The following is a 70,507-nucleotide window of genomic DNA, read 5'->3' on the forward strand; positions in this document are numbered from 1 at the left end:
TTCCTACTTGGTGTCTTATTTTTCTATTACCGATCTTTTGCAGAACCGTGTTATTTTTACTTAATTTTTATCAAGGTCTGAGAAAACAGTCTGAAATCTAAAGTAGATTTAGAAACTGAAAAAGTTGTCTATGCTTAGTACATGGCTACAGCATGGTGTAGAAACAACTTAAAAGAGGTGATGGGGAATTTGATTGGTAATCTTTTGCTCCTCTTGCAATAGGTGCTTGGGACAGATGAATTAAGTGCATATTTGGATAAGTATCGAATAGAGTTGGACCCACATCTTGCGGCACTAATTGGGAGGTTTGTTTGTATGCTTTAATAGTTTTAGTTTATGTCGCTTTCGTTGTATAAAATTATTGTTTTGACTAAGACGACATCCGAAATATTGTGACAGGCATAGCCGTAAGCCTTGGGCAAAGTTTATTAATGTAGACAATCATCACTTGGCTGTTCCTGAGGTAGTATGCATTGTAATTATTTATTTAAATGTACTTCTATTATCATTGTTTCTCATTCTAAATTTATACTATTTTTTTAAAAGGCTGTTGACTTTGTTGACAAGTTATTACGTTATGATCACCAAGAACGTCCCACTGCAAAAGAAGCCATGGTAAGAGCTCGATCTTTTTAGTATTGTTATTCTTGACGTGTTTGCCCGAACCTAGACTTGCATTTGGGGCTTTCAGGATTCTGATGTGATTTTGCTTTGGATAATGCCTTTATCGGAATGTTGTTTTTAAATTTTATACAAAAAACTGTTGGGAAATTTCTGCTTAGTAGATGACTTCCCTGCTATTCGATGGTTCCAAGTTATTTATGGTGCTTAAGTTATCATACCTTGAGTTGGATTGTAATTCTTGATGCCTTAGATGATTTGTAGTTAGGGCCTTGATTTTTATGTTTGTTTCCCTTTTAAACCTATTTGTTTTGGTAACAAATTCTCTAATAAAGAGTATTAAATGAACAGCTTAAGAATTTAATATATTAGGAACTTGGTACAAAATTTTATTAGACAAATTGTATTTGTATTTTTCTGAGATTGTATAGTAAGGTACAACCCAAGTATTTGTTATTATTAACTTCTGTAAAATGTTTGGTAAAGAAAATATTTATTGGTATGCAGGCCCATCCATACTTCAATCCAGTGAGAAATGCAGAAAGTAGTAGAACTCGTACGCACTGAGTTGTTGGTGCTTGTTGTGATATGGTGTTCGTTCTTGGAAGGGGGGCCTTCAACAGATATCTGAACTGTTATTTCTGGTGGAACTTGCTTTTAGGAGCTTCGGTCCTTGTTCTGTTGTAAAACTCAGTTTGATCGGTTCTCTGCCTAATCGTCTTAATTCTGGATTTCAAATTATTTTTTGGGTGGAAAATTCAGTTCTAAAAAAATTATTTGATTGTGTGCCAAATGTCTCGATTCAGTTTCTGAAAAATTAAACGCGTTTTTTTTAATACTAAATAAACTCGACTATTAAATCAATTTTTACTGTTATCGGTTCATTTCTAGCGTTGGCACTGTATAAGTAGGAATATTTACACTCGCATTGAGCATATTGAAAACTGCAGTTGTAAGGGGATATGGCTATTTTTGGCTTCTATTGGTCGTAAGATAGATTCGATTTAACTCGGGAAACGTCTTCCTGCACTTCTATATGTTGAATGTAGTATCATTTGTCTTATGACAGGTTAAATGGTTTGGGTTCTAATTCAATGGTGCTTGAGTTTGTCTTACATTATTAAGCAAAGAGTTGTTTTTTGATTAATGGTTATAATTTTTGATTTAGTGGTAAGCGTTCAATTTTAACAATTGGTATTAGAGTTAGGTTACGGGTTTGGTTCTCAATAGACTCTTGTTAAGGGGAAGATTGTTGTAAGTTGTACAATTGTTTTGCGATTTAAGAAAAAGATTGTTGCAGGTTGTATAATTGTTCTGTAGCGAAAGTCAGGTGGGTTGGGTCACAATTGAATGGTGTTTTGTGTTATAAAGTAAAAGAGTTGTGTCCTAACTAATGGTTATAACTTTTGGTTTAAAAAAATTGTATTCTGGTTATAGTTTTTGGCCTAGCACTCCATGTTAACAATATAGGTCAGATGAAAATGAAAAGACATTGGATTGTACATTCTATTTTGGGTTATGCGTTCTATTTCTGAATTGTGTATTCGTAACTTAAAATGAAAAGAAGGTAAAATTTAAAATTTTAAATAGTGTGCTTGAAGAGGCTGCCTTCAACGTTTTTTTAATGTTAAGAGTTGGAAAAATAGACCTCTGATGTGATGGGCTTGTACAAGTATTTTTGAAAAATAGATTGGGTTTTGTCGAAAAAAAATGGGGTTTAAATAGATCGGGTTAATTACAAATTTGTTAGGCCAAAAAAATGGGGGTTTAAAAAGATTAACAAAAGGTATCATTTTTACTTTCAAGATTAACTAATGCAACTTCGAATGTCTATGAAAAAAAATATGGAGTATTTTCAAATCTTATAAATCCTTAAAATCATTCCAAAATTTTGAAATTTTATAATATCAATCCATTAAAATTTGGATACCAAAATTCCATTCCTAGTTCTCTAAGAAAAAAATATGAATTATTATATTCCGAATCCTAAATTTACAAAACAAAGAAATGAAAAAGAATCAAGAAATAATAGTGGGTTAGTAAATCCATGTAAGCCATCTGATCCATTGGCTCAATACTTGAATATTAGAGTGAAGAATGACAACAATCATTGATTTGAAATAATGTAGTTGATTCTGTAATGGGATTATTGTGTCGCCAAAAATGTCCTTGTGTACACATCGTTTTCTGCACAAACGCTAGTGGTTATATGTATATCCCGAATTCTTGATTTCATCCAAATAACTGAAAGTGTGTTTGAAAAGGGTAGTTTTGATGTAATGTTAACGTTGTTACGTAGGAATGTTGAAGCTTCTTACGCAACTCAATTACACTTTTCCATTCCAATCTCATCCTTTTCCGCAAATGCGCTACAACAGATACTCCACCACCTTCTTCATCGTCCTTCCCTTATTTCTTTTTCGCTAAACACAACTCTACTCTTTATTATGTTTCATCATGTTATTTTCCTCATAACATACAATGTTATTTTAATTAAAAGTGCAAAGCTTTCACGGTTTTACTATGATTAGTATTGCAGGGGTAAATTGTGATTATTCTCCCAAATCATGTAAAGTATGGTTATTCTCCAGCATGTCCCTTTTCTCCCTCTGGATTATCCTGTTACAGAATACCACTCTTCTCAAGCATTATAGTCTTTAAATCTAATGATTAGATTATACATGTTTTCTACCCACTTTATATTGCTTGAAAAGAGCGTGCGTGTAATCTCCATCACTAAGGATATGGAAGTGAAGTGTCACATAGTAACTGGAGACAAGGCCAAGACATAAATCCCGGAATCTTCGTGTATATGGCACATTTCGCATATAATCCAATATCATCGAACAACTTTGTGGGCTCCATTCAACTCCCATTATAAATATGCATTACAATTTTTTTTTTTAAGATTTGATTTCCTCTTTTAATCAAACATGAAAAATGGATTCGCCGTTAGATAATAAAATATATGATTAAATATGTTTTTGACCCTTTGACCATTAATTTTGTGAAAATTAAAATTAGTTTTTTCTAAAAAAAATTTGGATTAATTTAGTCTTTCATATTGAGACGCGTAAATTTAGTTATTTTATCTAAATTTTTTCAAGTTTATTTGACGTTTTAAACATGTTTTTCAGCTTTGATGTCTAAATGTGTTAAACAAGATAAACAACTCAAATATTATGATGAAACGCGTTTAAAACGTTAAATAAACTAAACAAAATTTGATTAAAATGATTAAATTCACGCATTTATAAAATTGAACCAAATTTGATGAAAGTTTCAAAAAATGTTTAATTCTATTTTTCACTTAGACCAAAAATATAATTAATCCTAATAAAATATGTGTCATTCTGATATTTTCTTCCTTTTAATATATTTTTTATCGTGTTATTTATCATATGCTATACATCTTTTTATCTTTTGCTTGTTTAATTGTAAAGGATAACTTATTGTACCAATAACATTTTTTTTCCCACAAAATCATGATACGAACGCTTTTCTTTTCTGGTGTTCAAACCATTCACGTAGAATTAAATATGAAGCAATGTGCATATGATGATGAACCACTCAACTTTTTCCACTTTCCCCCTTCTTTTAAAATGGCGACATTTTGAGTTTAGCCACTGAGTGATGAAAAACTTGGAGAAGAGAAAAGATGCCTAATATTGTACTGTGCAATAGTAGTCCCACCCAAACATAAAAGAATCTCATAATACGCGACGAATTAACAAAAGTTATAAGACACATCGAAGTTTAAAAATAGGACACTTGGATGCATGAGTAATATTTTAAGATATATGATATACCATATGCGCCAAGTGATGATGATTATGGTTTTTTTTAGATGATAAATAAGAGTTTTGTTACCCTAAAACCCCTTTTAATGTATTATTATTGTGAGTACACTAGAAAGAGATGCCTAGTGGGTATTTAGTTCCATGCTCTCATATCACCAAAGTGGGTTAAGAATGGATTCTCTAGTTTATTTGATTTTATAGCCAAACCAATGTGCTTAATCTTTTTCCTTTCAATAATCATTGCATTCTACTTCGACTAATAGCATTATTATTATGTATACAAATGAATGTAATGAATCATGACGGCCTCATGCATGTATGTGGGTGGATGATATCATGTGATTATTATTATTATTATTATACATAGGGTGTGACATGATGAGATGGTAGGTAGGTCTTGTGTGATTATTAGTTATTATTTATTGTTTTGTTTTTGAGGTACAATTGTGAATTTGTTCTTACCCCGCATGAATCCGACCAATACTTTCTGTTTCAGTAGTATTGTCTTCTTCTACAATCGAGGATGAATGTAGCAAAATGGATTCATGGACATTATGGGTGTGTTTGGCAAAAAAGATGGTAAATTCACTCATGAGTTGACTTGACATCCACGTCGCGGTCTTATCAGAATGGGTTTCAAACGCTTGATTTGATATAACACAAAAGCATTTTTTGTTCACTTCTACCGCATCATAATTTTCAACCTAAGCTATATATCTCCATATTTTCATCATCAATTACCGTAAACCCTATTTATATCAAATGAGTTTTTGAAATCATGCTATATTAATAATATATAATAATGTGATGTTTATTTATGTTATTGATGTCGATATCTTGCGAGTGCATATTATAAATATATATTCGTTTTACATACACTTAACATTATAATTATATCTTGACACTCAACAAATTTTTACATACACTTAATATTTTTTTTTTACAAATAGAAAGTTAATTTTTTTAATAACTAAAATACTTCTAAAAGCAAGTAATACCAAAAAATGATTTTCCTTTTTGTTTAATGATAATGTAACTTATTTTCATTTATTTCATGTTACATGTTAGTTTAGAATAATTATTAAGGTGACAAGTGTTTGTTATTTTTATAACATTCTTTATTTTGGAGGATCTAAATCTATGATTATTAAGTAATCTCAAGATTGTTTAGTTGAGAATAAGAATGGAATATGAGGAATGAATTAAAGCCAAAAGTTGTGCAAAAGAGTGATGCCCTTAGTAATGATGTTTTTTTTTTCTTTGTAGGCTTATTCTCTCGTCATCTCCTATCAATTAGTAGGTATTTTGGATATGATCCAAGTTCCTTCAATCAATGATTTAGCATCTCTTATCAGACAAAACGGTTGTTTTTGAGAGTGAGATTCCAAAGTAGCTTAAGGACCAAAAAATATGGAGTGATAAATATAAGTTATTCTTCATAATAATCAGTCAAAAAAACTCAAATCTAACATTTAATTATGACAGAAAATCTTTTGAAATGCTTTGGTGATTCCAAATCTAATGGAGTCTTGACAATCATCTAGTTATGGGAATAATATGATCAAAATATGGTGGATTATTAGAATCATGCTTTAATGAAAAAAAAGAGGTTAATATCAATTATTAATGAGTAAGAATATTTCATCTTATCATTTTAAATTTTGCCCACTTTAGTCTACTCCCAGTAAGCATTTTGAGGGTATATATAGGTAATATGCTTCATGTTGACCACCAATTGTTAAACAGATAAGTTGAATCTTAATATCTACGATGATATTCTAAGTATATATTTAATGTAACCAGTCTCACATTCAATATGATTGGAGGCTATTATGTTAATTAATTCAAGATATTCTTTTAATTGATAGATTCGACATTAGGTTGAACTTTTCACATTTTCTTAATCTTTTTATTAAGAATTTGGTTACAAAAATTCTATTATAATCCAGGACAGATTCAGAAATCCATTAAAAAGGTGGTCGAATATCTGACTTCTAATAAATGATTAATAAACAAATAGTGACAAAAAATAGAAAATGTAATTAGAGGTTAGGGATGGCAACAGGGCGGGGCGGGACGGGGCGGGGACAGATTTCGCTATCCCATACCAATCCCCGCATAAAAAATTCATCATCATACCCAAACCCAAACCCAACGGGTATCAAACTTTTGTCTCATCCCCATCGGATAACGGGTATAATCTCATACCCATACCCGTACCCGTGTTCTAACTACTTCAATATTAATTTTTATAAAAAAAAATATGGTAAAGAAAACATAATATTATCAAATATTCAATATTAGGAGGATCATTGTTTCTTCCATATCAAATACTTTGAAATAAATTATAATTGTCTACATTTTAGATTATAATACCAAATAAAATTTCATGAGAACCAAAACATTTATTAAATTTGCAAACTACAACATTGATGAACTTAGTTGATAAAATTAAAAAATACTTCAAAACAATATAAAAGGAAAACAAATATTCAAATTAAAATATATTTTAAATATTTGTTTACTTCAATTTTTTAAATTCTAATGAATCTCTTTTTTATACATTAATAAAAGTTATAATACATCACTTGATCAAAATGACACAAAGAACAAATAATAAACATAATAATAAAATTTTGACATAGATTTTGTATCTTTTGAACTTCAATATATGTTGGATAGTGACAAAAAAATATTCATAGCAATTACATTAAATTTTTATATTGTAGTAAATAAAAGTTATTTATACAATTAAAGTGAAAAAAATTACAGTATGATTAATAATGAGTTATAAAATAACAATTAATTAGATAGAATATATCGAAATATTATTCTACATGATGAAAATAAACAATAAATAAAAATATTAAAAAACTAACAAATGTGTATTTTAGAAATAATTTGAGAGACTATTGAAAAAAATCGCACAAAGGAAATCAAATGTATAATTAAGATATGATAAGATGAAAAATACCTGAGAGAACTAATTATTAAATTATGTTTGAAGTGGTTAAAATTAAATAGAAATATCATTAGTGACCAAAAAATTTGTCATTAAATTACAAATAAATTAGTAATTAAATTGGTCACTAAATCAAGTACCAATTCGATCATTGAATCAGTCACTAATTTAGTCATTGATTCAGACAATAAATCAACTACTACCACCAATGACGAAAAAATAGTGACTGATATGGGTTACTGACTAAATCAGTCACCATTTAATGTTTTTCTTGTAGTGAATTATCATATACTATTCCTAAATATCATTATATATATATATATATAATTTTAACCACTTCAAACATAATTTAAAGTGAAAAAATTACAGTATGATTAATAATGAGTTATAAAATAAAAAATAATTAGATAGAATATATCTAAATATTATTCTACATGATGAAAATAAAAACAATAAATAAAAATATTTAAAAATTAACAAATGCGTGTTTTAGAAATAATTTGAGAGACTATCGAAAAAAATCACACAAAGGAAATCAAATGTATAATTAAGGTATGATAAGACGAAAAATATCTTAGAGAACTAAGAAAACTTTTCAAATATCAACATATATACTCAATGGTTGAAAAATAACAAAAATTATTTTAATGAAACAAAAAAGTTCTTCAAATTAAACAAAAATTAATAATAATAAGTAAAGAATTTTTTTTATATTACCTTAAATTGAGAGTATAAACATTCTCATGTGAAAGGAAAATTTATAATAAATAAAAATATTAAAAAATAATAGAAATATTCAAATGTGAGGCATAATTTTTTTTTTAATTAACATACATCATTTTAACATAATTACATAAAGGTTATGATAAGATAAAAAATATATTGGAGATGAGAATGAGTTTTATGACAAAACAAATAATTAAAAGAAATAAAATATATATATATATAGGGTTACTTGATTAATTGTGAATATCTTAATAAGTCGGGGACGGGTATTATGGCGGGTATATATACATCCCCATACCCATCCCCAACTGAAAAAGTCGGGGATTCCCCACACCCATACCCATACTTAGTCAATGCGGGGATTCCCCGTCAAAACGGGGACGGGTTCGAAAAATACCCACGGATATGAGTTTATTTGCCATCTCTATTAGAGGTTCTATCTCCGAAAATTTTATATTTTCAACATAGTACTTTTATAATTCGTTGGTATCGATTATTTAAAAAATTATAAACTTCGATTGATTGTTTCGTAATAGCTAAATTTTACTGTGTTTTTTCTCTTTTATGGTTAATTAATAGATAATAATAAATAAATATATTTCTAAGTTTTACTAGTGAATAATATAAAAAACAAAAATATTATTCATTATTATAATACTTTTTTTTAATTATTAAATGATCCCTATCTCTTATTATAGAAGTTAGTTGAACAATCACTATGATAATATTATAAGGGTCTTGTTAACCACTATTCGGCATTGGTTAAGGATAATTAATATACATTGGATCCTACAAAAGTACATAGATAAGTGTGGTATTAAATAAAATCTGATCTAATAATAATTAATGCACATTTATTTTATTTAAAGGACAAAAATACCCATAAATATTATACAAATGTGTTTAATATTTTTTTAATGTTCACAAATAAAATTTAAAAACCAATTAAATAATAAAATAACTATATTTTAATGTTGCTAAAAATTAAATATAATTAAACATAAGAAATTTAAAATTAACAGAAAAACCAACAAAAAGAATAGTGTTAAACATCGGAAAATTTTACAAAAAAAAACAACATAAGAAAGTAAAAACCAACAAAAAAAGTAGTGTTTGAACATCTAAAATTTGTACAAAAAGAAAATAATTAAAGTGTTAATTTGATATTTTATTGATTTTTTTTTTTTGCTTTTTAGTAGAGATTTTAAAAATTCTAAAGTCTTTATTTTGTATCATAAAGTTATTGTCTAAAAATCTAAAAGGATATTTTTGTCTTTATAAAATTTGTTATGTACATTTATATTATTTTAATTACTGTACTTAATTATTTCAGCTTTCTATGTAGAAATGATAATACCAATGCACATTAATTGTTTCTTAACCAGTGCCTTGAGGGCATCGGTTAACATTCTCCATATTATAAATCTTGGGACCAAATTTACAGTTAAAAGACAATAAATATGTGATTAATAGTTATATAAAGTTTACACGTGTAATTGTTAGCATAAACTCATCTTTTAGGTTCATTAATTTTTTACTTTTAAGGTTATTTTTGTGTGTATATATATCACACATCTTGTAATATTTTATATATAGAGTCAATATTACATAATTTTATTCTCCTTCTTCATATATGATTGAGAAATGATCTAGGATTGAGAAATGATTGTCGGAGTAGTTCCTCTTTCCTAACCTAAGTCCTAAGCCTCCTTCTGAATTTATATATGATTGAGAATAAATTCTTGCAGTAAGTTCCTCTTTCTTAAACTCCAAACCCTAAGCCATAAGCTTCATGCTCTAAGCCTTTTTTGCAATTTTTGAGGTTTCATCTTATTGCAATTTTATTTTCTGCTTTCAGACATTTTTTGAAGTTCTGCACCATATTCTTTATGTCATTTTAAGGTATTTGCAATCTTTTAATATTGGGTTTATATTTTGTTTTGTTTGTTCCTTCTGCTATGTGGTTAACATTGTAAAGATGATTCTCTTTAGTCTATTAATATGCAATTGGATGGTAAAAATTATTCCTGCTAGAGTTATGTTATGAAAAATTTTATTCGTGAAAGGTCTATGTGGTGTTATGTTTCAGGTGTTGAGGGAAAATCGATTGAAACCAAGCCGGTGATTATGCTACTATTTTAGAGGTATTAGAAGTTGATAACTCTAAAATTATTACTTGGGTCAACATTTTTGTCACTTGATTAACATTCAATTGACTAAATATGATATTGTAAAGGAGGTATGAGATCACTTATCTCGATTGTATACACAATCTAATCTTGCCAAAAAGTATAAACTTGACACAAATATTTTGCACTGACGCAAAATGACATGAGCATTTAGGACTTTTGTTTTGTCGTGAGCTAGCAAAATTCAGTGCTTTTGCACCATAGATTACTCGTAAGAATCATAATGTTTAGTTCAATTTTTTATGGCTTTGCAAAGTGATTTTTAAAGTTTGCGTGGTTCAATTTTACATCGTAATCATCTACCTTCTATTAATGATGTCGTTGATGACAAGTATGAAATTTTTTATTTAACATGTATAAAAAAGTAATTTCATAATTATTAAAAATAAATTTAATTGATTAAAATAAAATAAAAGATAATAAGTTAAATAATAACAATAATAATAATAAACAAAAACAATACCAATAATAATATAAATATAATAATAATAATAAATTTTGCATTTTTATCTATTCAAATATTTTTTAAATTTATTAAATTTATAACATTATTTGTTAGCTTTTGTACTGGGAGGAGACCAGCTCGGATTCCGATCTGGCTGATTGTTTCAATTGTGATATAGCCAGCTCGGATTCCGACTTGGCTGATGTGTTAAACACAGGTATAGTTAGCTCGGACCTGTCTGTTAGGTCAACTGAGGATACGTCTAGATAGGACCCCAACGTCCAGCGCCACAACCGAACTCGGAGAGCAAAGTTAAACGTTGCTCTTTCAGCGGTAGACCAGGTCAACACCTTTGGAGACCTAACAAAGGCCCACTATGAGATGACCCTGAGATATAGGATGCAGTCTCCCCAAATTGAGGAGAAAATCCAGAGATTATCGAGGGACTGGGCGGTTACTTGGCTGATTCCCTGGATAAACGTTTAGAAAATATGAGCAGTTCCGGAGGAATCGGGGTTGGTTACTGGAGGTTACAAGAAGCCGCATAAAAGGACCAAAAGGAAGCCTAAGGAGGGGGACAGAGAAATTGAGAGCTAGAAGAAGTAAAAATCGGTCTGGTAGTGAATTCCAACTGAGTTTGCTAACCGGAACATTGGCGCCCACCGTGGGGGCCCGGTAAAACTTGAAACCGGCACCACCAATAGTAGTAGAGTAAAAGTAAAATATGGCGATCACAGCAGCGGAAAGCGGCAACAACGATCAGGCCTCATTAGAACAGGTCCTGCGGCAAATTGAAATCTTGCGACAAGAGAACGAAACGGTTCGGCAAGAAGCAGAAAGAGAACGAGCTCAGTGGCTGGCCGACCATGAGCAGAGACGATTGGAGATGCAAGTCGAGCAAGAGAAACTACAAAGGGAATCAGAAGAAGCTAGGCAAAGACTGGAGGAGTCCATACGTCAGCAAGAACTACTGCGAAAAAGTAATGACGAACTACGTACTTGGATGAGGGAACGTAGCCACTTCCAAGACACCAACTTCCTTGGGAGAGGAACGGCCGACCAAGACGACAATCACCCATTGGCCAGAGCGATTGTAGAAGAAATCATTCCCCCCCATTTCATCATCCCAAAGATGCCACCTTTCACTGGTGAAGGCGACCCAGAGGCACACTTGAAAGCCTTCTGAGCACAAATGCTAATATCAGGAGGAAACGACGCGGTGCGGTGCAAAATGTTTGTAGGCACTCTGTCAAGCACGGCGTTAAAATGGTTTGGCAAGATCCCCCACGCCACCATCACTTCCTTCAACGATTTCGCACGCCTGTTTATGGACAGATTCGCAGTAAATCGCCCCAAACAGCTACAAATAGCAGATATGTTCGATATCAAGCAACGTCAGGAAGAAACTTTGAAGCAATTTCTTAATAGGTTCTGCGACATCAGTATGGGACTCACAAACCCTAGCGAAGAAATGTTGGTCGGAGCATTCGTGAAAGGGTTGCGAGCTAACTCTTTTAGTGAATCTCTCATCCGGACACCCGCCGCAACACTAGCAGAAATAAGGGGCCGGGCCACCGTCTACATTGAAACAGAAGAGGCAATGCAGAGGAAAAGGCTGGAGGAGAGGCGACCTCCGCCCGAGCACAAAGGTAGGGATGTCCGACGCCAAGTGATGGAGACCTCTTCCCCCTACAAAAAATCCAATCGCAAGTTCACTCCCTACAACCCGCGTCACAACCCAGATAAAAGGGCTGTTAAACCTTCATGCCCTCCTTTTTCTGAATCCAAAGCTCGCATCCTGCAAGACGAAGAAGTAAGCAAATACCTGCGTTTCCCATTAGAAACCGGCCGGCTCCTCGGGAAGGAGACCTCGACTTGGTGTGAGTTTCACAGAACCCATGGTCATGACACAGAGGACTGTTTCCCTCTGATAGGGCAGTTAGCAAGCCTGGCTCGGAGAGGCCTTGTAAACAAATACGTCAAAGGTGATAACATGAAGACGAAGCTTGCCGAGTCATCTACCAAAACTACCGCCGGTCCTCACGAAATCCCAGTGTTTGGGGATTTCAACACTATAGCAGGCGGCTTTGCAGGGGGCGGACCGACTAAGTCTGCCCGGAAGCGATACGCACAGACCGTCATGTCGACATCAGTCTCAGGGTTTTCAGTGCCCACACCCAATATCACTTTTTCAGCAGACGACACCAAGGATATAGTTCCTCATGAAGACGACCCCGTAGTACTCTCCGTAATCATGATGGGCCGAAACGTACATCGTGTGTTGATAGACCAGGGTAGCTCGGCGGATGTTATGTTCTGGGATACATTCGTTGGCCTTCAGATTCCCAGAGATCAACTTTTGCCTTTCGACGGGGTCCTAGTCGGTTTTTCAAGTGAACAAGTGGAGGTCCGCGGATACGTCGACTTAAGGACGACTTTCTCTGACGAACACGCAGCCAAAACCATAGTAATCAAGTACATTGTGGTCAATGCCCTTTCGTCCTATAATATGCTGCTGGGGAGACCCTCCCTCAACAAACTCGGCACAGTCGTATCTACGACACACTTGAAGATGAAATTCCCAGCTGAGGGAAAGATAGTCACGATGAAAGTCGACCAAGAGGTAGCACGAAAGTGCTATGAAAAAAGCTTACGAACTCGACGCGATGCGTACAGTCTAGCTCAGATCTCCCGGACCACAAACAGGTCGGATTCCGAGCTGGACCCCCGTCCACCAACCGATCAAGGCCCGCAACCCATTGGCGAACTAAAAGAGATAGAAATGCTTCTCGGAAAGAAAATAAGGATCGGAGCCAGTCTCGACTCAACCACAGAGACGGCGATACGACGAGTCCTACAAGCGAATATGTCCTTGTTCGCATGGTCGGTCCGAGATATGCCTGGGATCAATCCAGACATTCTTTGTCATCGCCTGAACATCAACCTACGGGTAAAACCGCGAGTTCAAAGACGCAGGAGGCTCAACGATGAAAAAGGAAAAGCTGCGACAGAGGAGATAAAAAAATTGAAGGAAGCCGAGCATATCAGAGAAATACAATACCCGGATTGGCTGACCAATGTAGTCATGGTAAAGAAGGCTAATGGAAAGTGGAGGATGTGTGTCGACTTCACCGACCTGAACCTGGCATGCCCAAAAGATTCCTACCCCTTGCCAAACATAGATGTCCTCGTAGACCGTGTCTCCGGGTGTGGCTTGTTGAGCTTCATGGATGCATACTCAGGGTACAACCAAATCCGCATGCATCCGGAAGACGAAGACAAAACCGCTTTCATGGGAGTAAAGGCGAATTTTTGCTACCGAGTGATGCCCTTTGGTCTTAAAAATGCAGGGGCCACTTATCAAAGAATGATGGATAGGATACTACAACCTCTATTAGGGCGGAACGTAGAATCCTATGTAGACGACATGGTGGTTACTTCCGCAGGAAACGAGGTCCACGCCCTCGACATTCAAGAACTCTTTGACACCATTAACAAATATCAGTTGAAGCTAAACCCTGAAAAGTGCGTATTTGGAGTTAGGGCAGGAAAGTTCTTGGGATTTATGTTGACAGAACGAGGTATCGAAGCTAACCCAGATAAATGCCAAGCGATCATCGACATGAGGAGTCCGAGCTGCATGAAAGAAGTTCAACAATTAACAGGGAGGATGGCAGCCCTGTCCAGGTTCCTTGCCCGGAGTGGAGACAAAGGTCATCCCTACTTCCAATGTCTGAAGAAGAACGAAAGGTTCCAGTGGACATCAGAATGCGAAGATTCTCTCACCCGGCTCAAAGAATATCTGAGCCAACCACCAATACTTAGTCGGCCAGAGAAAGGGAGACGTCTGCAGCTATACATCACAGTGACCGAGCATGCCATAAGTTCGGTGTTAGTACAAGACCGTGAAGACAAACAATACCCGGTCTATTTTGTAAGTCGATTTCTACATGGAGCGGAAAAACGATACCCAACTCTGGAGAAAGCGGCCCTGGCTGTGATCACCTCCGCCAGGAAACTTAGGCACTACTTCCAAAGCTTCAGCATTCAGGTGAAGACTGACCTCCCTGTAAAGCAAATCCTTAAACGACCTGACATGACAGGACGTTTAGTGAAATGGGCCATAGAATTGGCAGAATACGACATAACATACGAGCCGAGAGGACCAATTAATGCTCAAGCATTGGTTGATTTCCTTGCTGAACTCACTTTGCCAACACCGTCAGACCCGGACAAAGTTCCCACCAGTTCAGCTCCTCCCGAGTGGATCCTATCCGTCGACGGCGCATCGAACCAGAAGGGAAGCGGAGCTGGAGTCGTCCTCGAGGGTCCAGGTGGAGTGCTGATTGAGCAGTCCCTCAGGTTTTCGTTCAAGGCCAGTAATAACCAGCCCGGAGCGACTCACTACTAGTCACAGGTCAATACAGCAGAGAATTCTCGGCAAAAGATCCGCAATTAGCCAAATACTTGGAGTACGTAAAGTTGTTGGCGAAAACTTTCGAAACCTTTCGTTTGGATCACGTTCCTCGACAAGATAATAGCAGAGCAGACCTCTTATCCAAGCTCGCCAGTTTTACTAAGCCCGGCCAGCACAAATCAATGATCCGAGAAACATTAACCTCGCCTAGAGTAGATTCATCAAGCGAACTCAAAATAATGAGTTTAAGCGGGGTCTCCAACTCCGGGTCGTGGATAAATCCTATCAGGTCCTACCTAGCCGACGGCGTCCTACCTGCCAACTCAGATGAAGCTCAACGCGTGAAGAGAAACTCATCTCGCTACACCCTGGTAGACGGACACCTTTTTCGTTTCGGGTTCTCAAGACCTATACTGATGTGTGTAGAGAACACGGAAGCTCGAAGAATTATGTCCGAGTTACACGAGGGGATCTGCGGTAGTCACATCGGAGGAAGAGCCCTGATATTGAGAATTCTTCAAGCTGGCTACTTTTGGCCGACTATGAGAAAAGATTGTATAGAACACGTCAAACACTATGATCCCTGCCAAAGACAGGGTGACATTCACCGAGCTCCCCCTGAGATACTGCACTCCATACACCCACCATGGCCTTTCCACACTTGGGGGATAGATATCTTGGGACCTTTTCCCCTAGCGAAACGCCAGCTAAAATACCTCATCGTAGCCGTAGAATACCTGACGAAATGGATAGAAGCAGAACCAGTGGCCACCATAGCAGCATCTAAGGTAGAAAAATTTATATGGAAAAATCTTGTATGCCGATTCGGAGTTCCACGTCGCCTCATATCCGACAATGGGACTCAATTCACCAACTCTCAGGTACGGCGTACATGCCAACAGCTAGGGATACTCCAATGTTTTTCCTCCATAGAGCATCCTCAGACTAACGGGCAGGCGGAGGCAGCTAACAAAGTTATACTCAAAGCTCTTAAAAGAAGGGTCTTGGCCAGTAAATCACCTTGGCCCGAGGAGATTCCCAGAATCCTATGGGCCTACCATACAACACAACAATCAACTACCCACGAAACCCCATTCAGCTTGGTATACGGAACAGATGCACTACTACCAGTCGAAATCGGAAACCCAGTAGAAAATAGAAAAGAGTTGGCATCAGACTTAAATGAACAGGGAGTCCGAGCCAATTTGGACACCTTAGAAGAAGTCCGAGAGCTAGCCAGAATCACAGGAGAAGCCGTAAAACAACGCGTAGAACGAAGGTATCGAACCAAAGTAATCCCTCGAGATTTCAAAGTCAACGATCTAGTCCTAAGAAGGGCACACATAACCGAGGTCGAACACAAATTATCACCCAAGTGGATCGGACCTTTTCGAATCAAAGAAGTCCTACCTGGAGGAGCATACAGGGTAGGAACGTTGGATGGAGCCACCATTCCCAGGACATGGAATGCGGCAAACCTGCGCTTCTATTTTAGTTAGCATTTTTCTTATTCTTTCAAGTTTCGTTTTGTAAATTGTCAGAATGCTTTTAATTAATTAAAACCCCACACTCTTTTTCCCTACCACATCGGAGGGTTTTTTAACGAGGTGGGGGGTTAAAACTTATTACCTAAACTTTGTTAATACTCTCCTTTTGCTTACCTCGGTCCGACCTAGCTACGAGCTAGACATACAAAACCTCAGCACGCTGAGGGTTATCTCGGACCGACCTAGCTACGAGCTAGACATACAAAACCTCGGCACGCTGAGGGTTATCTCGAACCGACCTAGCTACGAGCTAGACATACAAAACCTCAGCATGCTGAGGGTTATCTCGGGCCGACCTAGCTACGAGCTAGACATACAAAACCTCAGCACGCTGAGGGTTATCTCGGACCGACCTAGCTACGAGTTAGACATACAAAACCTCAGCACGCCGAGGGTTACCCCGGTCCGACCTAGCTACGAGCTAGACATACAAAACCTCAGCACGCTGAGGGTTACCCCGGTCCGACCTGGCTACAAACTAGACGTACAAAAGACTTCCGCACACTGAGGGTTATACCGTCTTAGCTCAGCCCGCATTACTGCGTATCGAGGAGTTGCGCAAATACAACCTTATTGTAAAATCCAAAAACCTCTTTTGAGAACCTTAAGTTTAAGGACAACATATCACGAAAAGTCAGTTCTTATGTAAAGATCACACTAAGAGTTTTTTCTTTTAGAAACGCGAGAAAAGCACAAAACCAAAGGCGCACATCGTTCATGTATGAAGCCAAAAAAGCTTACAACAAAATTCAAATTCAAATCTCCCAAAAGAAAACTAACTAAGCTCGACCAATTGACCATCTACTATCTCTTTAGTAATGTCAGCTGCAGATATATCTACATCAGGGTGAAGTATCTTCACTTGGTCTAAAGCGAGTTGGAACCCTTCCTTCAAGGTCGAGCACAACTGGTCAGTAAGTTCCTCTTTCTCGCCTTCCAACACTTGACATTGAGCTGATAAACCCTCAGCCTTGGGTTTCAACTCGTCCATCTCAGCTCTCAAAATGCTTAGCTCAGCCTCTGTATCCTCGAGAGTTTTTTTCATCTTCGCGAAGTCTTCCATATCGAGTCGGAGTTGTTCGATCTCTTTATTGGCGGCAGCTAAATCAGAAGCGGCTTTCAACTCTTTCCGCTCAGACGCTTCAAGACGATCCATGAGGAACAGCGAGGAAGCTTCAACTTGGTGGATATTGTGAAGAAGCCCTTCTTGAACCGAGGAGAGCTGACGACCTGAAAGCAATTTATCATCAACAGGAAAGTAGTTGTTAGCCCGACCATGCGCCAAGTGAGCGAACTTGTCATCCCAAAAACTCCTCTTAAAGCCCAAAGCACTGAGCGGAATGTTATCCGTGGAATCTGAAGCCTCCGAGATCAGAGGTTCGACTCTCTTTCTTTTCAGCTTAGGATCACTCTGAGTGGTTTCCTGTTCGCTCTCCAAAACTATGGCTTTTGAAGAAGAGTCCTTTGTCCTCGAGCTCGCCCCGACCTTATTCGACTCTTTCTGCTTAATCCGGCGAAGCAGATCTCTCTGTGACAGAGCCATCTGGCGTTCTGATAAAGTCAGACAAGTTAAACATCAGTGGTGAGTTCAAAAGATAAATCTGAAATTTAGAGTGCGTGGTTGGGCATATACCGATGAACAACTTTAAGTCTACTTTGCGATATTCAAGGTCTAGTATTTTTCGAATATCAAAGACGACCTCTAAACCCTCCAATTTAGCACAGCTCTCCCTCTCAGTCAATGTTAGCTCCTCCATCTGACGAGCACCTTGCGGAGTAGGAAGCCTAGTCCAGTACAAGGGAAATCCCTCCAGCAAGGCAGTATTATGCTCAGGAGCAAGAATTTTCAGGAAAGCACCCTTGCCACCTTTGTATGAGGATTGGAACAGAGTGAGGAGACCACGACCACTGACGTTATTCAGGGAAACCCAAAACTGTTTAGGTGAGCTCTGTTTTAACTCAAAGAAATAAAGGAACATAGGGGCAGTGGGGTTGATGTCTAGACCAGCACACAGAATTTGGAAAGCTCGGACAAAACCCCAGCTGTTCGGGTGAAGTTGTGCAGGAGCGACATTTAGCATGGTCAGCAAATCTTTTTCAAACTCACTAAAAGGTAATCGAAACCCCAGCCTCTCGAAAAGAGTAGCATAAATGAAGGTAAATCTTTGGACAGGCGGGAGAGTGCCATCCCTACATACAGGTTCGTCTAACTCACAAACCCCTACAACCACATCTTTCTCGTCATCTTTACACAATGCATGATTCTCCCTAAAGGCCTTGATCCTCTTTGCCTTACATAAACTAGTACATTCCCTTTTCAAACTCAAAGAAGCCCAAGGATATTGCGAATCGTAGGATGTCATCTCAAAACCTAAAACCCCTAAAACTTTCGCCCAGAAATTAAAACGCGAGGAGAAAAAGCAGATGGCCTAATCTGAAAAAGGAAACAGGCCAAGATTGAAACAAGTAGAGTAGCGAAATGGAAAAAAACAAACTCAACTCTGTTTTGTGCGAGACTTTGGGTAAGGACTGCGAGAACAGAAACCCTAGCCAAATCCCTAAAACTTGAGGTGTAACACAGTTCAAAGATTCCTTCACTCGTTGAGCACAACTTCAGAACCGTCAAGTACCAAACTATGGTGATGAACAGAAGAAAAAGGAGCATAGAAAGGAAGGAATACCTGGAAGAAAGGAATGCGCGAAACTGGTTTGACGAACAGAAGAACAAGAACAAGAGTCCGCTTGAAGAGTTTCCTTCTGGCACGTGAGGTGGTTATGTTAGAAGATAAAAGGCCTGGGAACGGTTACTTTTCAGGTTTAAAAAAGGATCGCACGATTCAAAAGGTCCACCCAGTCGATGGCTAACACGTGTAATGGTTAGGTAAAGGATAATAAATGTTGTCAGAAACGTCCAATCAAAGTCTAGGATGCGACCCTTAGCCTGGCACACCCGACGAAGGGTCGGAGGGTTGTGTACTGGGAGGAGACCAGCTCGGATTCCGATCTGGCTGATTGTTTCAATTGTGATATAGCCAGCTCGGATTCCGACTTGGCTGATGTGTTAAACACAGGTATAGTTAGCTCGGACCTGTCTGTTAGGTCAACTGAGGATACGTCTAGATAGGACCCCAACGTCCAGCGCCACAACCGAACTTGGAGAGCAAAGTTAAACGTTGCTCTTTCAGCGGTAGACCAGGTCAGCACCTTTGGAGACCTAACAAAGGCCCACTATGAGATGACCCTGAGATATAGGATGCAGTCTCCCCAAATTGAGGAGAAAATCCAGAGATTATCGAAGGACTGGGCGGTTACTTGGCTGATTCCCTGGATAAACGTTTAGAAAATAGGAGCAGTTCCGGAGGAATCGGAGTTGGTTACTGGAGGTTACAAGAAGCCGCATAAAAGGACCAAAAAGAAGCCTAAGGAGGGGGACGGAGAAATTGAGAGCTAGAAGAAGTAAAAATCGGTCTGGTAGTGAATTCCAACTGAGTTTGCTGACCGGAACAGCTTTATCTCAAATTCCTTCGTTCCTTACCGTCTCTCTTTTCATCAAACCACTTCTATTTTTATTCAAGACTGTTTTAAACAATAAGATAGAATAGAATAAAATAGTACACGGTATACAAATTATATTTACGTATTTCTATGTAAAACATAGGTACACAATTAGTTACGTAAGTTAATCAATTTCATTGTTAACGATAAATGAGTAATAATTTAAATAAATTATCTAATTTATAAAGTTAAGCAGCAATAAGAGATTTTTATTTTAACTATTTATTAATAAATTAATTAATAATAAAAATAAATCGACAATTGTTAGCGAAAAAAGTTTAACTTACAACTTATTTCATCTTTCACTTCCTTCTAACTATTAGTTCATTTTATCATTTCTCAAAATAAATCACCTAGTCCATTTAAATGATCAAAGCAGGCAAAATTTTATTTTTAGCCATTTAAAGTAAAGTATTTAGATTGAAAATTTTTCATTTAAACATTATTTAAGTTTGGATTTAATATTTTTATTGATTGCTTGATGGTTAATAAGAGGGGAAAATTTTAATATAATTTTTTAAATAATTTGGAAGAATGATGAGAGTATAAAATGAAATGCTGTAAATCGAGGGCTAGTCGCCATTGTTAGATAAGAAATGTCACGTTTCCAAAATAGAAGCATCTTTCATAGGAAATAAGTCACGTTAAATATATACATATATTTTTTAATCATGTGTTAGTTTATTAAATGCTAAAAGAAAGGTATAATATATAACTTGCGGCCAAGTACCATTAATGTTATCCAGTATTGCCACTCATCTCAAGTTTTTTTTCTCTTTTTTTAACATTCCAATCATTTTCATTATAAATTAATTGTTAAATTTAAATTAAATTCAAGTTGCAGATCTTTATCTGGTTATGTATTTAATCCTCTCCCATTTGCACGTGTGACACTGACGTCTAAAAACCATGCCAAAGTTTTTACTAATTCGTTTACTTAATATAACTTTTATTATTTTTTAATAATATTTTCTTTTTATATCCATAATTGTTTTCTTAAAAATTGCTTTACGTTTATTAACAATGGGCTTTAGGACTGGACTCACGCACAGACCCAATTTATAATAAAAAGATTATTATGATTATTTATATGAAATATAATTTAGTTACTTTTATCCCAAGTCTTTTTTCTTTAATAGTATACCCTGAATTCACTTTGTATAAACAAATACAATTTTTATATCTGTTTTTTTGTCATTTTTAATTTAATTAAATTAAAAGAATTTCACTATTTGATAAAAAAAAACATAGCTATACAACTTTTTTATTAAAAGATAACAGTATAATCCCTCCACAAAAATAATTACATTAAAAAAATAACCATATAAACTTTTAACTCATATTTTTATAAATTATTTATTATATATATATATATATATATATTAAAAAATGTTATTTTAATATAATAAATATGTGTAGATACAAATGTTGAAGTAATATGTTTTCACTAGTTTCACATAATTTATTTCGGCTAAAATGTCTCTTGTTGAACTTTCACAGTAAATCAAAGATATTTAGTTAATCTTTACTGGAATTTACTGATCTTAGAGTAATTATTTAAATTATTTTATTAATTTGATTAATTATGAGCTAAAATCATCATCATCATACTACTTACCTTGTAATAATTTCCTCTTTTTTGTTCCAATATTACAAGAGCAAGTTTTAAGTACTTTCTATATTTGTTTTCTCCCGTTCAAAATAAATTATATTTTTATTGACTTTTTTTATCACTGTTAATTAAAATATTTTTCTAACTTAGATTATTAGCCGAAAACAATCATAATAAAGATTTAAACAAAGTTTTTCTTAATCAAAATTTATGATCAAACTTGAGGCAAAACATGAGTTTGGTGATGTTGGTAGAAGAAATAATCCTTAAAAAAAACAAATCAATATAATATTTTTCTATAACTTTGTCCTATTATATATATATATATAGATAGCCATGTACGAGAAGTGGGAGGGGGCTTTTAGTTCCTTGCAATGGAAACAAACATATGTTTTCTCTTCTTTCTTCAAGCAATTCCATGCTTCCATCTTTTCTTCTTTCTTTGCCTTATATTTTTCTAAACCCAAACTCTCTTCTTTTTCCTTCTCAACTCAATTCTCACTAACTTTTGAGCTTTCAATCAAAACAATATTTCTCTTGTTTAGGCTTTCATTTTTGTGCTTTCTTCTTTTCTGCTTATTCTTAACTTCTTGTTTGCATAAATTTATGGCGTAGATCTCTTATGTTTAAAGACTAATGAATGTTCAATTTCATGATTACTTTAAATTAAAAACAAGCTTGTGCATGCGAATTGATAAACTTGGTAAGTTGGTATCTTTAAATCTCTACTTATTTTCAAATTTCCAGAGTCCAATTTGCGAAAACTTCGATCGTTTTTTTTTCTACGCTTACCCCCGAAAAACGATGGAAGAGTTCGGTTTGGCTTATTGGTTGAGCAAGATGGAAAAGAAAAAAATTGAGTTAATAAAATATAAAACAAAGAACAGAATTCAAGATAACGATGGAAAATTTGATTAACGGCATTTTCAAATCAATTTATTCATGTATATTTCAGTACTTTGATATTAATGTGGTGGATGAGCGTCATTTTATTTTATGGTGGTTGTAACATCAACTTAATGTTGTCATAAATTGGGTGGTGAATTGACTTAAAACATAATGAAAATAAAAGAAAAATCATAAATGAATAAGACAAAATAGTATAAGATAAGATGTATTCCGTGGCACTTTTTCTATTTAGTGCCGAATAATATAGTGGTTGAGAGAGTAATGACTTGTTGCTTTATTTATTCATTCAATTGTGTTTTTAGTTCTTAGAAAAGTTTCTAGTTAATTTTTTAAATTAATAAGAGATTATTTTAATCTTTTAAATTTAGTAAAATAGAGTTTTAGTATAGTCATTTTTGTTAGGTTTTAAAGGATTAAAAAAATAAAAAATGGAAAACTTAAAATAAATTTTTATCCTGAATTTTAAAAACAAAAACATAGTGAAGCAACTTTTTAATTAGTGTTCTTTATTTAAAAGACAATTATAAAAAGTCAAATAGATAATTAATTAATTTTCATGATTGGACTTGGAAGAGTACAATAGCTAATAAGATGGGTTTGAAAACTTAACCTTTCCAATGCAACAACTATTTTAACGAAGTTAGTTACCAAATTAAATTATCTTGATTCCACCCTGGTTAGTTAGTATATGGTTAGAGAGGTAGAACAACAGTATTCACAAGTAGCTAGATTAATTACTCTAATCAAGGATGAAACTTCTATGTAAATAAAGCATGCATAATTAACAACCTAAAAAGTGTAATGTCCCATTTAATTTAAAGCGCAAAATTAAAGGAAACATCACTCAGAGATAACAATGTAGCGTAGTCTTGAGGTCTTTAACACAACTCCTACAAACCGGGCACACCACGATGCCAAGGGAACACCAAATAAAAGTCTGACAAAAGAGAAAAGGGTAGCAAGGCGTAACAATACATGGGTCGTAGCTCTAACGAAAAACATGAAGGAAAGAAATATAAAATCCAGCCCCGATGGCTAAGCAGCGGAATCGTCATTTCTTTGTTGACCGCGGGAACCTCGCCCATCTGCTCCCATCAATTAAATTGATGATCATCGCAAGAGAACAGCCACATACAATACAACCATACAACAAAACACAAGTAAGCTAGAGCTAATAACATATTCATCATACAGTCAATTATATTTTCACCATCCCATACCCATACAACAACCAAGCATGTCATGACTCTTCATTCAATACACTACGACTCGACTCGACTCATCTGGATACGTATAACCTGGTCGGATTCAGCGGATGCTTGCACTTGTGGTGGATACCTCTACTCACCTCCGAGCTGCTCACCCCCGAGCTATGTGTTACAAGTGTTACGATTGATCAATTTTCCCTCACCACAAGGTTAGCCCTTAGTGAATTTCAGGCCTCCTGCTACTTTCACCACAGGAGTCAGTTCGCTCTAGGTGAGTCTAACTGGCTTCTTAGAGTGTCAGGATGCAACCTTAACTTGAATCCTGCACCACCATGGGCACCCACTACCAGGGCCATGGGATTACGTCCCGACCACTGAAGCGCAACCCCGAAGGTCTCATGTAGAGACCCCAAGGAATTTACACGCTGACATAGACCAACATTCATAAATCAGAAATAAAAGAACATTAAATCATATTTACAATTTCATACCAACCCCTGAGATTAATTCCTCATACGTATCACATTTCGAATCCATACCTTTGATCATCACCACCCCATGAGTCTAGGGCCTCATCTCATATCAATACCATGTTCCTTTAGTTCCAAACCACACATTCATTTCACATGCCAAGTTCCCCCAACACCCATCATTCATCATTTATGAATCATGTCACGCATATATAGCAAACCATTAGGCATATATCCATACATATGTACATGCATCTCATCATGGCAGTCATACCCAAACAATTCCAATCATAAGTGAGTAAATACACAACCCAACACCACACTGTCTCGCCCAATCCCTCGCTCAGGCTGAAGGGTCTCGCTCAGGCGAGTTCCCTTCGCCTAGGCGAGGGCTCGAAAAGAGCATCAGGAAACAATGCGGGATCTCGCTTAGGCGAGACCCCTCTCGCCTGGGCGAGATGCTTGCTCGCTCAAAAATTTGAGCGGGTCGCCTGGGCGACCTCTCGCGCAAACTGGTTTGGGCGAACCCCCGTTTGTCTCGCCTAGGCGAGACTGGCTCGCTTAGGCGAGATTAACAGGTCTCGCCACTGTTTCACCTGCAGCAGCCATGTTTTTCAAACCAACCAAACATACAAAGTATTCTCACGCATCAAATCGAAGGACTAAACCATACAATCAGCAACCAACTCAACACAGACCAAAACGACTGGAACTAGAAACCCTAACTTCCCGTACTTGGAAAAGGGCTAACAAAACTTCGACACGGGACCTCGAAGCACAACAACTTGAAAGACGGACTTGCAGAACTGGCGGAACAGCGGAGGACACGATTATTTTCGAACTTTAATCGGTGGAAAAACGAATGTAAAGCTTTAGAAGTAAGTACAGTAGGTTTATAGTCACTTATGTGGAGTAGAAATCGCTACTTGAGCTCTTGGGACGGACTGGTTCGAGACGGGAACAAACCCTAGCAGAGCTCTAGCGTACTAGTTAGGGAAACGACTGAGGGTTCTGTGAATGCAAGGAAAATGGAGACATTAGGGTAACTGAAGCAAGTTTATCAGTTGGGCCAACTCTAGGCCCAAACACAAGGGACAGCCCTTTCCTTTAGGGCAGAAAGTAATAAGCCAAAATTAATGGACCTTAAAAAAGTCTACCATAAATTATATATTAAAATAAAATATTATTTATCAATTGAGATTGTTTTTACGAAATTAGTATAACTGCTTTTCATTATTAAAATAAATAATTTTTTTAAAATATATGAAAATAAAATTCAAGTGCGAGTTTTATGAAAAATTGATAAACGTAAGATTGTTAGCTAAGACATAAATGTAAGATTGGTAATAATATGTTTTCTGATAATTTTTTATTTTCCTTTTTGAAAAATAATTTTTAAAAGAAAATAAACTCATTGTAATGATTTTATAAATGGTCAAGTATATTATTAGTCTGTAAACTTTAACATAAAATTTGAATTAATCAATATAAAATTTTAATATAATTTAATCTCCAAATTTTAAAAATATAAATAGATAAAGTTCTCTAATATGACTGTGTCAAACTTTTTTTTATATTTTAAATACATTTCAAGATGACAATTAAATTATTTACATGATTTGATACCTTATAATACAAAAAGTCAATTAAAATACAAAAAGTCAACTAAAATATCATTTAACAAATTTAAAAAGTTAACATTATTATAAAGATAAAATGACTAGTCATTATTTTTAAAGTTTATAACCAATTTTATTTCTTAGTTTAAGAGGTAAATACATGTTTTTATACATTTAAGAAGTTTAATTTTAAAATAGAAAAAATGTGTTATTAGGATATTTATGAGACATGATTTGTGATGATTGATGCATTGATGAAGATGATGATGTGATGGTACGGAGGTTTTGGGGATGAGATGAGTATGAAATAGAAAGTGGAAGTGTAGCGGTAACCCTAGGGATGCATTCTTTTGCATGTGCTTCTCAATGCTCAATACTCACTTCTTTTCTGCTTTACTTGCAAAACAATTATCTTAACAAGCCATCACAAACTTAATTGAAATGACATATGAAAAGGTTAGTTTTCATGGAATATTATGAGGGTAGGTCCCAACATTTGCATCCACACAATTAAACATTCACAAAGTAATGAAAAGTGTCCTAAGATTATTGTTTCTTTCTGCTATTATCTTAACTTGTTTAAATGTGGCATATAGACTCTAATTTTATAGTTTTGATTTTTTAAAAAATAAATAAATGTTTTGGTCTTTTAAAATAGTGAATGGAGGAAGATTATGAGTGTGACGGGAGGGAGAGAGGAGGTGGAGGGTGGACCCACAGACACAGAGGTTAGTTTAATAGTTTCTTTTTGTGTCGATGTCTATCTTGTGATCCACCAGCAAAGAGTTATTTACACTGTCCACCCATCTAATGCTAGAGGGGACTTTTGGAGTCACCACTATGCAAAACAATAAAAATATTGTGGATTTTATTTTCACAAATTCTTAGTATCATTTTTTATTTTTGGAAATTAAATTTTCTTAAATAATCATTTAAGGGTTTTGAACAAAATAAAACTTGACCAAATACAAATAGAATTTTTATCAAACAATGCAAGAACAAAATAAATATTACTTTGTTTATATGTAAAAGTAGTTAAAGTTTATTTGAATATGGTAAAAAGAAAATGTGATCTTTTTGCATCTAAATGAGAATCAAAGAGTGTTGTGAATACTACAAAATATGAGTATTTTAGATATGATTCTTAGTGCAAAAGTTCATTTAATGAAGATTTATAATGAAAATTATAATTTATTTGTTATAATAAATGAAGCGGTGACAAGAATGTAAATGTAATGAGAGTTATTTCTTTTATTGATTTGAGAATAATGCAATATGATGATTTAAGAGAACTGTCACTAAACATAATCTTGTTAGCTACTTGAGATTTGAGAGTTATAATACTTATTTTACTAAATGCCCAACTCTCTCTTTTCTAACATTTCTTTTCTTTCCACCGTTTTTTGACATGCATGGTTCCAGACAATGAGGTTAACAAACAAATCTAGTGAATGGAACAAGTTTCATTTTTAATAAAATTTATTATGTTTTTGATGCAAAAGTCGTGAAATCGGATCTATTTCACTTGTATTCTATTCTGTTTTAATGCAATGGTTTCTTTTATTCTGTTAACTTTTTTGAGTTGATTTTTTATTAGTGATATCATTACAAATATTTATGTTTTTTTCTTTATTTTGAAAATTAAATATTTAAAATTTTCAAATCAAATATATTATAATATTATTTTTTTTCAATTAATAAATATTACTAATAAATTTATTCATAGAAAAAATATATAAAAAATTAATTATAAATTATCTAAATGTCATTTTGTATTATTTTTAACATTAAAAACAATTAGATAATAACTTTTTTATTTATTAAATTTAATTTTTATTAATTACATCATTCAAATTGTTTATAAATTTCCAAAGAAATTACTTTCAAATTCGTCATTTTTAGATCTCTTTCAAAGAAGAATATAAGTTTCATCCTGAGATCAATCTTATTTCTCTCCTTCGAATCATTCTTCACATAAAAATTCACCGTTAGACAAAGAGATTATAAGGCTCAAACACGACCAAAACAAAATTAGAAGGAAAAGAGAAAAAAATTGCTTCCGTGGAAACGAAGTTTTTAGATCGAAAGACAAAGAGAAAATGAAATTCCTCTGAATTGGTTTTGCATCATTATTCATCCATGTTCCTGAAAATGTGCATTAAAAATAATATTGTATTGAATGTACGGCATGAGCCAGTGACGTCCTAGTACTACCTGCGTCTAGTAGAAGCTTAGGATCACCACAAAAATCAGTAGGGCTGCTGCTGCTGCTGCCACTGTATAAATACGCTAAAATCTTTTCCTAGATTTCTTTCAATACACACTTCAACTAAATGCACAAAATCTTTCCTTTAGGATAATATCAATGATGTCACACTCCACAAATCTGCGCTATAGAAAATCATTTCAAAACTTTCTTATAATGCATTATTACATTTTCCCAACTTTTAATCATTTTTATGACATTTTTATACGTTCAAACTATATGCATATGCACCGACCACCACTACTATTATTTTTAATTTACCCAATATTTAAAGAGTTTTTATATATGAGATAATTCAAGAAGAGAAAAAAAATTATTAAAAACATTCAAAAAATATTATTTTACTCTCTCAAAATAGATATAATGTTTCTTAATTTTAAAACAAAGATGTTTCTTGATATACATGATCGAGTAAGATTGAATCAGTTCTTCTCACTCTGTATGTGGAAACGCGTTTAAAAATAAACTTGCCTGAAAATTTTTATATTTGCCTAACAGAATATTTGATTAGAAGAATTAAATGCATATTTGAGAAAAAATATTAAATCAAGTTATCATTGATCTCTCATGTATTAAAGGTTCACGTACATATATATAAATTTCTTTAATGCGTAATTTAATTTCTGAGAATATGATTAGATCTCAAAACAGAAATATAGGTAATATCATTCTTTGATTTTAAATGTCTCATTGTTTGCTTAAATATGTTATCTTTAACTTATTACAAGAAAACCCAATTAAATTTAAACTTAATACAAATCAACTTTATATATATATATATATATATATATATATATATATATATATATATATATATATATATATATATATATATATATATATATATATATTACTTTTAACTTACTATTACGGGTTATGAAAATTCTATTTTATTTTTATACTCACAATGAATATAATAATTAAATTTTTACTTCTCTTCCTCGTTTCTCGACGCAATTAAATGTAAGTCATTGGTTAATCTATTTTTTTCTAAAAGAATTAATTATTCATATCAAGGGAAATCAAAAAGTAAAGGATAAGAATAAAAGATAAAGTAATAGTATTATTTTACAAAATTTAATAGGGAAGAATACTTCAAATATTAAGGTTAAGGTTGTGTTGTAATGGGTGAATTTACTATTCTTAAGGAACGAGAATAGATGATTAGGAGATGAGTAACGTGTTATTTTGGAGGTAATACAAGATAATGGGAGGAGATGATTAGAGTATTGACTGAAAATTCAATCTCACCAACTATAGTGAGATTAGAGGGTGACACAACTGGATTTACAAAATTACTCTTCATTATTCAATTTTTGTTACATGTGATTTAACGGTTAAAATCAATACACGTGATTTTAGTTCACTTTCTTAATTCTATATTAACGATAATAATAATTTATTATGGTTATAATAAAAATTATTACTTCTAAAATTATTATTAAAAAGAAAAAAAAAGTTTCCATGTAAATTAATTATTTTTCACCTTATATATTAAATTTATTTTTATACAAAATATATTGTATCATTCATTTTTTATAAATATTTTTTTACATTTTCAATCATTCAATACAATTTTAAAATAATTTTAAATTATTTGTATATAATTTTATATTACCTGTAATAATAGAGACATTTTGGTAATCTAACTTTTTTTTCTATTAAAAGTTGTTTTCAATATATCATCACAAACTTCACTATGTAATCCACTATAGAATCACCTATGAATCACTTAAAAGAAATAACACCAACTCCACACTCTAATCCTTTCGATCTCTTCCTCTCCCTCCAATCCTTCCACTCAAAAGAACATTGCCTAAATCTTTCTTACTTTTGTTAATTATTTGAAAATACACTTTCTTCTAATATACAACTATCACAAAACTAAACTTTTTAGAGTTTAAGGAATCTTGATAAATTTAGGTGAAAACTTGTTTATGTTATAATAATTATGGGTCTTGTTAACCATTGTTCGTTAAGAATAATTAATATACATTAGATCCTACAAAAATACATAGGTAAATGTGATATTAAATAAAATCTGACCTAATAACCATTAATGTAACCTTATTTTTTTTAAGTTTCAGGAAAAATGCCCATAAATATTGTATGTGTATTTAATATTTTATTTAATGTTCACAAATAAAACTTAAAAACTAATTAAATAAGAAAATAATTATATTTTAATATTGCTAAAATTAAATATAATTAAGTATAAGACAGTTTAAATTAATAGAAAAATTAATAAAAATAGTGTTAAACATCTAAAAATAAAAATAAAAGTATAAATTAACAGAAAACCAACAAAAAAATTAGTGTTAAACATCTAAAAATGTTACAAAAAGTAATTAAAGTGTCAATTTGAGATTTAATTGAATTTTTTTTTCTTTTTAGTAGAATCCTTTAAAATTTAAAAATCTTTATTTTGTAACAATAAGTTATTGTCTAAAAAGTTAAAAGAGTATTTTTATCTTTATAAAATTTATTATGTTTATTTATACGATTTTAATTATTGTATTTAATTATTTTAATTTTTAATGTAAAAATAACAATATCAAAATATATTTATTATTTCTTAACCAGTAACTTAATATGGTTAATGATATAGTAATTATTAATTTAATGACAATGCTAATGATTTAATTGCCTTAAAATTTAGTAATCAGTTATTACATCGGAAACAGAAAAGTTACAATGAGCAGTTTCACCACTCTATTTTGGTAGCAGTTGTAACAGATGAGAGCATAAATTAGTGATTTAGGGTTTTATAAGTATCCCACTTTTGGTGGAAAAGCATGCACAACGGGTGACGAACACACGAGGTGTAATTGCACGCAGTTATTGACAGGGTTAAGAGCACGTAAGTATAATACTACTAATAATTGAATAATTGTAGAATAATGAATTATGTTTGATGAGAATATAAATAGAAAAATGGTATTGAAAAGAATTTAATTTATGAGCATGGATAAGTTCACATTGTACATGTGAAGTTAGCGAGCAGAGTTACTGGGAATTTGAATGAAGAGAAGCAGTAAAACGGAGAATGGCGTGATGGAGGGTATGACAGTATCCCTTTCTCACATGAAATATGCATGTGCATCCCATCCCACATGATAACTGTTGATGTGCATCATGGCTGGGGCCGAACCCATTGAAGAGGGAGAGTGTAAAAAGGGTAATCATTACGGATGGGGAGATGATGGGAAGCGTCTTTTTTCCATAATTAATTAATAAATAAATAAATAAAATTAATAGGAAAACAAAACACCTAAACAGTGCTGCGCAGCCACAGCCGCCATTTCCTCTTTCTTTTCTTTCCTTCTCCATTCTCCTACTTTTTGCTGCTCATTATTGCTTTTGTTAAATCCATTTATTTTCCTTTATTATTATTAGCAAACTTTAGCCAAGAAAGATACAGTGCGGAGAGAGGGCAGATAAAGACATATTCTTACTAAATTAAAATTAAACCCAGGAATTAAATAGCGGAAGTGGTGCAGATTCGGAATAGAAAGTGCGAGAGATTAAAAAAATGGCAAAAGAAAAAGCTCAAAAGATCAGGTATATAAGGGACCCTTACAGAATTTGGATTCGTACCTTAACGAGAGAGTGAGAGGATGAACCATCACAACACAGCCTTCAAGGCTTCTTCCTTCCTTCACTGATTCACTAACGCCCTTTTGCCCCTCTTAATATTTTATATTATTCTACTTCAGTTGGGTGATTGGTGCCAGAATACAGTGATCCCGTTTCGAACGTTCATTCAGTTCAGACTCTGGTTTTATGGAAGGGTTTCCCAGGTTTTAAGCTTCAGTTACTTGCCAACAGGCCTCGAAAAAGCTGCAATTACCTGAGTCTCATAGGTTTAGCGCTCCCTTCCTCTCTATATAAAAAGGGAGGTTAAGCTACGATATACGCACTCACTCTTCCTTCTTCCATTGATAGAGAGTAGTCATGAGGGGAGAGGAGTTAGCGTTTGCAGTTGCTCCAACCATGGTGGTGGTGACTGTGAGAGAGTTCGACCCAGATAAAGACACAGAGAGAGTGGAAGCCGTTGAAAGATTATGTGAGGTTGGACCCAGTGGGAAGCTTTCCCTCCTCACCGACCTCCACGGTGACCCTATTTGCAGGGTCCGCAACTCACCTACTTTCCTAATGCTGGTATAATTATACTCATTCTCAACTATAATCAACCGTCTTTTCTTTCTTTTCTTTTCCTTTCTTTTCTTTTCTTTTCTTTTCTTTTCCCATCGTTGCCAGTGAGCAGGCATCCACCCCAAAAATCCTTTTAACTATTTTCACGCAAAAGTCTTTCTCACCAACTTTTCAACGCTATATAAATCAAACAACCATATGCGTATCTAAATAAATAACATTTCATCCTTAATTTGTCTTTATCAGGTAGCCGAAATTGGTCAAGAGACAGTGGGAATGATAAGGGGTTGCATCAAAACCGTTACATGTGGAAAGAAGCTCCAGAGGCACGGAAAGAACACCACCGAACCTGCTTCCAAACAAGTCCCTGTCTACACCAAACTCGCCTACATATTGGGCCTCCGGGTTTCTCCTCATCACAGGTACCTTCTTCACTTTCACTCACTCGTTATGTTATTATCAAGAGTGTGGGTTTTGATTGGGTGTGTTGGCGTGCAGGAGAATGGGAATAGGGTTGAAGCTGGTGCAGAGATTGGAGGAGTGGTTCAGAGAGAATGGAGCAGAGTACGCTTACATGGCAACAGAAAAGGACAACGTGGCATCCGTTAAGCTCTTTACCGACAAATGCGGCTACTCAAAGTTTCGTACCCCGTCCATCCTCGTCAACCCCGTTTTTGCTCACTCACTCACACCCTCCCCCAACGTCACCATCATACAACTTGCCCCAAACGACGCCGAGTTCCTCTACCGCACCAAGTTCGCCACCACCGAGTTCTTCCCCCGCGACGTCGACTCCGTCCTCAACAACAACCTAACTCTCGGCACCTTCCTCGCCGTTCCCCGCGGCTCATTCTCCCCCGACACGTGGCCGGGTTCGCCCCTCTTTCTCGCGGACCCACCCTCCTCCTGGGCCCTCCTCAGCGTGTGGAACTGCAAGGACGTGTTCACACTCCAGGTGAGGGGCGCGTCGCGTGTGAAGAAGGCCCTCGCCAAGACCACTCGCCTCCTCGACCGCGCCTTCCCCTGGCTGCGCCTGCCCTCCATCCCTAACCTCTTCCAGCCATTTGGGTTTCACTTTTTGTACGGGCTCGGAGGGGAGGGCCCACGGGCCCAGAAGATGGTGAGTGCTTTGTGCGCCTTCGCCCACAACCTCGCCAAGGATAGTGGGTGCCAGGTGGTGGCCACGGAGGTTTCAGGGCAGGAACCCCTACGCTGCGCCATCCCACACTGGAAGATGCTCTCTTGCGAAGAGGATTTGTGGTGCATCAAGAGACTCGGGGAAGATTACAGCGATGGTGCTGTTGGTGATTGGACCAAATCCCCTCCCGGATTCTCAATTTTTGTTGATCCCAGAGAGTTCTAATTTTAATTAACAACATCCACATCCAGTCGTTACTAGTGCATTAGCCATTACAATCACAGCCTCTATCCTCTTTCACAAAAGTAAAAAAAAAAAAAACTTAGCTTTAAAATCTCGTAAAGTAGAACCGAATATCCTACTTTTACATGTAATATTGTAAATGGTAGTAAAATGAATGTGGGTTTTTAGATCCTTTAACAACCTCGTGTTTGTTGTCTTGTGGTGTTGTTGTTCCGGTAGATTTTGAATAGCGAATGAGATGTTGATGCTTGAGGTGATGTTTGAATCCGAATATCCGTTTGGGACTGTGCATGTGGTGAGAGTTGTTAAATGAGAAAGGAAGGTTTGTTAGACTGCATTTTGACGTGGTTGATAATAATATGGTGCGGGTGGGGACCTTAACTTTGTTTTATTGGGTTCCTAGTATCTTTCTTATTGAGGGTAGTGGGAATCAAATGGCGCCCATTAAGTTCCATTGTAAGACTCCTAATATAGGCAATTAGCCTTTTTCTTAACCCCATCCAGAGAAAAAAACATTACTTCGACACACAGATTCATAATGGGACATACTCTGTCTCCTATCTACTACGTCTATCAACATTCCACCTGCAACAAATTCCATGCTAAACTCCTCTTACACCTTTTCTTTCGCAAATGGAGATCAACGTTTTCTTTCATCATTATATCTTCGCTTTCGCCTTCGCTTACCATCTTCCAATCATGGCTTCAATACAAGTTTCTTTTTTTATTATTATGGTTTGATTACGAGTTATTAACAAAATTATGAAACTTATATTTTTACATGCACCGATTTCAGTTTAATACTTGTACTTGCTACCCAGAATAAAGGTTAGCACATTCACCTTTTCTCACAGGAACAAAAACATTTAACCTTATTTCACGCCATATTTGGTTACTTCACATAAAAGAAGACTTTTTTCGATACCTAGATAAAAGAAATATGAAAACTGGACCAATCATGATTCTTTGTGACTGAGGTATGTTAAACACCTACCTTCATTTTAATTGAGGTAAAGGTAATAGAGATTCAATGACTATCTTTATAATAACAGAAATGCGCATTTCTCAAGATAAGGACAAATTTTCTCTCAGCACAAAACAAAACATGATCTCATTCTTTTGTGCTTTTTTTTTCTCTCTGTTTCCGCCCATTTACTAAGAGCAACATGCCACATTTTTTTAATAAACTATTTTTCGTTTGTGCTTCATGTTGGGTTAAATTAATCTATTTAATGGTTAAATGCAAGTGTATCATATAAAGACAAGGGGAAAAATATATGAGTGAGAATGTTGTGGTTTTCTTAAGTTGACCTTTATAATGATCACTCCATCTTAATTTGATTCCTTTCCTTTTGTGGTTGTAGTTCGGGACTTTAGTGAAATGCACGTTTTGGGATAGTGACATAAGAAAAAAAGCCATAGTTCAATAATACGAGGAAAGATGAACTTTTTTTATTTTTTTGGTCTGCACTAGTTGTTTTTCTATCGGAGAGTCTACGTGTATATCTTTTAAAGTTTTACCATTTGCCATTAAAAAATTACCAATGTCCACCACCATGTTTTTATATATATCTTTTGAAGTTTTACCATTTGGCATTAAAAAATTACCAATGTCGACCATTTTTTATATTTCATTTGTATCCATTTATTTTCATATAAATATCTCAAAATAAAGTAAGACATATTTTGTTGTCTCACTTTTCATCAATTATTTTCCATAATTTGAAACGTGTTCTCCATTCATAAGTTATGCGTGAAAAGACCGATGATTAAATGATTTTGAAATGATATATTAGCATAATTTACATAAAAAGAATTTTAAACAAACGAAAGATACTGTATTTTTTTTTTAAATTCAATGCTTGCCATTTCTTCTCGTTGAACAAAATAAAAGATATGTTATTATAGCATGATATACACAAAACACGATATATATTTATAATTATAATATGTATTTAATGTCTCAATAAATGATATAATTTTAAATTTGTGTCTCACAATAAATACATGTAATATGTTAAATAGAAAAAGTTATAGGTGTATATTGTTACATGGATTAGTATTATTTTATTTATACTGTTATTTTTTAAATTATATAACGTTTTAAAATTATTATATGATTTAAATTTGAAAAATAACAAACTAAACTTTTAATATTTTGATTACTTTTATAATTTACACATATATGTTAAAATAATAGCTAAAGAAAGAATGTTTATTCTATTCGGTTCAACCAAGTTAAATATCTTTTTAGAATAAGGGACAATACAACTGGAACGAGTTATGTTCATATAATAAATAACATGTTACAATAATATGATAGTTTTTCTATTCAATATCATCATATTTGTTTTGTTTTGAAAAGGCACTCTCACCAATAAAAGAGGTATTTATGAACATAATACAGTTTTTTAATTCTAATTTAAGTTCGGTTTAAAAATATAAATTTAAAATTTAAATGATTTAGTAATTTATTTTACATTTGTTATTTTTTAAAGCTATTATTGTTTTATCTTTTCTTCAAATAGATATTGCTAGTTAAGAGAGAAGACTGCATACTGGATATTTTCACCAGAATTTAATTTAGAGAAATTCATCTTTATTTTAAATATTGTTTTCTGTTCTACTTTGTGAGTATATCAATTTCATGGATTCAATAAAGTGCTAATATTGCTATATGAGTTGGTTTAGTTTACGATAAATGATGTATAACTTGAAAAATGAAAAGTAATTATTAATTACTTTTTATTTGAGGTTTGGGTTCTAATAAGTTTGTTGTTAACCTAAGCGAAAAAGTGGTCGAAAAAATTATCTTTCTTCCATGATATGTTACTCAAGTATTAATATGATACTCAAGCGATGAGATATAGGATCACTTAAGCATATATTATCACTAAAATTATGTGAATAATTGCTCAAAAACATTCTCCCAATTGTTTTACACCCAATATTTGAATTTAAATTCTCCATGGTTGGTTTTGTACGTTAAATGTTGATTATTCAATTACTCATAATTATGATGTAACTTTATTTGAGAATCTGATATCTAATCGCAAAATGTAATAAATGAGTGTTGCATTTTATGATTTATGCTTTGTGCTTTGAATGAAACATTATAATGTTTGTATGTAATAATCAAAGTGATATTAATGCAATGAATACATAGGCAGTAGTTATTGAAATATTAACTAGTTATTGATGTTTTGTGTAAAGAACGCTCTATATGGATTAAAACAATTTTCAGGAGGATGGTTTGGAAGGCTTACCAAGTCTATGAAAGCTTTTGGCTATAGAGCTAGTAACTCTGATCACACCTTATTTTCTAAGAGAGAAAAAGGAAGAATTACAGAAAATGACCAAGATGAGATTTTCAGTTTACAACAATATATTGCATCTGAATTTGAGATGAAACAACTTGGAAACCTCAAATTTTTTTTGAATATTGAAGTAGCTAGATCAAAACATGTTATTTTTCTATGCTAAAGAAAATATACTATTGATTTACTATCAGAAACTCGACTGCTTAGGAGTAAACCAGTTGATGCACCAATTGAACAAAATCATAAACTCTTTCAATGCTCAAATTTAGCAAACATAGACAAAGGGAGATACCAAATGCTGGTAGGAAAATTAATTTATTTGTCTCATACACTGTCCAGATATTACCTATGCAGTGAATGTTGTTAGTCCATTTATGAATGATCCACGAAACTCTTTCCAGGATTTTGTTTTCAAATCATGGAAATTTAAAAGTAGAAGGATCCACTGATGCAGATTGGGCAGGTTCAAAAGATGATAGAAGATCTACCTCTGGATAGTTTACTTTTGTTGGAGGGAATCTTGTAACTTGGAGGAGTAAAAAACAGCCTGTAGTAGCAAGATCTAGTGCTGAAGCAGAATTCAGAGGCATGACACTAGGTGTATGTGAATTTTTGTGGATTAAAAATGTGCTATCAGATTTGGACTTTAAACAAAATAAAACTATGAGTTTGTACTGTGATATTACGTCGACTATAACAATTGCTCACAATCCAGTGCAACATGATAGAACAAAGCATGTGAAGATCGATAAACATTTCATCAAAGAGAAACTTGAAGCTGAAATAATTTCTTTTCCTTTTGTAAGATCAGAATTGCAGTTGGCTGATGTTCTCACTAAAGGAGTGTCAAGCAGAGTGTTTAATGAGTCTCTATTCAAGTTAGGAATGTGTGATATCCATGCACCAACTCGAGTGGGGGTGTTAAGATATGTTAAATATTCTATTAGCAAATATTATGTAATCAAATATTGTATTAGCTATAATTTAAACATTAGTATCTCTGTGAGCAAATTTTTGTGTACTCATTCCTTTAATAGATGAGAAATTATAGCACTCTAATATGTATATATATGGTACCCTATTATTTGAAATAATACATTAGAATTATTCTTTAAATCCTTTCTATAATCATATTGAACACCTGCATGAGATATATGAACTAAATACGATCTCCTCTATTCTTAGTATTGATGTATGTATTATCTACAATACTTTATTTTATAACAATAAATAGGTTTTTATTTTCTGTACTTTAAATGAAAACTAAAATTAGTTTATTTTGAAATTTTAATCAAATTTGGTTCCTAAACTTTAGAAATATATGAATTTGTTTTTTAATTAATTTTATTAAGTTTATTTAATGTTTCAAATGCGTCTCAAATATATTATTTAAGCTAACATTAAAGTGAAAATGTATCAAATAGTGTAAACAACTCAAATGTTATTATAAAATACATTTAAAACATCAAATAAAATAATACTTAATAAAAATTGGTTAAAATAATTAAATTCATGTATTTCTAAAATTGAAAGATTAAATTTGACCAAATTTTTTTAGAAAAAGACTAAATTTAACTTTTACTAAAAATTAAAAAATTAAAAAATAAAAATATATTTAATCTTATTTTATACCATAAATATATACAAGAAGTGGGGTTACTAGAAAAGTACTTATCATATTCTATGAAGACACGCATTAAATTTATTTAAATTTCACTTTCTTCAAAATACTACCTATAATATAAATACAAACGTCATATATCTTAAATACTTGATCATCTCAGCCTCTTAGAATTTCACAGTTTTGTTGCCAAATCTATACACCGACACTAAAAAAATATCTGCATCGCATGGCGTAGAAACTATAGAATATTTAAAATTTTGCAGTTCTCGGTGCTCGGTTGATAATTGCTGGAAAATTTAGCAGCTTTCATTAGATATACTGCTACTAATTCGGCTTCAAAGAAAATGCACAAGTGACTTAAATTTCTCCACGTCTCGCTAAGGAAAAGTGGTTGTTTGGCTGACTTATCTTTGCATTAGCACCAGTGTTTTTTCTGAATGGAGATGCAGCAACAATTTCTTTCAAGAAAATTTTCGAAGGGAGACGAACAAAAGTTAGAAAAAAAATTGGAAGTGGTTCTGAATTTAAATTCTTTTATTAATGTTTGAGTTAAATATCTGTTTGTTTCTTTAACTTTCAATAAATTTTAGAATTAATCTATTTTAAAATTTTGGATAAATTTAGCCTTTCATCTCTTGAAATACGTAAATTTAATCTTTTTAATCAAAATTTGTTAGGTTTATTTGAAGTTTCGTATGTATTCCAGAAATATATTTGAGTTGTTTATACTGTTTGACACATTTTTATTTTAATGTTAAATCAAATACTATTATGAAACGCACTTGAAATGTTAAATTAACTTAACAAAATTTGATTAAAATGACTAATCACGTATTTTGAAAAATAAATGACTAAATTGATCTAAAGTTTAAAAATGGATTAATTCCAAAATTCGCTGAAAGTTAAGGGATAAAAACATATTTAATCTTTATTATTTTAAAATAAAAAGTTAGTTTGAAAAAAAATTAAAATTGAAAAAAAAATAAGAGTGAAAGATATTGTGAGTTTAATTTCTCCATTAACAAGATTAACAACAAACATCACTAATAAAAGAAATTATATTTTCTTTTATTGATTATTATCACAATAATCAAAAAATGTCCTGATTTCTGCAGCAAGGAACGACAACAAAAATTTTCTATTCTTAATGCAATTATTAATCACAAACATGTACAACATTCTCTAATTGAGAATTATGAAAAGAGAGATGGAAAAGATTGAATGGGTGATAATAATTGTGATTTTGCAGAGTAAAGAAAGGTTAATTGCTGAGAGAGTGGTTGCCGTGAGTGTTTTTCTTCATTTTCCCCTATCTAAAGTTCAATTGACTGGTTTGTTTTAAGTAAAAAAGCTCAGAGGGTGAATTAAAGTCAAATTTGGGGGCATTTAATTTGTTTTTCTTCATTCCTTTTGATGTAGAGGGTTAATAAGTTATCAGTTAACATGCTTTTGGAGGACAAACATTAAGGTAGGATTAGACAAATGTGACCATAGGTGTCGGGAAGTTAGTGTGTGACAATCACATTGTAGTTGTAGTTAAAATTATCCTTGGAAGCAAATCATTGCTGTTGGACTTAGGAATCAAAGGTGTGTGGAAAAAATCCTCCAAAACATTGACTACATTGTTTATTTGTCCCAATCATGGATTTACTATTACTATTAAACTGCTACGAGATTACTTAGATATTTCAATCTACCATTAACAATAATAAGTGGAAGTGAATAGCATTAGACTTTCCAGTTTGAAAGCACAAAAAGAATTTACAAAAGTTGTTTGATTATTTGTTATTATTTTATGAAGAGGAATATAAAAGAATAGGAGAATGAAATGATTTGGGCTTGAGAAGAAAGATCGAAAAAGCCTAACTTAGTAGCCCTGAAATAGGTGTAGCCTTATCCACTACGCAAAGTCGGAAACCCTACTTGCAGGCCCATGATTGTTCACAAGGTATCTCTTTCTCTCTCTGTCTCTTGGTCTAGTCTTGTCAAGATTCAAGATTCTTATACCTATGCTTTGTCACCTCATTAGAGTACTTTAGTCAAGTTATGCTTTCTAATGTTTTTCTTCTAGGTTTTAAGTCTTCAAGTTCGTCAACAGGGTGGATTTTTTTTATCAGATACCTTTCACTATTGTTACTTTTATTTTTATACATTTTTTATTCTTCTGCGTTGTTTGTATAACTGTTTGAATAAATCCGATGTTTTTTTTTTCCTTATGACTTAGATCAATTAGTTTGATATTGATTCAAGTTTTTTTCTCTTTCCGCATATTTGACTTCCTACCCTACTTTATATTTTGCTTTATACATTTCGAAAGTTAATTCCAAAATGAATAGAATGTAATTAAGAAAATTATGGAGTTTCGAGGGAAAAAGGAAAACTAACTTTTGATTTAGTTGATAACTTTAACATTTAGATCTTTGAACTCGATCATCTAACTTTATTTTTAAATATTTTTACCTATAGTATTATGTATAAGTTGAGTTTTGGATTGCCCATCTAGTCTTTAATATAATGTCAGTATGATTACTGTAACGAGAGTACGAGATAATAAATGAGTAATTTAAAAATTATAATTAAAGTAATTATTTAAATACATAGTAAAAAACATTAATTAAATAGAAAAATTTGATGAACATCGAAGGAGAAGAGGATCCAAAGAATAAAAAAAATGACTATAAATGAAATTCTTGAAGAAGAAATAGTATAAGATAATTTGAGTGTTCTAACTGATAAACTTGAATCTTTTGACTTAAACATTTTGACACCTATTTTGGGACTTCAGTTCTCAACGTTCAAAAAATTATTTTTCAAGGTATGGTAACAAAGACAATAGAGTGAAATACCTACCATCTCTCTTGTCGTGTCTTACGAAATCTATTCTCTATCACAAGTCATCTACAAATCATGTCATCTATTAAGACAACAGGGTGTAAAATGACAAGCTTATAAATTATATGATGTGATAAAAAGAAATAGAAAGTAAAGACAAGTGTATAATAAACGTATATAAAATGAAGGTAAGTGTATCATTACACAAAATCCTTTAAGTAAATTAATGATCTTTAATTCTTCGATGTTCTAATACAGGGTCAAAGATTTTGAAATTTCAGACTTACCATACTTAATATCTTTTATTTTTTATTTTTCAAGAGTTATAAACAATAAAATGGATTTTTTTTACTCCAGTGAACATTAATTACATATAAAAAGCAGGTAACACTTTTAGCCCAAACCTAAAACTTTAATTTATTATCAAATTAGTTCTCCTTGTTTTCCCTTAAAGTCTTTTTCCTTTTCAAAACTAAGCATTTAAATTTTGTAATCAAAGCTAAGTCTCATTACAAAACTAAAAATAACTCTTAAATTTCTTTATTAGTGCTCTAACATATACACTTATAAATAGTCACATTAATATTACTAAACCTTGAAACTTCATCTTTAATTATCTCTTCTGAGCTTTATGGTTCTACATCACATTAATTGTACCTTGTATATATAATTCAAACTCTTCATTTTATTAGGACTTGAGCTTGAAAATGAAAAATTAAGAACTTGACGAAGGTGAGGAACTTTGATGAACTTTGCTGCAAAATAGTTGTTGAAATCATATCTCGACCTATTATTATTTCCTTTATCTTCAAGCTGTAAAGTTTATAACCTTTTAACGTGAAACTGTAACAATGAATATATATCTCAAACTTGATACTTCAAGTTTTGCTCTTTTTGGTTTTGAAACTTGAGCATATAACAAACATTTGTTACAAACTTACTCATATTATTAATATGTCTAAATAAAACTTAATATTTTGGTTATTAATTGTACATTAATATACTTAAAAAAATAGAAAAATTAAAGATAAAACTAAAGTAGAATTTGACCTCTGGAAAGGGATACAATTTTAGCTCCATTGTAGCCTAATGCTAATATTGGTTTCCCAAATGGTTAGGTTACTATGAAGGGGTTTGTTTTTGGATATTTTCTTCAAAAAAAGGGATTATTGCTGAAAATGTAAAAAAAAAAAAACATGCAAGTGTGAAAGTTAAAAAAAAAATAATGTGCTATTCTTTTTATATTTTTTTAAAGTAAACATTTTATATAATTTACTTTTTAGTATTTTAATTTACCTTTATTATTTTCATTTTTTCTCCTTTTTATTAAATGAATCCTTGGCAATAATTTCTCAAACCAGTAAACTTTTAACAAAATTACTGGGCAAACCCCCTTTTTTTTATCTGTGCTCTCTACTTCTACATTTATAAAAGTTATTTTTCATACAGTTGTTATATTTCAATATATTACGATAAATATTGTTTATAATATGTCAAAAATTATATTGCGCAAAATAATATTTATAATGTATTATAATATAACTTTGGTATGTGAAAAAGTGGAGACGTGAAAATAGTAGTGTGAAAAAAAAAACACGAAGGGGTGTAAATAGAAATTGTTAATGTTTAATGTTAAGGGTCCTTTCATCCTCACCCCGAACATCAAACTTTCGATGTGTTCTGGGTTGAGACATTCTGATTCAACCCACCAATAAAATGTTTTAAGACGTAGAAACTTAAATTTAGCAAAACATATTCAGCTAAACATAACATTTATTACATTAAGTAATGGTATGGTGAAGAATCTAACAGACAGACAATAATGTCTTCTGATCTAGAGTTGCATAGGAACATCTTAATGTCCTTGTCATGGGGAAAACATTGTTGAGATCCTATTGGGAGTATTACTTCACACTTGTTTGCGGAAAGGACTAATTTGCAAGTAGCAGAAAAGTTAGTCATGAGAGTAAAATTGTTACATGGTGAAATCAACGTTGATCACATTAATATTGAATATTGTGATTTTGTTTGAATTGACTTAATAAGTTTATTGGAACTACTTTATTCAATTGTTTTCTACTGATTGTCAATAATAACTTAGACCTTTGCTTTACTTGTATTGACCTAAATTACATGAATGGATTTGTATATGTAGAATAGTAGATAGTGTTAATTGCATTTTATGGTAGTGGACTAACTCATAAGATGGGCTAAAATAGCCAATTAGGCTTTGTTCTCAAGGATTTCAAGATTTAAAAGCAAGCACCAGTGTCATACATCGAAGGAAATGATAAATGATTTCAGTTGTAACACTAAAATAAATTTGAATTCTCAGATCTCAATCTCTCTCGTAAGGTATCGTATCAAAGATATATGGAAAATTCAAATCTACCATAGCTAGTGTTTATGTGTTCAATAATGTGAATATCAAGTCCAAGTTTCACACTCCATATCAGTAATTATCCCAATACAAGCTTTCTTCGCCTTCCTTATCTGATTGCTTCTAGCTGTTCCTCTCTTCCCTTTAAAACTAAGATTACAAATTTAGCGCGTCACAAACCAGTCTCCAATAATCAAAACTGGGTCACTTCTAGAGCTCACACCTAACCTAATATTAGTAATGGATCCAAGGGTGCTTCAGTTTTTTGCCACTTGCCAACATTTGCTCACACTTACATTGACCTGATTGAAAAGTATCTATCAGGTGGAAGATGTCAGTATCCTCTAACTCCTGATGCTACTTGAGTGAGATGATTATAATATTAACTAAATGGTCTAAGATACTGAATGCCTCCTGCTTCTAGATGGGGTAGATTTTGTTTCCTCTACAACAGTGGAAGCAGGACTTTCTGATGTATCAGAACTAGTCAGCTCACCACTTCTTTCTTTGCTCGACCAAATCTTTGACATTATCTTCTTCGACATCAGACCTTTCATTTTACTAGCAACAACATTATTCTCAGCGTTGCCTTTACCACAATTATTGTTGTTTCCACCTGATAATTTTAGTGCATCAAGTTCCCCTTTCAGAGATTTTATGTCTTCAACTGTTCCCACAGCATCCCATTCCTCTTCCGTGTTTGTTATAGTAGACCTTGAGCTCCCATGTGATCCACCAGGAAGTAAGGCCCTGATTGATCCAGAATGATCTGGTGTGGTGTTGCCCCCTGAAGATGCTGTACCTCTCAGCTGCTCAAAGAAGAGAACCTGCACAACAACACGCATCGGAAGCCGCTCGTTCTGCACAGCATGCATGCAAGCCTCTGCTGACAACTTCCTGCAGTTCATCAACCTGCATATTCTTTTCCTTTCACTCTTACTAATTCCAGGATGCTCCTGCATCACATAGTAAATTCACTCATCAACCCTTATGGTTAAGCTCAATGGGATCAAGCCTTTGGGTTGTCAAAGAAAAAACATTTACCTTTAAATACATGTCAATGGCACGATAAAGGCCGTCGTGGGATGTCCTAGGAAAGCTTGATACTAGTTCAGCAAGATTAACGAAATTTGAAAGAGGTAAATTGGGATCACGTGCAATCTCAGCGAGGTAGCCATCAACCAGTTTTGCCACCTTAGCCTTTGAAGTGTCTGATACAATCCCGGGGCTTCTGATCTCCTGAAATTCATCTTCCAACAGAGAATCCAACTGAACATGTTGATCACATGCCACAAACTCTTCTACTAGCCTTTGCACAATATCAACATCAAAAATCGTGTCACCATCTGGTGCCCGAATCAATAAATCAGACACCTTGGCCTCCTCAAGGCACATACCTATTCTTCTAATCAGTTCAGATCTCTCCAACTCTTCACATTCCAACAGAATACCAACCCTTAACAACTTCACCAAGAAACTAAAAGAGACACTGCCCACGTCCATGGGTAATAATCGAATTATGGTCTCCAATAATAATCTGTTCTTCACAGTATCTCCGCCTTGGATCACACCCTTGGTGAACCCAGCCATCCTTCTTGAGGCATAAGCATTTAGAGATTCTCCAATTACAGCACCAGAAACATTGCCTTTGGTTACGATCGTTGTTATAATCCGTTCATAGAGATCAAGATTGAGCTCACAAAGGTCCTCCACCCACCAGTCCTTTGGAACCAGTTGTTGTTTCCTCACACTATTGAAGTGAGGATCGTTACTATTTTCAGATGGTAGCTTTTTCCTGTTATAGGTGTATGACCACTCCACCTTTGATGTATCTATTGAAGCCTTGGTAGCTACAGAGTCAATGGCATGGCTCACTACTTTAAGTTCCTCAGACCATGGAAGAAGGGACTTGGTAGTTTGAAGAACGATAATCGAGTCCTTCCAACTCCTGAAAATGCTCGAGTTGAGGAAGACTTCAATCTTATAGATAAGATTTCCTTTCTCGACAGTTTCGTGCATCTCAAGATATTCTGCTGCACAGCGAGCTGCAACCACATTGTATGCATTAAGAGTGACTGTCATACCATAACAGAACTTGGCACATATTTCAAAAGCAGCAGGTCCGCCAGGAATGTCTTGGATATGGACTTCATCATTGTTTTCCTCATTAGAGTTTGTAACCACCTTTTGGATGCGTGCACTTTTCGACATAAGAGGAAACTGCACAGACAGAGAAGCTTAAGGTCATCATCAAATGTAGAGAAGATTATGAACTCCACAAATTACATATCAGAACCTACCTCAACCTGTCTCCATAGTACATTAACAAAAAAATTTCATGGTGTTAAAGAGGAAAGAACAGATTACACTAATTTAGAACATCGTTTGACTCCACATTTCCCCTTGCAGTGAGTATTTATAATGGCTGGAATCGATTACAGACTTTCATTTCTAATAAAGGGATCAAGAGATGCCTAATTCACATGAAAAATGAGCAGTCAGATTGAATCTTACCTTATGGAGATAAAATTTGACATTTCCAACATTAACTACTATGTCAGTTGCCAATTCAGTTGCCACGTACCTGACAAAAATATGCTGGAACATATTAGTTTTAAATGAAAGTAACAAATCTAAGACAAGAAACAAAGAATAAAGATAAGATATTGTAAGAAAATTTATTGAATATGCCACGGAAGAAAAAGATGCAACGCGGTTTATGCTATTTAAGATTCTCAAACATGCACCATGGACAGATCGTTATGGGTCTTTTTTGTTCGTATTACTGAACTAGTATGCATGTCTTTATGCTGTCGTTCCATTGATAAACCGAGAAAAGTTAAGTAGAAGACTATAGAGTATAGCATTTAAACGACAAAGGACGTAATGAATAATACCACATCCAAGAACAGAAAGAATTCGATTTAAAAATACTTGATTATACGAAAATGTTAGAGGATTGGCGTATCCTTTCGCAAATTGAACTCAAATAAATACCATTCCAAAAGTGAGTGAATACTATATAGACTACATCATGTCAAATGACAAAGGAAGATATGTCGAATAACATATCCTACAAAATGAGCACTGGAAACAATGAAAAGAGTTCAATTTTACATGAAATGATTATAAAAAATGTCATAAGATTCACAAAAACCTCAAATATATAACAGAAAATTATGTAACTCTTAAATTAATATTATTCTAAAAAAAATCAATTCATTGGTAAATGAAATATAGATTTTTAATATTATATTTTATATTCAAATGTCTAAACACACGGCATCTGACCACAACTGCTGCATACTAGTTCGACACTATTGACTAAAAATAGGAATATGTCTTGTCAGATAAGAACATTTTTATTCCCTTGAAAATCAGAAAGGCTATGAGATATATATATATATAAAAAAGAAAAAGAAAAAAAATAGAGGATTTATACCAAATCCATCTTCAATTAAGCAAATCTATCACAATCTAATATAATGATATATGCATGAACAGCAGAGCAGAGATCAAATCCAGTAGAAATCTGGAGTCACCATCTTCATGAGAGAAAATGATAGACTCTAATTTTAAGAATAACACACAGCGAAGATTAAATTATTTGCCAATCTGTTTTCTAAGAGTAAAAGTCCAAAACTGATTGTTTTTTCATGTTTATGAAAATCCAAGAGAAGTCCAGCAAGAAAAAAAAAATCACGAAACTACAAGTGATTTGATGCCTGTAAAGATTGATTTGCACAGAGTAGAGTAGAGGAAGGAAAACACAATAATAACGAATTAATATCAGGAAGCAAACCACCAAAGAGGGGATAAAGGTAAATAAAGTAACTTGCATACACAGCACATGTGAAGCGATGTTCTAAGTAGAGAGATGAGATTGATTTGGTACCTGATATTATCACCATCATTCTGAAAAGAATCTGGTTTAGATCCAAGTTTCATAAACTTCATCTTAACCAAAGGAAATGACTATTGTGCTCCTTTTTTTTCCCTATGTTGCTCTACCTCTGAAAGAAACCACCAACCCACAGTTTAGATTTGAAAAAGAATGAGATAACTTGTTAGAATCCAGAGTGAGGAAAGGAGGATGAAATAGAAATATGATATATTTCCTATTAAGACCGAATCTTTTTTCACAAAACGAGGTAAGCGTGCCAAGAGAGTTTTTTAAATGTTTTTCTTTCGCTCACTTGACTTGGGAAGTGTCAAAGATAAGGTTACTTACTGCAATGGTAACAGTCCAAGTACCTCAGAAAAGAATGGCCATGTTAGGAGACATTGCTAACAGAAACAGACTATCTCAAACATAAAAACAATTCCTCAAAGACAAAATCAGAGACAACCCCACTTGCTCAAAACTGACACCACCGCCCCAACCATGATAAAATTATGTTTTTGATTCTAGATATTTGGTTCATTTTCTTCTCTCTTTGTTGGTTCCAATAACTTAGTTTGACACCAAGAGCCACACCTTTTCCTTTGCTAGCCACGTTGCAGCTTTGTCCCTCCTTTAAAGCTCAGCACCTGCCACAACACAAAACATGTATGAATCAAAAGAAGAACCACAGAAGCAGTAGAACATTGGCTCCAATTTCTAAGAAATAAGTGGTGTTTCCTTCTTCAATGATCATTGCACATGCAAAACTTGGTCCAGGAAAAAAAGCCATTAATTGAAAGACTATGTATAGACGGACAACAACATTTTTTCTGAGAATTTAAATCCAGAAAGTTGCATAGACATTAGAAAAAAGGCTTCGTAGTGATCAATTGATTTCACTAAAAAAAAGACAATCCGCTACAGATTTTCATGTTCAGCTAAACACACACAATAAAGCAAAAAAATAAATTAAATTAAATTAAAATGAGCAAAACAAAATCAAGCAGACCCAGAACAGAAATTGGCAAAAGATTTAATTTTTAAAATTTAAACCTCGAGAGACTTTATATAATGTAGCGAAGTGTAATGAAGAAAGAGAATGGTAAGGGAAGAATACGAAGAGACAGGAATAAATCTGAACAGAAACACAGTATTCGTACCAGAGGTTGAATTGTTGTTGTTCTCTTTCCCGCAATAAATATTGGAGAAACGAAAGTGGATTGAGTAAAACAAGTAGAAGCAGATAAGAAGAAAGGAAAGTGGTGGAGGCAAAGAGTCAGAGATAATCAAAGAGATCTGAAATGTCTGGCTCTGGCAAGTAAGAAGAATCTAACATGGGGTGGCCACGACAAGAAACACAAAGTTCAGTGCATGAGTGACACTATATCCTGAAAGAACAACCCCACATATCACACAAACTACCCAACCAAACCCAAAAGACCACCCTTCTAAAAGATAACTTGTTCCTCATCTTTGGCAGCCACCGCAGCTACACAAACACAAAAAGCCAACCATCATCACACTGTTCCTTCCTTCTCTCTCTCTGATCAAAACTTTTGGATGAACACCCTTGCCCCCACCACCACCACCCTTCTCTCCTTTCCCATTCTCTTCTCGTAGCCTCTTAAGCTACAAAACAAAAGCATTCGCGAAATATGCAACAGTCCAAGTTGTCCATCTTTCACAGAAAATAAATAAATAAAGTTTGGAAAGAAATAATAATTGATTTGCGACTTTAAAGTGAGGCTTTTAAAGTGAATAATAATAATAATAAGCTTCTTTATTAGCAGTTCAGTTCTGGCTTCAAAGCAAGTAATAAAGTAAAAGCAGGTTCTGTTAAAATGATGGCCCCTCACACCACACTCTCTCCCTCTCTCTCTCCGTGTTTTCAGTGTCCCCGTGTCAGTGTATGCATGCAGTGTGTATGCACGCTCATCTGACACCAACCACTTTGTTGCTCTCTTCTCTTCCCCAAACTCAAACGCCTTCGTTTCGGGACGTCAGGCAAACCAGAACCACCACCCGGCAACTGTCACCTTGTTCCTCTTGTTAACCAGAACATGGTCTTTTATAACTTATTTTTTCGTTTTAATAAAAATTACGGAAAAATAGTTGTATTCAATATTTTGAGGAATTATAAGAAAAAATAAAATAAAATTAAGACTTTGTGTAAAAATATAACCCTTGATAACAATGAAGAAGCTTTTAGAAAACGGTTCTATGTTTGGATACCCATTTGGGTAGTTCCAACACACTAAATTTAGTTTGTCCTTGCCTTTGGTGATTCGTTCACTTTTTCCTTCGCTAAAGTAATTTTTTCACTCACAATTTGTATGTTTTGATTAGAATTGGCAGATTTAAGTTCGAATATATTTTATTCAACAACAACAACAATAGAATTTTTGTTAGTAATATTTAAACACATTTCATTCTATCAACGCACTTCTAAACAAAAAACATTCAAACGTAAATATATTACTCATTATTTTTATCAAACTCCAGTTTATAATATTTTTTATCCAAATTTATGTTACACACTTTAATTTAAACACAACATAAAAAACTGCCAGTGTTCGTCATTACATCTATAATTGCATCAAATGCATGTTTCTATAAACTTTCACAATATTAAGTAACTAGATCTTAGTTACAACCCAATTCAGAACATCAAAGTATAGTCTCGATTTTACTATTGACAGAGATGCTAAAAGGTGCTCTCATCATGTTGCTTATGGAAGCCTTTTAGGGGGAAGTCATATGTAGATTATATGGGTAATTTCTCTTCTCTTGATTTTAACAAATAATTTTATGTGAAACTCTTCATTATTATATATTGACGATAGAGATAGAGATTCATATAACTCATGATTATAGATGTTTGTGATTCAAATATGACTCTATGTTAATTTATTAAGTTATTACTTCTTAGAGTGTTAATCGAATTATTAAGGAAGATGAATAAAATGTCTTGAAAATTATAATCTTATGAACTTAATCTCTCAAAATTACCCTAAAAATATATGTTATAATAATGAACTTGTCAATTTTAGAATCAATAATAAAGTAGCTTTTATATAATTTATTGAATTTCCTACTAGTTTTTGTGTATATTTATTTTATATTAATTTCCATATCCTTTGTGTGAGGACGTGGTTGATGTTTGGTTTCTTATATTTTGGTATTTTCTTTTTCTCCTTTATGTGGCTTTTCCATGTGATCCAATATAATGGGTAAACATTGAATGATGATATTATGTCTAACATATGAACCTTTTGAAAAAAAAAAACAACAAAAAGACAAATGAGTAAGATAATGAATAAGTGCTTCTATAATTTTTTTCCCCTCTATTTAGCAATATCTTTTTTTTTTTCATGTCATGTGTCTTTTTATCAAATTATCTCTCCATAATCAAATAACTTTTCACTCCAGAAACTAAAGCGAACCGAGTATAGTTAAAAAAACTTTTTGCGTTATTCCCACACTCAAATCTTTAAAGGAATTTCTTGATTATATATATGACATAAATACGTTAAGGTATTTATAAATGTAGTAATTTTGACTTTTAATCTATGTCATATTTTTTAAAACTTGTAATCCTGCACTATTCATAATCTATTTTACATCCTTACAAATTTAATATTTTTTCTCAATGTCCGTACAAGATGTAATATCTTGTTTTTATTCCCTGACGTTAGCTGAAGACTTAAACCAAAATGACAACAAATATTATAAATAACAAAAGAAAACAAAAAATAGATATAAAATTGAAAATCATTATAGTTAGGGAAACATAACAAATATTTAAACTTTATACTGTATTATTTAATGGGAGGCAAGACAAGAGTAATAATAGTTAATTGTATCTGTTTTTTGTGTGTGAATGATCTAAATTCTGGTATTGCAGTTTCTATAGTCCCTCTCCTAGTAGACAAATCGTCACCACAACACAATGCATCTCACCCAATATATATATATATATATATATATATATATATATATATATATATATATATATATATATATATATATATATATATATATATATATACTCACTCCCACATGCAATGCTTCAACAAAAAAGAAAAATCAATTGAAAATAGAATATAATCGGTGTTTCATCGTATCTTTTCCTCAAGCACATCACCATGAGAATGCTTATAATTGCTCCCAAATTCATTTTTGCCAGTACATTAGAAAGAAAAAAAATGTTTGAAGAATCTGGTCCAATGAACATTTATTCAGGAATATGTTTCAGAAACATGATGGAGATGGTGATGGAAGCAAGATCGCCATGAATATAAAATTAGAATTTAGAACTTATTAATGTCACGGTCTTCCAACATTATTATTCTTTAAGATTGCTGGGTTGACTGCTACTTCTTTTATTTCTTTTTAAATATTTCTGTCCTTATCAAAAGTTTATTTCCCATATTTAAGACAGTACGTACTATAGCATTATCTTTCTGTCAGATGATTTTTATTTTTATTTCATTTTAAACCAATTTACATGTATTTATTATGACGAATAAGTAAAAGCAATGGAATAAAAAATTAAAAATATAGAAAATTTAGGTTAAATTATATATTTGTTACTATTTTTTTCAGCTTTGTTAATTCAGTCAATAATATCTTTTTGTAAGTCTTAATTTTCGTTAATTTTGTTTATTTTATAATTTTTATAGATTTTTTTAATTTTTAATTTTTTTATTTAAAAAAATGTCAGAATCAATTTTTACATTCAACTTTACTTTTATATTCATTATTTTTGTTCAATTTAGTCCTAATTATTTTAAAATTGAGTAATTTTATCTCTTTCTTGAAACTAAATTTTAATTTTATATAGTGTTTTTATTAAAATTCACATTTTTATTAAATATTTTAGGTTTAGAGTTACAATTAATTTAAAATTAGAATGAAAATTTTAAGGATGAGACTAATATCATTAATATAAGATTTTAAACTAATTTTAACCATAAACAAAATTTTTTAATAAAAACATCATTATAACATTTATATAAAAAATAATTTGGTCTCTATATAGCGAGCCGAGATATACACGACCCAAAGGGAAGCTGATATGTACCCGTGCATGCGTGGGTGTCCAAGGAAGCAAAGGGTGGCGGGCTAACGCAGGGGGTTCGAGAATATGTCGTCTAGGGAGGACGAGTATATCCCGGCCCATTAGGCCGACTACAGCATGGCCCAATTAGGGGCAGACCAACTCTTGGTCACGTGCAAGGGAATCTCAATCGATATGTGAATGTGTAATGGTACACTCATGTTTCGGACAATTACAGTGGGACATTAATGAGAGGATATTTGTTGTTTATTATTTAGTATACACTTAGTATACACGCTTTGTTAAGACATTATTAACTTGAGTGTCGGAGTGCCTACAGGTACTCCCACATTCTATTGAGACAACTTGATTCTGACTAAGAACAGTTCCGATCAGGAAGGGTCTCAATTTGGAAAAAAACAAAATTGTTCTGTTTAAAAAAAATTGAACTAAATTGAACAAAAATAAGAGACCAAATTAAATACAAACATTAATTAAAACAAGTGACACGTCATTGACATGTGAACATTTTTTCAAAAATTTAAAAAAAATTAAAAAGTTAAAAAAAAATTAAAAAGTTGAAAAAAGTTAAAAAAGAAAAAACTATAAAAACTAAAAAGTGATATGTTGCCATTACCGTTTATCATTTAAAAGGAGATTTAATAAGAAATTAGTAAAAATAAATTAAATTTAATAAATTTGATAAAAACTAGGATATGATTGAACAAGAAAATAATATTAGAACTAGATTGAGGAAAATAAACAAAATTATTAACCAAATATTTAATTTGATTGAAAATTTATTATATATTTTGTTTCCCTCGAAGAAACTTCAACAGTAATTAAAACAAAAGAGTTTTCTTTATGAATTAACCTAGCTATAGCTGTATCATATTTTCTCTAAATATCTTTGGGTTAAATATGTGTTTGGTCCCTAAAATTTCAGCGAAATTTGGAATTAGTCCCTCGTCAAAACTTTTGACCAATTTAGTCCTTCATCTTTCAAAATGCATGAATTTAGTCCTTTTAATCAAATTTTGTTAAGTTTATCTGATGTTTCAAGCGTATTTCATAATAGTATTTAAATTATTTACCCTGTTTGACACATTTTTCTTCAATGTTAACTTAACTACTATCATGAAATGTGCTTGAGACGTCAGATAAACTTTGGTTAAAAGGACTAAATTCACGCATTTTGAAAGATAAAGAACTAAATTGATATAAAGTTTTGATGAGGGACTAATTCCGAAATTCACTAGAACTTGAGGGACCAAAAACATATTTAACCCAATATCTTTCACGCACATGTTTTCATTCTTTTTGTCCTAAAATTCAAGAAACAATTGTCGACAAACAATAAGTTACATTTATATTAATTATAATTTTCTTTTGCCAATAAAATTTTTGTAGCAAAACTATTAACATTGATATTCTATTTCTTTTAATCATTCAATTAACTATTATTATATAATTATTGTATTAAAAAAACCATTAAAGAACAATCGAATTTAAAAACTAAAATAATTAATTATATTAACTAAGTTAAACATCTTTATAAACTAAAAATTATAGAAATGTAAAATTGTCTCTATTATTTATAAAAAAAATATTTCTTTTTAAATTATAACTTAAATTAGTGTTTAATAAATTAGTCTCTAATTTAAAATATTTAAATATTTTGAAAATAAGGTAAAGAGACCGTAAAGCATAAAAAACATAAAAATAAAGTTCACAAAAGAAATTACTAAGTTAAAATTTTTAATTTCAACCTTTATATTTAAAAAAAAAACACTCCTATTAAATATACAAATTTGGTCTTTTCATATTAAAACTAAATTGTAATTATTATATTAAAGGTTAAGTATACATTTAGTTTTTATTTTCATTCAATTTTGTTATTTTAGTTCTACTATTGTTTTTTTTTATTCAACCAGGTGTCAATTTTTGTTAATTTTGTTCAATTTAATCATTTATTGCTAACATCATTTAACTTATTATCACTCATGAACAATGATTGTCACATATTTTGTGACTTTTTTGTTTTTGTTTTTGTTTTTATTTTATTTTATTTTAAAGGAAATACACGTGACAACTCAATAATATGCCACGTGTCAGAATAAGTGTTTTATATTTAATTTGGTTTCTATATTCATTATTTTTATTTAATTTGATCTCAATTTTGTTTAAAATTGAACAATTTTGTCCCTCTCTAAATTGATACAAAATTTAATGTTTATATTAAAGTTATAATGAGACTTTTACTAAATGTCACGTATTTTTATTAAATATTTTTTGTTTACGGTTATAATTAGTTTAAAATTAGAACGAAAATGTTAAGGAAGAAAACTAATACCATTGGTTTAAAATTTTAAAATTAGTCGTCGTTAATAAAAATATCATTATAACTTTCATATGAAAATTAAATTTTGTATCAATTTCGAGAATGACAAAATTGCTCAATTTTAAACAAAATTTTGACCAAATTGAACAAAAATAACAAACATAGGGACCAAATTGAATATAAAACTTTGATATTGAGACATGGTACGTTGTTGGGTTGATACATGAACATTTTTATAAATTAACAAAATTAAAAATAATTAAAAAAAAAACAAAAAATCTACAAAGTGACACATGACCAAATATACATTTTAACCTATGTTAAAATAACTAAACGATAGTCCTTTTAAAACATTGTAAAAATTAAAAATGAAATTAAATGAATAAATTACTATAGAAGCCACTTAAGAAAAATGCTTAAATGAAAAGCATGCATTGATTTTAATTACTTTTATGAATGAATAGATCATTTAGGAAAGGGCTTACTAATCAAAAACAATAGCTACCAAATTATAACAAAGTAAGACAATATTGATAAAGTAAAGGTATAATTATTCTTGAAGAGTGAATCTATTCAAAATAACACATTTGTACTCCTCTAATCTTTTGGTTTGGTTTATTTTGGTTTCCTTATTATTTGTTGGTTCAATTTAGTTATACAATTATTTAAAAAGGTTCAATTTGTCAAGTTATAGTCGTGTCACATGACAGTTCTCAAATGAGAGATAACCAAATTGGATCGTTTCAAAGAATAAAAAGACTAATTGAATAAAAAATTTAAATAGAAGACTAAATTGAAAACAACTACTAACATTTCATATGACACGACTGTAACCTGTCATGTGACATGACCGTAATTTGACACGTGACGGTTTATATATTTAGAAAAAAAATTAAAAATTTAAAAAAAATTGAAAATTCCATGACTTGACACATATCATGCACAAATACGATATTAATGTCAACTTAACATAAACTTTTTTAAATAATTAAAAGACTAAATTAAATAACAAAATAATAAGGATAACAAAATAAAGTGAACCAAACAACTAAAAAACTAAATGAGCAATTATACCTAAACTAGAACATCAAATCATGTTGAAGAAATTATATGGTATCAATTTTGTTAAACTAGGATATGTAAATTGTGAAGATCTAATCCAAAATCTTTCTCTTTTATTATTTTTTTTTCTTCTTTATCCTAATTTTTGTTAAATTATTTTCTCAGATACGACAAGAGGAGGAATCCATATATAATTGAAGAGATTAATCTCTTATAGCCTAACCTTTGAATCTTTGTTATAAAAAGTACTCATAATTAATGTCTTACAGAGACAGAGGGCTTGTCCAATACTCATCCACACGATAGGCTTCATCTATTCCAATGGGCAATTGAATCTAGGCGTCCTTAAATCAAGGGGTGCCTTCATTAACTATAGTTTTTGGTACATATTAAGGACTCTGAAAGAGTAACTTGAATAATTTTATATTAAAAGAAGAGATCCCAAAAACCAAAGTATAAAGCATGTTGTGAGAAACGTGTATAATACAGAGGATCATTTCTGCATCATGCTTCATTTCAGTAATGATCACAAGGCACGTGGAAGTTGATTCTCGTGGCCCAGAATAAAAACTGCATTGGGAATGCAAACTTTTTTATATGGATTTTCTAAGGTTGCTACGAACATGAACTCATCATCACAATGGAACTCCATCTTCGGTAAGCAACAGATTAATTAGTTAACTATGAAGATGAGTACCAAAAACTATTCAATACATTGAATGTGTATGTATGGGTGACTTAACTTCAGTGTTTTAATTCACTTCACCCACCCTCTCTTCATAGTTTAGTTTTTGGGGAGATAAATCTCACTCCAGAAGGAACAAAATTATAGAGATGTTTTCTGTGAAAATAAATTTTTATTTTTAATTTTAATTTAAAAGAATAAAAGTGTCCAGAGATGAAAATTTATGATGGACATTAAAATTTCAGTATAATAAATAACTTCAACAAAAATACTTTTTAATTTATTTCTAAAACAATCTAACTTTCTATACTAAGCATATCAAAAAATACAACTTGTACATCTTCATCAGTTTTGTATATAGAGTGAAATGAACTCAAATAATTGGTTAGCTTTTGAGAATATTTTTAGGTTTTCTAATGAATAAAACAATTGCCTCATTTTTACTTTTATTGGGAGCGAGTAGAAACAACATATTCTGTCCAAGTCGTTTTCTATTGTCGAAAAAAAAAATTGAGAATGACATTCCTTATTAATGTGTTTTTGCGTTTTACTACAATTTATTTCCCCATTCCTTATTTAGTTTTTTAATTTTATTTAGTATTTTCAAAGTTTGAAACAATTAACTATTGTTTTATTAAATTTATTATTTTTCATCAAATCTTTAATGAATTTAAGTATACATATTATTGTAAAATAAAAAAGAAAATGGTAAAATAAGAGCTTTAATTTTAATGGATATTTTGAGGAGATAATTCATCATGGACACAATAACAATAGAACATAAGTCTAACTCATTTAATAAATTGATACTACTTCCGATCCAAAACTTAAGAGGGTCTTGTTAACTAGTGCGGGACACTGGTCAAAGATAGTTAATATACACGAAATTCTACAAAATATATAGTTAAGTATGATATTAACTAAAATCTGACCTAATAACTATTAATGCAGTCATATTTTAATTAAAAGATAAAAATGTCTATAAGTGTTGTACATTATAAATATTGTACATGTATGTTTAATATTTTATTTAATACTCATCAATAAAAATTAAATAATAAAAGAAATATATTTTAATGTTGTTAAAAATTAAATATAATTAAATATAAAAAAGTTTAAATTAACAAATAAAATTAAGAAAAAAATAGTGTTGAATATTTAAATTATAAAAAAAATAATTAAAGTATCAATTTGAGTAGAGACTTTAAAAATTTTAAAGTTCTTATTTTGTGTCAAAAAATAATTGTATAAAAATTAAAAAATATTTTTGTTTTTAAAAAAATTATAATATACATTTATACTATTTTAATTATAATATATTTAATTATTTTTGTTAATATATTTTTATAATAATACAAATATACATTAATAATTCCTTAATAGTATCCTAAGAATACTGATTAACAATTTAAAAATAATAAGTTTATAAGTATTTTATCTTATATCATTTATTATTTATAACTTTAGAACGAAGTAATGATTACAACACATGAATTATATATAAGGTTACCGGGAACAATTAAGGGTCATGATTGCTTGCACGTACATAATTTTTTCCAACTCAATAAATTAGTCGAATAATTAAAGAAATGTGGTGCTAGAAGAACTTATCTCCAAATGAATCTAAAAGATGTGAGGTCGCACCCTTTATCAATGAAGAAGAAATTTAGGAGTTGATTGATGTAAAAGCTTGTCTAACATAACCTTAACGCATTAATAAAAACAAGTCATTTTCGAATCTTCAACATAACCATTTAAAGGAGTCATGGATTCCATTTTCAAATTACTATGTACTTTATCAAGCGTTGTTAGCCATACAATGTTGAAATACCAAGATAAAAGTACACAAACAACGACAAACTCATATCCGTATTTTTTTTAAGTCATCCATGAATGTAACCTTACATTAACTAGTACGACCCCATTTATTGTTGATTTCACTATAGGTTACACAAAAAAAGTAAAGTTAGTTTCTTGGATAATTTTCTTACCTAAATGTTTTGACCAAAACTACAAGATTTGATAGTTTTCTTTGAAAGTTCCAATGCCTTGAATTTGATGGTTACGTGTAACTAAAAGATAGCTTTCAGTTCATGGCACTGAGGTCAAATGGTCCACATGTGACATGTTCAAAATCAATGTTACACTCCCTAAAAAGCCATTTTAATTCGGTCAACAATTTTATCTTTATGTCAAATGTTATAAATCAGAGCAGTAATATGATTTTATGTTCTTCTTTGTAACTTTTCCATTTGAATCGGATTAGAGGCATATGACCGGTTTGTGGAATGTCCTTCTATTTTTAGAAATATTTACCTATAAATGTGAGTCATGGTAAAAAAAACATAAATATGTATTAATATTCGATAAAAAAAAACCTTTAAAATCACTGTCATGCAACACGGACTTTTTTGTATGTTAAATCGTTTATATTTGAAAGTCGTTTTCAACTTGAAATTGAAAACAAAAATTTACAAAATACCGGTTCATTTCCTCTCATTTCTATTTTAGTTTAAAAACTTTTGTTTTTATAAATGGATGATGAAGGAATCAAATAAGAAAAATGAAATTATTTGCTAGAAAATGTTTTCTTCTTTAGTAGTACTTTATGGAAAGTTGAAATAAATAAATAAAAATGTCCCAACAATCTCTACCCTCGGAATATTTAATGGTTAAAATATATGTAACATCCCGTTTTCATAGGTTTTATACTATTAAACAAAACATTTAAATTTCAATGATTCAGAAGCAGATGATGACGTAGGGCAGTATAATATATGATACAGTCATCCTCAAAATAACCATACATACACTGATCAATACATACAGCCCATACAGTACTAAAGGGGTTACAAAACACCCAATTAGCTAAGCAAAAATAAAAGGCTAAAACTACTACTAAAACGTCTAACATATTCATCTCCTGTCCCGGAGGGGTGTATCCTCACCTGCACCTATATTTGCTCACGCCATTCAAAAAGGACGATCATTGCATAAATAGAAGACACAAGGAACACACAACATACAAGAAGGGTAAGCTAACTTGAACCAATAACAAATCATGCACTTGTTACACTTATGCAGAAAACAGAATTTATCACACAAAGAATCAGAATCATTCGATTAATCCCAACCATAACACCACACACCATTCTAGACTTGATATCCGGATTATGTAAGTGGCATTGGAGCTCTCGGTGACTTGCACTTGAGACGGTTCCCAAACTCTGTAGAGTTTTAGGCACAAGGGGTATTCACCCAACCACTCTCAAGGTAAATCCCATCACCTCTATGACAGATCGGATTCATAGACCAGGACCTCCTGCTACTCCCCCCGACGTAATCCATCATACTCCACTTGAGTCTTAATGGTTACTAGGAGCGTCAGGATGCCACCAATATGAGTCCTCATGCCCTTACATTTACTAAAACCATTTCCTTAGAATTTCCCTTGAAATCCTAACTCCAACATATTCTCATTCATATCAAATTCACACTCAATTCCATCACACTGTCTAACATGCATAAAGATCACATGCAATATCAATCATTATCATCTTAAGGCAATCAATATAGCATCATGTAATCAAAACAGTGAGAAAACTAACTTCTGCAGGGAATCTCGCTTAGGCTAGAGGGTCTCGCCTAAGCTAGAGAGTTTATCTCGCTTAGGCGAGTTGCTCTCGCCTGGACGAGACCTCATACAATGGCAAATTAAAAATCCTGGGCGAACTCTCGCTCAGGCTAAACTGGCTCGCTTAGACGAGAAGTCATCTCGCTCAGGCGAGTCCAGCTTGCCTAGGCGAGATTTCGCGCAGTGACAGAGGTGATCTTCTGGTATTTTCGCTCAGGCGAGAGCTGCTCACCTAGGCGAAAATACCAGGATTACTCACCTGTTCTACGCATGCATTCTCGCCCAGAATCACCCCACACTCAAAATCACACACAGGAAATTTCAAACACCAATTAAACGCAAAATCAGACAATTCTACCACCCAAGAACACATCTCCTACGAAAATTGAGCTAAGAGTTAGCTTCCCTTACCTTTTTGCTAAGAATTAGATTGGTGGAGTCAATGAATAGAAAGAGAGCAGAATTCTTCAATTTAACCTAAGAGGATCCATCATCAAGACATGGGAGATGAAGAATAACATGATCAGGTTCATAATTCAGAGAGTGACTAGTGAATTCTAACTGGAATTAAACTCAATTTAGAGATAAAACCTACCTAGGAGAATGGAAGTTGAGGGAGGAACTGTTGAGGGTCCTGTTGGCTGGTCCTTCCAGAGTCTGAGTATGGAAAGGTTGAAACAGTGAGATGGCAGCACAGAGATGAGAGATTGGAAGAAGGTTGGGTTGCAGAGAAAATTGAGAAAATAAGAAGGAAGAGAGAGTGTTTCTGTTTTTAGAAAAGAGAAGAAAAGGAGAGAGGAGTATCACAATATACGTTTTGAAAATTTTTACATTTAAGAGTTATATATATATATATATATATATATATATATATATATTGTTTATATTTTATAATTCTAATTTTATTCTTTATAATATAATTATTTATTGAATTTTAAAAAATTAACAATCATTTCTACGTGTTTTTTTATAAAATTATCTTCTTCTTTTTTTAATTCATCAATCGTTTCAATTATTTTTTTATTCATCTTACTCTTTTTAATAAATATAAATTTATTTTATATATTAATTTAATAACATTAAAATATTATCATCTACTAATATAATATCATGCATATTTAAAAAATATATATACACAAACGGGATAGCGTATGTATTAACACTAGTATATATGCATATATATATTTCATAATATTTTGAATAAAATAATATTGAATACGTAATATATAATATATAGTATACATTTGTATAAAAGAAAAAAAACATATATTTATATTTTAATATAATTTAATATATATTAATCGAATGTGAAAATCAAATTAATATGTTTTTCTAAAATATTTTTTTAAATTTAAATTTAAAAATTTTAAGAATTGAATCTTAGATGAAAAAGAGGAAAGATAACATGGGAGGTTGATATCAAATGTTGACATTTATAACGGATAAAAGGTTATAAAAGAAAAGTATCAAATGTTAATATTTATAGAACAGAATTGATCAGATGTTGATATCTATCCGACAAAAAATTAAAAGAATAAAATACTAAATATTGATATCCGTAGAATAAAATAAGACACAGATGTTGACTTTCATTAAAGAAAAAATTTAGTGATAAAATGAGTTACAAATTACTTTTAACTAAAAGGCAAAGTTAAAATATAAAAAAAAAATGAAAATAAAAGAAAAATATTAGAAAACACTCACAACTAACAAAGTGAGTTAAGAAAAAATACCAATACCAACCTCCCTCCTTTTGTCTAAATATAAAAGGTAATCAGTATCTTTTTATTACAAGAAACAAAACATTAAAGGATAATATAAGGAAATCCAAAAATACCTAATAAACGTAAAAATATATTTTAAATTACATTTGAAAACAAGAGAGAATAAAATATTCAAATTATACTAATTTAAGTTTCTCATATTTGGACAAATTATTAATTAAAATAAAAAATTGGACAAATTATTAATCAAAATAAAAAAGACAAACTAAATTTGACACGTTCTCACCTTCTTCGATTTCTGTCTCCCCTTATTTTATATAAACCAGTAAATTACCAGTAGTTTTCATCCTCGAAACATGTTCACAAACCGTGAAACATTATAAAAGTTGACAATCTTATAATCAACATAATGTAAGAAGTAAGTGGAGATAAAGTTACCATGTTTCAAATAGCAGTAAAATTAACCTTTAACTTGGTCACACTGATTCAGAATCATCGACCTAATCTTCTACATATATAACGCTTGACTAGGGATTGGATAAAATGTAATCAACTACACTGAACTATTAAAAATTGCATTGTACTGAAAAATAGTTCAAAAAAATTGAATTGGACAATTTTTTTTCTAATAAACTAAACTGAATTGCACTGAACTACAGTACACTATAATATGAACTGAGTTGAACTGTTATAAACAACATTGTTTTACGAACTGCGTTATTCTTAAACTGAACTACACTATTTTTGAAGTTAAGTACAATATTTTTGAATTGCTTTTGAACCAAATTGCTATCATTTTAAATATTTATAAGTATATTATTAATTTTAGAAATAAAAAAATATTTTATTATACTTATTTTGTAAATAAATTTAAATTCTCATTAATCGTTGTAATTCTTTTATAAGCATCCTTTTAAAAATATTTATTATTATTGTTGCTACATTCATTTATTTTTAGTTAGAGTATACTCATATTTATATTTTTCTATAATTACTTTATATGTCATTGGCAACTTAATTAATTATTCACAACATCAACTACTTTTATTAGTAAATTAAATATATGCTAAACCATGTATTAACCAAAATTATGTAAGAGAATATTATTATTTTCAAATACCAATTTTTTAAAGAAATGTATAATTCTTACGAAATATTAAAATTAAAATTTAATTATATTAAACTAAGAAAATGAAAAATTTATTTAAAATTCTGGTTTACCAACCCAGTAAAATCAATGTTATGGCCCTGATTCACTCATAAATGGTTGCGTTCCGTCATCGATGTCATCCACTTTATCTTATTCCACCTCGACAAATCTCACACCACCTCTTTGTCCTTCAATCCCCTGAGAAACCTCTATTGTTAACTAAGGAAAAATAAACTTAACAATTAATAGTACAATACTTAACTATTAGTGCAAATAGTTAACCATTTCATGTACAGTTTTTCAAAACTTTAACTAATCAATAGTATAATTCAATTTTATTATTAATGGTTCAATTATTTTTAGTTTAATATAGTTTAGTTAACTATAGTTTACTATACTTGAGTTATTTTTGTCCACCCCTGTTTAAGACATCATTCTAACGCATCCGAGTCATACCTATTATGGATGGTATTCATTTTTTATGTATATATATTTAATAAGGTTATATTTACTTTGATGAGAATGAAGTGTTAACATAATTCAACTATGTTTATTATTGCTGGATCTTATGTCTCAAGACTATGTGTTACAAATATAACAATAATAGATAACTTTTTTAATATAATTAATAGTTAGGTTTAATTTTAATTTATTTAAATCCTTTTTGATTTTGTTTTATTATTTACAATATCGTTAATTTCTGTTAAAATATATAATTTTTTTATAATATTTTTTTGGTTGAAATATATTGGTATTGTTTAGCTTGTAAAATCTCTTCTAATATGAGGTGAGTTGATGTAGAAATAAATATTTTCTACGTTGACTATGATGTTAAAAAAAATGTAAGATATGTTCTCTCTAATTTAAAATATAGGAATACATAGATTATGCATAACCAATAAATGTAAAATGTAATATATATATATATATATATATATATATATATATATATATATATATATATATATATATATATATATATATATATATATATATATATATATATATATATATGATTATTTTATTAATTGAATGGCGTTTTCTACATTAACTTATATACAATAACTCATTCTTTTACGTTATCTATAAATAATGTAATTTAATTAGAATACCTTACGTAAATAATTCTATTTTACATAAGTGAGTTGCTAATGATTTTTTAATCTTACGTTGTGTTTGTTTGTGTTATTTTAGTGTCTTTGTCTTCGTGAATTTGGTGCAAAGAATTTGTTTTGTAGATTGTGTTCTTATAGAATGATTTGCACGAGATTGCCAAGGTCGACTTGCAGAGATACCTTAATAATCTTATCTTGTCAAAGTTATGAAAATTTGCAAGAATACAATGTATTTTTACACTTGTATTCTTATGTGTACGAAAGTCAATCACTTACATTCAAGGACGAACCTTGCATATGACGGAGGAGCCACGGCTCCCCACAATTTTTTAATTTTATTTTTATATATATATTTTAAAATTATATTTATACATTATTATTTTAAGTTATATATATAATTTTTTTATTTAAAAAATAAAATAAAGATAAAATAAAAGTTAATTTGGTGGACATTGGTTAATAAAGAGATTAGAGTTCTGTTTCTGAATTTTTTTTCTAACTAGCAATGAAGAGAGTATGAGAATAAAAAGAAAAAACAAATAGACATATTGGGAAAGAGAGATTGGAAATCAAAAAGATTAGAAATCATTGGAGAATGCATTCTCATAATATTCTAGTATGATTTATTATGTACATTAAATTTATGATTCTCCCATTGGTTTGTGAACGGATCCTTGTGTGTGTTTTGTATGTATTAAAATTTATGTATATATTTATATAATTATAATATATATATATATATATATAGATATAATAACATTAATAATAATAATTAAATAATAATATATTGTTACTTTAAGGACAAAATAATAATTTTATATTTTAATCAATTTTAAAAAATTATATATCATATCAATCAAACTACTTACAAATTTTGAAAAACTTCACCCCAAATCTCTTTTATTTTCACCTCAAAATTTCATAAAAGAAACCATACAAACTTTGTCTCCAAATCCACTTAAATTCATTCACCCACTCTCTCTCCCTCAAATTCATCCAGACAAAGAAACACATCCTAAAGTGACAAAGCAAAATTTTATATTTCTATCTCCATGATCGAGATTCGCAATTCAATTAGGATTTTATTTTTTAATTAAGGGAAATAAATAAGTTATAATAAAGATAATAAATTAAAGTAAGTAAGTTAAATAAGTTAAATTAAAGATAATAAATTAGTATTAAAAAAATGAAAGATTTTTGTTTCGAGTATAGGACCAAGCACCTACAGTTAACACTCAAATTATCCATTTTTCTCCTTTATGCATTCTTCCCAAGTAATCTGTCATATCCTCTGTTCCACACAATCTTCCTTCTTCCTCGATCGGTCAGGCGGGCAATCGGTGTATCTGTCTAAAAGGCTTCGATGCTTAAGTCAGTTAAGGTTGATCGGTTGATAATTATAACTGTTGTAATAAATGCGAATTAAAGATCCTCACCAACCTACTTCGGGTCGATATTTATAGTTTTTAGTGTGGGCCTGTAATTAGGGCTCCTTAATCACGATCCAATGGCTTTTTAATTATGATTACTGACTTGTTTTATTTTAATTAATCTGACTGATTGATCCAAGTTTTCATTTGGCCGGCCGACCTCGCGCGGCCTGGCGGGTTGTCTTTTAAAGGTGAGAAATAGTTTCAAACGGAGATTAAAGTGGAAGGTGTTTAGCTTTTCTGACCGATGGGCCGGTCGCCTCAGGGTCTGCTATAGAGATGTCAAAATGGGTTTCAATCTGTGAGCCAACCCGGCTCACCACGGGTTCGAGTCGGGTTGGGTTGAGAAAAATTCAACTTTTTCAAAAGTGGGTTGAACTCAACCCGGCTCACTTAACCCACGGGTTAAACGGGTTCGAGCCGGGTTGAAGGTGGGTTGACCCACTTAACCCACCAAATTTTTTTACATTTTTTTAAATTTTTTTAATTTTTTTTTTAATTTTTTTAAATTTTTTTAATAATTATTTACTACTCCTATTATATTTGTTCACAATCTCATATTTTTAAATGCTAGAATGTTGCTTAATTATATTTGAATAGTTTGAATATTTAATTAATTTGATTGTCAAGTTATATATATGTTGATACTTTAATCTTTAATTATAATCTTTATAGTAAATTACTTAAGTAACCGTCTTACAAACAATTTTTTTCTAAATTAGCATGAAAAAAATGTATAATTTTTTTATTTATATTTTGTTGAATAGTATGACAGAAAATTTGTAATATTAGTCATGTTTTCTTAGACTAATGGATACTTTCTTGGAAATAATTCTTCATATATTGGTGGTGAGCATGATCAAAACATTGGTTCTTGATTTTACTATGATTGTCATCTCATGGGTTACTTAAAAATTTATTTAAATATTTGAATATTAAATAAATAAATAAATTTTTTAGGTGGGTTGGTGAGCTAACCCACTTAACCCACCAACCCGTGGTGGGTTGAGACGGGTTACAAAATTTCTAGCTCACCAGAAAGTGAGCCGGGTTGGGTTTACTCATTTTCAACCCGGCTCGTGGTGAGCCAACCCGTGTGAGCCGGGTTGGCTCACTTTGACATGTCTAGTTTTCTACAAGATACGTCCGTAACGGGCGGCCTGTAGCCACTTGACTTTGGTCCGTTAGGCCGATCTACCGATAGGCAGTACAATACACAAGTCCTTCTAGCCTTGAGCGATGACGAAGGTGAAACGCAAAGGTTTTAGGGAAAGACTACTGTGCCGAGGGGCCGATGGGCCGATGAACCTCACAGTACAATTTTTTTCTTCTTGGAGGATGAAAGTAATTAATCCTTAAGCCGGTTATGGATGACAAGATTGAATTGTAAATAGTTGTCTATGGTATTTTCATACTCAATTATGTCTACTAGTTCAAATCAAAAGAAAAGCAGGAACATGAAAACTCATTATCAAAAAATCTCGCGAAAACAAAGTTAAAGGAAAAGAAGATGTTTTCATTTATTGGGTAGATTTATCTTGTAAATTCAATTTTATTTTTTATTCTACTAGCTTTCTTTTTTGTTCGGAAAACTTGATAACAACTAGATGATTTCATAATATTTTATGTCTAGTGTAAAATTTACCTTATTTGTTAATTAAAGAGATTAATAAATAAATTAATAATGAAAATAATATTATAATTAGATTAATAAGGTGTAATGTTTGTATAATGTTCGCTGTAAGGCCCATTAATTTCTGGTTCCCTTTTCTACCCTAAAGTGAAGGGCTGCCCTACAGTAGTTGGGCCTAGAGGTTGGCCTATAGGTTAAATGCCAAATTCGTGTTGCCCTAATCCCCATTTGCCTCATTTTCAGAAACAGACCTAGAATTGTGCCGTCATACTTCGCTGCCGTAAGGAGCTCTGCTAGGGTTACGTTTTCCCGATCGAACAGCGCTCAACTCCGTTTCCATATTCTGTGTAAGTCTCCTTCCAACCCTGCTCGTGGTTCTGCTACTGTTTCGCTGGATAACCTTTTTTCCTATGTCTCTCATCTTTTTCCAGCACCTTGAGTCGCTCCTGGTTTTTCCGTTCACCACTGTTTAAGATCGAGGTCTCGTGCTAGTCTTTTCCGGGTAAGGGAAGCTAGGACCTTCTGTTATTTGTGCTTTTTCGCTGTTTTGGACGTCTTTTCGTTTCTGTATGAATTGGTTGGTGTTGTGTCCGTTTTGGATCGAGTTTAAGCATGTTTTGGTTTGTGGTTTTGGCTACTGTATGCGAAAACAGTGGCGGGTGCTGGTTTTCTCGCCCAAGCGAGCTAGTCTCGCCTAGGCGAGATCATCAGAGGCTCGCCTAGGCTTTTTGTCACTCGAATTGTCGCCTAGGCGACTTGCGATCTTTTTGAGCGAGGGGTACTCTCGTCTAGGCGAGAAGGAGCTCGCCTGAGCGAGACCCCACAGAGCCCCATGTTCCTTGTCACGCTCTCGCCTAAGCGAGATGGGATCCACCTGAGCGAGAAGGTCTCTCTCGCCTGAGCGAGCCCTGCTAGCTTGGGCGAGGCAGCGGGCAGGTTTTGATGTTGTTGTTGAGTGTTTCGCTGATGTGTGGTTTGTTATCTGATCCCATATGCTTTACGAGATGGGTTGTGTGATGATGACATGATTAATATGTTCCATTTGAAATGGAAATGGCATGTTAGTTGATTTGGTATGAATTGAAAAGCATGGGTTGTATGAACTGTTGATTTTACATGATATTATTGTTATGAGAAATTCTTGGTTGGTGGGTGGAACATGTTTAAAGTATGGGTAGGGCATAATTTCATGTCTCTTGTAATGAGGGATATTGGTGGCGCCTCATCGGTTGGACGTAATTCCATGGGTCCTCTTAAGGGGAGTCCCTGGTCGTACCTCGACAAACGGACGTAATTCCACGGGGGGTCGTGGTGATGCCTCAGGGCCAGGGCGTAATTCCACGAAGGCCACGTGGTGGTGCCTCCTGTAAGGGTGTAATTCCGTGAAGGCCTCACGGTGACGTCTCAATGCTAGGACGTAATTCCACTGCCACGTGGTGGTGCCTCAAGTACATATCCGGATAGTCAAGTCTTAGGTTTTGATATGGATGAGTACTTCACATGTGGGTGTCTGCTACGTATGTTTGAATGTGAATGGTATGTTGAGTGTATGATATGATGACTTCTTCGCTAGCTTACCCTTTTGCTTGCTTGTGTGTTATGTGTGAACTCTACCTTTGCGATGATCATCAACCTTGTTGATGTGAGCATATGTGAGAACTCCTGGCGGTGGTGATGGTAATGGGGATGCTGCAGCTTGACGCATTGGACAGGTGTTGGACCCACTGTGGGGTCCATTACCGGCGGATTTTATTATTTATGTTTTCTTGAACGAACAAGACCTAGTATTTCTTAATTATGTTGTTCAGTATATTTCTAGTTGGGCCATGTGGGGCCCTTTTCTTGTAATCCGGGTATATTGGACGTATTATATACATTCTTATCCTAAACTTCGTACTCTCTGATTTTTTATGTATGTGATGTTTTATTAATTGAGATTATTCAATTTTTGGGACGTTACATTCGCTAATAGAATAATAGAACTTTTGTAGAAGAGAAAGAATGCATGCATGAGGAGTTTGTTGCAAATTCGATAATCTATGATAGAATATATAAGATTAAGGAAAAATTAAAGGAATTTTATTACTGAGAGAAGTGGTGATATTGTCTCGCTTACTAGGAGAAATAATGTTATCAGACCAACTTTTTCAATCATATAACGAGTGATCACTCAACAATTAATATTAACGGAAAGCAATCGAGAAAGAGTAGTCACCCTTTACGAAATTGAATTCCTACTAACCCAAAGACAAAGTCTTTCCGTGACAAGTACGTTTGTTTCTCTACCTTAAATTCATTACTTAAAAGAGATAGTTAAATAATGAGTCAATGGGAGTTAAACTTTGGATTGTCATTCGTGTAATTAGTTGTTAGAAATTTGTAATGATTTTACAAATACCAACTTCGATGTGATAATAAAGAACATTTTAAGGGTTGAACATTTTAACTTTAAGATAATTTTACATATAATTAGTAATAAGATCTATAAATTCATTATCTTAAAATTTTGTATTGAAAGTGGTATCAATTCTTTATATAAATTGAACTAAAATATTATTAGTATTGTGTCTTTCCAACGAATCTTCCATCAAAAGACCTATCAATGGTGTTAGATCCCAAATTTGTCATCTTAATAATCACTTCAAACTATCACAATATGATCTTTATATCAATTTTGTTTTTCCTGAATCTTTATTAATTTATGAATCTTAATGCTTTTGTAGATACATCCACCTGTATTTGAATTTAAAGGC

General features: G+C 32.2%; 4 protein-coding genes across 8 annotated transcripts in view; 3 read left to right on the forward strand and 1 right to left on the reverse strand.

Moving 5' to 3' along the window:
* Positions 1–1,485, forward strand: part of LOC114178615 (casein kinase II subunit alpha-like) — a 6,478-nt gene extending 4,993 nt beyond the window's left edge. The window contains exons 7-10 of the mRNA XM_028064623.1: positions 223–305; positions 400–463; positions 547–615; positions 1,129–1,485. Coding sequence (XP_027920424.1) covers positions 223–305; positions 400–463; positions 547–615; positions 1,129–1,188 — 276 coding nt within the window. The 3' untranslated portion in view covers positions 1,189–1,485. The remainder of the gene's footprint in view (positions 1–222; positions 306–399; positions 464–546; positions 616–1,128) is intronic.
* Positions 1,486–11,935: 10,450 nt separating this feature from the next.
* On the forward strand, positions 11,936–15,154 carry LOC114175492. The gene has a single exon (XM_028060248.1). It carries the CDS (start codon positions 11,936–11,938, stop codon positions 15,152–15,154), a length of 3,219 nt encoding a protein of 1,072 aa, XP_027916049.1.
* Positions 15,155–31,840: 16,686 nt separating this feature from the next.
* Positions 31,841–34,056, forward strand: LOC114176993 (probable N-acetyltransferase HLS1). The gene is made up of 3 exons (XM_028062201.1): positions 31,841–32,507; positions 32,748–32,923; positions 33,000–34,056. The coding sequence occupies exons 1-3, from the start codon at positions 32,301–32,303 to the stop codon at positions 33,862–33,864; spliced, it is 1,248 nt and encodes a 415-aa protein (XP_027918002.1). The 5' UTR covers positions 31,841–32,300; the 3' UTR covers positions 33,865–34,056.
* A 9,930-nt stretch (positions 34,057–43,986) lies between these two features.
* LOC114178444 (BTB/POZ domain-containing protein NPY4-like) lies at positions 43,987–49,932 on the reverse strand. Of its 5 annotated transcripts, none has more exons than XM_028064354.1 (6): positions 49,082–49,932; positions 48,293–48,568; positions 47,934–48,051; positions 46,553–46,622; positions 45,083–46,258; positions 43,987–44,994 (listed from the first exon to the last, which is right to left on the reverse strand). In XM_028064354.1, the coding sequence occupies exons 3-6, from the start codon at positions 47,993–47,995 to the stop codon at positions 44,434–44,436; spliced, it is 1,869 nt and encodes a 622-aa protein (XP_027920155.1). In that variant the 5' UTR covers positions 47,996–48,051; positions 48,293–48,568; positions 49,082–49,932; the 3' UTR covers positions 43,987–44,433. The 5 variants fall into 5 exon arrangements, with proteins under 5 accessions (XP_027920155.1, XP_027920154.1, XP_027920153.1 ...); XM_028064353.1 differs by having other exon boundaries at positions 48,270–48,568; positions 49,082–49,672; XM_028064352.1 differs by having other exon boundaries at positions 48,516–48,568; positions 49,082–49,671.
* Positions 49,933–70,507: the final 20,575 nt, after the last annotated feature.

The sequence above is a fragment of the Vigna unguiculata genome, chromosome 3 (assembly GCF_004118075.2).
Source record: "Vigna unguiculata cultivar IT97K-499-35 chromosome 3, ASM411807v1, whole genome shotgun sequence".
In the NCBI taxonomy this organism is placed as follows: domain Eukaryota; kingdom Viridiplantae; phylum Streptophyta; class Magnoliopsida; order Fabales; family Fabaceae; genus Vigna; species Vigna unguiculata.

Excerpts from the sequence above, each read along its gene's own strand:
- LOC114175492 (XM_028060248.1), top strand. The coding sequence starts at position 11,936 with ATGCTAATATCAGGAGGAAACGACGCGGTGCGGTGCAAAATGTTTGTA.
- LOC114176993 (XM_028062201.1), top strand. The coding sequence starts at position 32,301 with ATGAGGGGAGAGGAGTTAGCGTTTGCAGTTGCTCCAACCATGGTGGTG. Across the intron at positions 32,508-32,747 it reads CACCTACTTTCCTAATGCTG|GTAGCCGAAATTGGTCAAGA; the intron begins GTATAATTATAC and ends TGTCTTTATCAG. Across the intron at positions 32,924-32,999 it reads CGGGTTTCTCCTCATCACAG|GAGAATGGGAATAGGGTTGA; the intron begins GTACCTTCTTCA and ends GTTGGCGTGCAG.
- LOC114178444 (XM_028064354.1), bottom strand. The coding sequence starts at position 47,995 with ATGAAGTTTATGAAACTTGGATCTAAACCAGATTCTTTTCAGAATGAT. Across the intron at positions 46,623-47,933 it reads AATGATGGTGATAATATCAG|GTACGTGGCAACTGAATTGG; the intron begins GTACCAAATCAA and ends TATTTTTGTCAG. Across the intron at positions 46,259-46,552 it reads TCAAATTTTATCTCCATAAG|TTTCCTCTTATGTCGAAAAG; the intron begins GTAAGATTCAAT and ends CTGTCTGTGCAG.